At 45.4% G+C, this 72089-nt stretch overlaps 4 protein-coding genes and 1 pseudogene across 4 annotated transcripts; all 5 read right to left on the bottom strand.

Annotated features, from left to right (window-relative positions):
• Positions 1–15732: 15732 nt before the first annotated feature.
• Positions 15733–23507, bottom strand: LOC125534963 (uncharacterized; annotated as a pseudogene).
• An 8599-nt stretch (positions 23508–32106) lies between these two features.
• On the bottom strand, positions 32107–33469 carry LOC147983763 (uncharacterized). The gene is made up of 4 exons (XM_087540858.1): positions 33324–33469; positions 32903–33212; positions 32719–32804; positions 32107–32125 (listed from the first exon to the last, which is right to left on the bottom strand). Exons 1-4 carry the CDS (start codon positions 33467–33469, stop codon positions 32107–32109), a joined length of 561 nt encoding a protein of 186 aa, XP_087396984.1.
• A 2551-nt stretch (positions 33470–36020) lies between these two features.
• On the bottom strand, positions 36021–36545 carry LOC147983762 (uncharacterized). The gene has a single exon (XM_087540857.1). The coding sequence runs from the start codon at positions 36543–36545 to the stop codon at positions 36021–36023; it is 525 nt and encodes a 174-aa protein (XP_087396983.1).
• A 6836-nt stretch (positions 36546–43381) lies between these two features.
• Positions 43382–47666, bottom strand: LOC147983761 (uncharacterized). Its single transcript, XM_087540856.1, has 5 exons — positions 47291–47666; positions 44482–44588; positions 44056–44368; positions 43783–43964; positions 43382–43663 (listed from the first exon to the last, which is right to left on the bottom strand). Exons 1-5 carry the CDS (start codon positions 47664–47666, stop codon positions 43382–43384), a joined length of 1260 nt encoding a protein of 419 aa, XP_087396982.1.
• A 5238-nt stretch (positions 47667–52904) lies between these two features.
• LOC125540958 (Pectin lyase-like superfamily protein) lies at positions 52905–55511 on the bottom strand. The gene is made up of 5 exons (XM_048704472.2): positions 54800–55511; positions 54298–54490; positions 53971–54177; positions 53275–53510; positions 52905–53169 (listed from the first exon to the last, which is right to left on the bottom strand). Exons 1-5 carry the CDS (start codon positions 55171–55173, stop codon positions 53022–53024), a joined length of 1158 nt encoding a protein of 385 aa, XP_048560429.1. The 5' UTR covers positions 55174–55511; the 3' UTR covers positions 52905–53021.
• Between the last annotated feature and the right edge of the window lie 16578 nt (positions 55512–72089).

Here is a 72089-nt window from a genome sequence, read left to right as displayed (position 1 = left end):
GCACGGTCGGGATGGCGATGGAGGCATGCTTGTGTTCTGTGCGGGGCCATGTTCGTCCGTTGATTGCGGAAACACAACGTTTCGGCCGGCGTCTCCACGTATTCGGATGTGAACGCCATGTGGTGCCGCCACGGAAACCCAAGGGTCCGACGGACGTCTCCTCCGGTGACATCGGTCTGGCTCGTCGCCAAAGGCCAGGCTCCGGCTATTTAAGGCGGACGGATGGCGCCTCGAAACCCTAGCCACACCCTCCTCTTTCTTGGACTATCCAGATCCACGCCACAGATAGCGGCGCTCGCAGGCGGCGCGATCCCAGAAATGGAGACGGAGATGGAGGTCTACTCCTGTGCCCCGAACACCAAGAGGGCGAGGCTCGCGCGACCGGCGACGCCTTCCTCTGGTGGTTTGGCGGTAGCGGCTGGAAGCGGCGAGGGTGCGCCTACCGGATCCGAGGATCAAGAAGATCAGTCTGGTCCCGACCGCATCAGCAACCTACTGGACAGTGTCCTCGGTGAGGTCATATCCCGTCTGTCCACTAAGGAAGGCGCTCGCACTCAAATCCTCGCACGTCGGTGGCGCCCTGTTTGGCGTGCCGCTCCTCTGAATCTAGACTGCCGTGAGATCCCTGTCCCACGTCTTTTTAACCCTCTAGATCAAGTACATTTCGAGTTGGTCACCGCGAACTCCGCCACACCGGAGGAACTCGTCCGCGTAACATACACTGGAACTTTTTTTAGAGGATAACATGTCGGTGAAGATAATTCCTATGATGATTCGTACCTTCCAGAGGCCATCCTCTCCGGGCGTCAGAGTGCAGTTCACCGCCTCTGCATTCCGGCGTCCTACCTCGACTGCAGTCACTCCATGGTCAACGACTGGCTTCGATCCCCAAGACTGAACAATCTCTAGGTGCTCGAGTTTTACTACCTATTCCCACCATGCTTGAGACAACATGACATAGGGCCATTCTCATGCCCTTCGCTCATGCCATCACCACCAGCATTAAACCCTCAGATTTCCTCCTCTCTCCAAACCATTGCCTTTGCTCTTTGCAAGTTACCAGACAATTATGTAAGGGTGCTTAAACTACCACTGCTCAGGAGACTCTCGCTAGTAGATGTTGATGTATCAGACGTCTCATTACAAAGCATCATCAGCTCTACTTCTCCTACACTTGAGTCTCTGCTGCTTGTTTGGACAGTCAGGCACCATTCCATCAGAATAAACTCACCTAACCTTATAAGCATCGGCATTTCTGGTTACTATGGTAAAATTGTTATAGAAGATGCCTCGTCACTTCAACGGTTGCTTTGTGATGGTGATTGCAAAAAGTTGCGGATAGTTATCACCTCTGCACCTAAACTGCAGGTCATGGGCAAATTATCTAATATTTTCTGTGAATCTGGCATCACAAATGACCGTATAATTATTCAGGTACTGACTTTCAACAATACTTTCACCTCCATTCATTGGTACGGACAAGTTCCATGCAATTCAACCTTTACTCTACTAATATTATGTTTTACTCTACATGAAGTGTTTGCCGACAGTCAGCACATCCACAGTGGTTCATTCTATCAAGACGTTGTCTATCAGCATGGATTATGACCTGCACGTAATCTTTTCCTTGGTGGAACACTTTCGAATCTTGGAAAACTTGTATATCGAGGTGATGCTTCTCACACAGATTGTAAAACACATACCATGCATGGTGCAGAACTCCATTCAACAAAAGGAAAACTTGTATGTAATGGACAAAGGTGTATATAGTCATGGACGAGTATTAGGACAAAACTAAAAAGAAAGCTTTTATTACAACAGAGGTTATAGACTTATTCCTTCCAGCAGAATCACTCTTTATCGAGCTTAACCATTTCAAATATTCATGTTTATTCAGGAAAGAACACCTAATGAAGAAAGTCTTGCGAATGACTGTTCTTGCAAGCACCATCATGACGTTCGTTTGAAGTCACTGACGCTGGAAAGCTATGTTCAATGCAACAAAAGCATTTGATTTGCAACATTCTTTATTCTCAATGCAGCACAGCTGCAGACTATGAGGATCAAGTTTCTTCTTCAGGAACACTTCACGGAAGAATTCTACAAACAGCAACAAGATGTGCTTCAGTGGGACAAAAAGGCTTCTAAACATGCTTGCCTTAGGTTGTCGCCAAGTTGCAACCACGGGAACTTGGATCTAAGGCACGCATGTGTTGATCACCTGGATTTAAAGGATCCATTCATTTGTAAGTGCTGAAAACAGTGCTGGAGTTATATGTTCCCGCCACTTTTCGGTTTTGGAATTTACGTAGGTGTGCTGAAACAATGCCCGTACCTTTTTTGCTCAATCTGTAACCTTACCAACAGCGAACTCGATATTTCGGTAGATGGCTAAACGGTCTTTTGCTCATGCCGTACATTTCATTAACTAAAAGGGCTTCAAGTCTCTGCATCCACGGCTATGTACATTTGTGACTTTCTGTGTTTCAATGATAAGGGTCACAGGAAAGGGCGTCAAATCCGCAAAAGGCATCGTGTGGTATTATATATAGTCATGCTCGCTTGTGCTAGCGTTTGTGTTCCAAATGATTCAGCGAACCACGGTTTGTGAGCAAACACACAGACCATAATGACTTCGTAGAAAAGTGATTTGAGACGCACTGTTCTACCTGTCACACATGCACGACCATGGCAAACGCATGGTTTGCCACGAACCACACAACGGCCATGAAGTGATACGATGGGACACAGGCACGCCCGTGATTCCACGTGCTTTAGTAGTACGTAAAGACGTAATTCTTTCCCAGGAAACGGTGGAAACCTACCGCCAAGCACTATATGCATTTGTAAAACAGAAACGCAAACACAACCGTGACCCGTTGTGTTTGAAATTGTTGCATCACAGAAGCATCGCAAGCACGGTTATGCACACGAGGTACGGTTAGGCACAGTGCAGGGACATAATTGTAGATGTCACCGCTGTTGCGCGTTTTTTAAAACCACGGTCTTGCAATCTTTCTGTTTCAGTGTTTCAGTAATTAGGGTCACAGCCACGGGCGTCGAATCCACAAAGGCATCGTGTGTTATTAAATAGAGTCATGTTCACTTGTGTTTGTGTTCCGAATGATTCAGTCGACTTGTCCAGACGGAGAAGCACGAACGAGCAGCCCACGAAGGCATACTTTAATATTAGGCAGGGTCACAATCATGCGTTTATTGCGCATGGTCGATGGTATTACGCAGAGTCATGCTCGCCTGCGAGACTCGATCAGACGAAGATGCACGGGCGTCTAGCCCACGGAACTGAACCTTTGTGTTACGCACAGCCACGCACGTTTACTCTATGAAGCACAGAATTGCCTATACGAGAGACACTGATTTTAAAAGCTTATTGCTTTGTATTTAAAAGGACAGACGTGAAGTCCATAGAGACACAGTTCTTTCTTGATAAAGTCTCTACAGCCATGGTTATGTGCGTTTGTGACTTTCTGTATTTTAGTGATAAGGGTCGTTGTCGGTGTCAAAACCGGCGGATCTCGGGTAGGGGGTCCTGAACTATGCGTCTAGGCCGGATGGTAACAGGAGGCAAGGGACACGAAGTTTTACCCAAGTTCGGGCCCTCTTGATGGAGGTAAAACCCTACGTCCTGCTTGATTAATATTGATGATATGGGTAGTACAAGAGTAGATCTACCACGAGATCGGAGAGGCTAAACCCTAGAAGCTAGCCTATGGTATGATTGTTGTTTGTATGTTGTCCTACGGACTAAAACCCTCCAGTTTATATAGACACCAGAGAGGGTTAGGGTTACACAAAGTCGGTTACAATGGTAGGAGATCTACATATCCGTATCCCCAAGCTTGCCTTCCACGCCAAGGAAAGTCCCTTCCGAACACGGGACGAAGTCTTCAATCTTGTATCTTCATAGTCCAGGAGTCCGGCTGAAGGTATAGTCCGGCCATCCGGACACCCCCTAATCTAGGACTCCCTCAGTAGCCCCTGAACCAGGCTTCAATGACGACGAGTCCGGCGCGCAGATTGTCTTCGGCATTGCAAGGCGGGTTCCTCCTCCAAGTACTTCATAGAAGATTTTGAACACAAAGATAGTGTCCGGCTCTGCAAAATAAGTTTCCACATATTGCCATAGAGAGAATAATATTTACACAAATCTAATCCGCTGACGTATTACGTCGTGTAACACACCACGGACAAGTCTTTATTCGAATCGTTTTATTATCCCACCTCAGTGCGTCATGCAAGGCGGTTTCCTTGGCATGTCTTATCGAAGCAGAGATCGTGTCCCCTTATTCCAGGATTCTCATCAATACGGGCGTGGGTAACCCAACCGCGCCATTGATTACGGCGCTTGGGGATAAGCGAGTTTTACCAGGCTGGTGGGGACACATAGTTGCATCCACCCATATAAGGGGATAAGGATCCACCTTTTCACCTACGCCTTCTTCCTCCTTTGCCTATCCATTCTTGCACACTCAAGCTCCAGCGCCCAAGTCCGCACTCCACACCTCAACCTTCTCCAGCCATGTCCGGAGCGGGAGGCAAGTGGATGGTCTCCTCCGTCACGGAGGGACACATCAAAAGACTAAGGAAGGCCGGATACTTGTCTAACGACATTGCGCACCGGCTTCCTGAAGAGGGGCAGCTCATCCCCACCCCTAGGCCCCATGAGAGGGTGGTGTTCCGCCCCATTTCCTCCGCGGACTGGGCTTCCCTCTCCACCCATTTGTCCGGGGGCTCATGTTCTACTATGGCCTGGATTTCCACGATCTGGCCCCAAACTTTGTCCTCAACATCTCGGCGTTTATCGTTGTGTGCGAGGCTTTCCTCTGCATCCGCCCCCATTTCGGCCTATGGCTCAAGACTTTCAATGTCAAGCCGAAGGTGGTGCACGGCAACCAGGCGGAGTGCGGAGGCACCATGGTGGGCAAGATGCCCAACGTCTTATGGCTCAAGGGCTCCTTTGTGGAGACCCTGAAGGGGTGGCAATCGGGGTGGTTTTACATCACCGAGCCACGCGACCCTGAATGGGTCGCAGCCCCCGAGTTCCGATCCGGACCCCCTACGCGGCTCACCTCCTGGAAGGAGAGGGCCTGTCGTGGGGTAAAAAAGGAGAGCTGACCGGACTCCAAACATGCATCCAAACCCTGGTGGACAAGAAGCTCAAACTTGTCAACGTAGTCCAGGTTATGCTCATCCGCCGGATTCTCCCGTGTCAACAACGGGCTTTCAACCTCTGGGAGTTCGACCTGGCGCGGCACCGAACTCTGAGCAGGCTCTTCGACATGACGTACAAAGATGCTTGGAAGGTGCTTTTCAAGGGCGCTGAGGCCCCCGCATCCGCTACCGAGGATCGCGGATTCAGTACGCAGCGTCATGCTCATGCGGTAAGCTGTTTTTACCTTTTACAGGGTATCAGTTTTTCATAGTTTGACTCCATGCGGGATCTAAGCTTCCTTACCTTTGACAGGATTGGCAGAAGACGTCCGGACAGATCAACTGTCCAGCTCCTTTGCCCGAAGGCCCAGCGGACGCTCGTTTGGCGAAGCTGCTGGTTCCGGCACCCCATGTGGTGCCGGAGAAGAAGGCCACGGGGACTCGAAAGAGTGCCCAACGCCTGGAGGTGTCGGATCCCTCATCCAACGACTCCAAGACGCACTCCTCCCATGAAGACGAGGAGGAGGAAGAAGAGACCCCTCCCCCTCCAGCGGGGGAAGGGAAGAAAAGGAAGGCCGCCCCAACTGGGAGGCCGAAGGGTCCAAGAAGGGGAATACCCTTCCTCCGGACTACTCCACCGACGCCGACGACAGCGGAGAGGAGTGGCCGCTCAGGGCCAAGCCCCTGGCTAAATCGTAAGTATCCGGATACCAGAGTAATTCATAGTATTCCTTTATTGCACAGCTTTCCCTTATGTCGAATATGTTTATGCAGCCCACCCAAAGACCGGCTCGACGCGTCGTCGAGCGGTTCACTGGACTCGTCGGATGTGAATTCGCTTCCGACGGCTTCCTCCCCCCGCCCTACGGACGACACCGAAGTGTTGTCCCAACAGGTTCCAAGCTGGGAGGAGGTGGTCCTGGAGGCGCCGCAAGGCGACCTCCCGGACTCCAGGAGTAAAGGGGATAAAACCCCCCAGGGCTCCAAGTCCGGCCCTAGGCCGGACACCGCTCCGGAACCTTCAAAGGTTCCAGAGTCCGGCAGGCGACCTCCTTCCAAGAGGAGGAAGCCCACCGTACCGGTGACCCCCGTCCAACCGGAGGCACCAGACAATCTGTTGGAGGTGCTCAAAGGCGCCTCCATCGACGAGGAGCAATGCACCATTATGAGTGCGGTGGTCCAGAAGGTTCAGTCCACCAAGAGCGAACCGACTGAAGCTTGTACTAGCCTTTTAACGGGCTTTGAGGTAAGTCAGGAATGTGTAAATAATATTACCGCATAGACAGTAGCCCCTGATGCTCTGTTTGGCGTTCGGGAAGAAAAGCCGAATAGAGGATCAAAATGAAATTCGTAGGAGTCTAACAAAAAGGAGTCAATATGCATATGCAGGCTTCTCTGCTGGCGTCCGCCGCACTGACTGCGGAAGTGGACACGCTAAAGCAAAACCTCGAGCTGTCCGAGCAAGAGCTCGGGCGTGCCAAGAAGTAGCTCAAGGAGATGGAAGGTAAGAAATACCTTGTTTTAAATATATATAAAAAAGTGCAATTGCAAAAAATGACAGGATCATCGTGGCTATTATAGGGGCCACGTCTGAGGTGGCGACCCTTAAGAAAGCGCTGGTCGAGGCTGAGAAGAGGGCGGCCACGGAGCGCACCGAGCGGGAGAAGTATGAGGCCGAGGTTGGCAAGGTGCGGCAAGAGCTCCAGGCTCTCATGGAAAAACATGAGAGTTTGGAGCTTGACTCAAAGACGCGGGCGTCCGAGCTCGCGGTGGCTATTGAAAATGCCAAGTCTGCCAAGGCCGAATCCCAGAAGACCCTCCAGGAGTTGGATGAGGTGAAAAAGATAGCAGCGGGTAAGGCATTCTTTATGCAAAGCAAACACATAAACGTAAGTTACTTGTTACTTACCCGAATCCGGAGCTCTCCAGGAGCATTCATAGATCTTCCCCGTAGCGTGTCTGATGCCGCAGCATTCTATCGAGCCAAGGAGGGTAGCTCGACGGAGAAGGTGTTCTGGTCTCAGTATGCTGAGGCCGGACACTCCATGCCCCTGAGCGACCAGATGAAGCAACTGGGCGAGCTCCACAAGGCGGCCGAACAGGCCATGAAGGGCCTCATAGTTCGGCTGTGGCATGGAGAGGCTCTGCCTGGGAGCTATTTCGGGCTGGTGCGGCGGCTAGTGGGGGCCTGTCCAAGGCTCGAAGTCATCAAGCGCTCCGTATGCATTGAAGGTGCCCGTAGGGCCCTTGCCCGTGCTAAGGTGCACTGGGGCAAGCTAGATGCTGAGAAGCTTGTGAAGGACGGGCCACCGCTGGGGAAGGAGCATCACAAGCCCGAGAATTATTATAAGGATGTTCTGAAGGGTGCCTGCCTTATGGCGGATGAGTGTTCCAGGGATGTAATTTTTGAGTAAAGCTCGCTCGTTTTGTCCTGTGCGCTGAAAACTTGTTCATATGCGCTAAGCAATGCTGTTGGAATTTAAAATATTATCTTCTGTGTGGCTATTTATCAATTCTGAGAGATGGCGAGTCGTCGGCTTCTGCCCCTGTGCCGCTAGTGCTGGGGTGTTCGGGGATAAACCTGAGCGCTCTTTTTCCCATGTTTGGGTCCTTCGAGGGAGGCGCTCAGCACAACGAACAAGGCAATCGGACTATAATGCTTGAACACTCTCACTTAGCCATAGAATTCTATAATTTTAAATTTCGGCGAAGCCCCTGGTATTTGGAAGACCGAGTCCGGGGCGCTATCCACGCCTTGGCCGGACAGAGCCGACTCCTCGCTCTAAGCGGCATAAGTCTTTAAGGACTCAAAAAACCTCTCGAACAGCGACCAGCTCTCGCTTCATCATGACAGTCAGTTTTAGCTTTCTCTATTGAGGTGCTCGACCCAGCTCAACTGGGGCACAATCGCAGTAGTTCTCCTAGTGCTACCTTAGCCGATATAGCGGAACGTAAGGCACCAAAACATAGGAGCCGGGCAAACCCAACTATTGACCCAAGACATGATTCGGAGCCGATGCATATAATGCTATAAGTTTGGGGTGCCGCACTTGTTAAAGTGTTCGGACTTCTCACACTATATTGAGGGGTACTAAAGCCCCTGGCGTATTTTGGCCGTACCAAAGTGTACGGGTGCAACATGTCGTCAAGGAACATATATTTGTAAAAAAAGAGTAATGCAAAAATAGACAGAAGCTATGCATTGTTTATAAAAAGGGCTGCGATCAAAGCAGAACGATACAAATAATGCGATAAGCAAAAGGTTGGACTATTTTAACATGTCCGTTCCAGGGGCAGGCTGCGGAATGGTATGCGAAACAGGTATACTGCTCGTGATAGAGACCACCTGGTAGTTCCGTAATGCGGCATGACTTGTCTGCTTCCCTGGTTCTTGCATCATTTATGTGGCAATTGAATGCCAAACAGGCCTTCAGAAGAGTGGAGTCCTGAAAGTAAGAGAAAATTAAAAAATCGGCAGCCCCTGGTGCGGTTTAAGCCGTGTTTCGGGCGTGCCGTGATGGTGCCCCTCCCCCTGTACCCATGGTATTTCTAGAGCATAGTTATGTACGCGAAGTACTGGTGTCGCATTGTTGCGAGGGCTGGGGTTGGGGCCGCATTGCTACGCCTGCTCGGAACGTGCCAGGCGGTCTTGTTGTAGGTTACTCCGGGCGCGCTTAACGGTGTCCGGACGTTTAATGGCCGGACTGGAGAACTGCCTAGAGAGGCTGCTTTGTACTTCCGCTGCAAGGGCCGCCCTATGCTCCTCCGTTCGGAGGGAGCGTTTGGTGTTTCCATTGACCATAATTACTCCTCGAGGGCCTGGCATCTTGAGCTTAAGGTATGCGTAGTGCGGTACCACATTGAACTTGGCAAATGCGGTTCGCCCGAGCAGTGCGTGATAGCCACTGCGGAATGGGACTATGTCGAAGATTAGCTCCTCGCTTCGGAAATTATCGGGAGATCCGAAGACCACTTCAAGTGTGACTGAGCCTGTACAGTTGGCCTCTACACCTGGTATTACGCCTTTAAAGGTCATTTTGGTGGGCTTAATCCTCGAGGGATCTATGCCCATTTTCCGCACTGTATCCTGGTAAAGCAGGTTTAGGCTACTGCCGCCGTCCATAAGGACTCTAGTGAGATGAAATCCGTCAATAATTGGGTCTAGAACCAATGCGGCGAATCCGCCATGACGGGTGCTAGTGGGATGGTCCCTTCGATCAAAGGTGATTGGGCAGGAGGACCATGGGTTGAACTTTGGGGCGACTGGCTCTATCGCGTATACGTCCCTTAACGCGTGCTTCCGCTCCCTCTTGGGGATGTGAGTTGCGTATATCATGTTCACCGTCCGCACTTGTGGGGGAATACCCTTCTGTCCACTGTTGTTCGGTGGCCGGGGCTCCTCGTCATCATCGCTATGCGGCCCCTTGTCTGTATTTTCGGCATTTAACTTACCTGCCTGCTTGAACACCCAACAATCCCTATTGGTGTGATTGGCCGGCTTTTCGGGGGTGCCATGTATCTGGCACAAGCGGTCAAGTATTCGGTCCAAACTGGACGGGCCCCTAGGATTTCTTTTGAATGGCTTTTTCCGCTGACCGGATTTATTGCCTCTGAATCCGGCATTAACTGTTGTATCCTCAGCATTATCGCCATTAGTGCGGCGCTTCTGCTTCTTGCGACGCGACCTGCCACTACCGTCCCTGGTATCCGAATTACCAGGGTTCTTGGTCATATTGTTGCTACAAGCAAGCCAGCTGTCTTCTCCCGCGCAAAACCGGGTCATGAGTGTCGTGAGTGCTGCCATGGATTTCGACTTTTCCTATCCAAGGTGCCGGGCAAGCCACTCGTCACGGATATTGTGTTTGAAGGCTGCTTGGGCCTCAGCGTCCGGACAGTCAACTATTTGATTTTTCTTTGTTAGGAACCGTGTCCAGAATTGCCTGGCCGATTCCTCTGGCTGCTGAATTACGTGGCTTAGGTCATCAGCGTCTGGTGGCCACACATAAGTGCCCTAGAAATTGTCGAGGAATGCGTCTTCCAGGTCCTCCCAACAACCGATTGATCCTGCTGGCAAGCTGTTAAGCCAATGCCGAGCTGGTCCTTTAAGCTTGAGTGGGAGGTATTTGATGGCGTGGAGATCATCGCCGCGGGCCATGTGGATATGAAGGAGATAATCCTCGATCCATACCGTAGGATCTGTTGTGCCATCATATGATTCGATGTTTACGGGTTTGAAACCCTCAGGGATTTGATGATCCATTACTTCATCTGTGAAGCATAGTGGGTGTGCGGCACCTCTGTACTGGGCTATATCACGACGTAGCTCCAATGAGATTTGTCTATTGTGTTCGGCCCTACCGGATTTGTGTCCGGCGTGACGGTTACCGTCTTGAGTCATGGGGCGCCCACGCGATCCGTAGATCGATCTTGTTTGCCTTGCCTTGTTCTCCAACATATCTCGCAGGTCTGGCGCATTTTCCTGAGCCTTGGTACGGGGTGCGGCTTGAGTGGAGGGCCGAGAGGCCTCTCTGTCGCGGCCACGAGGTGGCCGGTCGGCCGTATCAAGTGCTGGTGATGTTGGTTTAAGTGCTTCCTCCTCTAACCGGGGTAGCAACCTGCGTTTTGGGTAGCTCTTGGAGGGGCGTTCGAGTTTATGCTCTTCGGCCGCAAGGACTTCTGTCCATCTGTCGACTAGCAAATCTTGATCAGCTCTAAGCTGTTGCTATTTTTTCTTGAGGCTTCTTGCCGTGGCCATAAGCCTGCGTTGAAAATGCTCTTGTTCGACGGGATCCTCTGGCACGACGAATTTATCGTCGTCGATGCTTGCCTCGTCTTCGGAGGGAGGCGTATAGTTATCTTCCTCGACCTCTCTGTCTGCCGCTCTCTCATGAGGGCTGGCTTCTCCATCCTCCTGTGCTGAACCTTGCTGGAGGGGGCTTTCTTCGGCACTCTCCAGGGTATTATTATCTCCCGTGCCGGAATCGCCGTGTTTGCTTTGGCGGGATTTTGAGCGGCGCCGCTGACGCTGGCGCTTAGGCTGTTTCTTGGAGGGGTCATCCTCCGGTGTTCCATCGCCATCTCCTTCTTTTGGGGTGTCCACCATGTATATGTCATACGATGAGGTGGCTTTCCAGGGCCCAGTAGGCGCTGGTTCTTCATCGTCTCCTGCATCGGCGTCCATACCGTCGATGTCTTCAAAGTCGAAGTCGAGCATGTCGGTTAAATCGTCGACAGTGGCTACAAAGTGGGTGGTGGATGGGCTTTGAATTTCTTCATCGTCCGTATCCCAACCTTGCTGACTGTAGTCCGGCCAGGGCTCTCCTGATAAAGAGAGAGACTTTAGTGTCTTCAGAATATCGCCGAAAGGCGAGTGCTGAAAGATGTCCGCGGCAGTAAACTCCATGATCGGCGCCCAATCGGATTCGATCGGCAGGGGCGCAGAGGGTTCGGAGTCCGGCTTCTTGGAGTCACGAGTCTCGCGGAGTGTGGGGCTGGTGTTCAACTCGATCGCCATTGGGATCGCAGCCCCCGAGGCGGCGTCAAACCACCCATCCTCGATTGGCGCAGTTGGCTCCGAATTAAGGGTCGAAGCCGATGCGGGTGCGGCCTCCAGGGCACTATTCGGCGGTAGAGCTAGATCATGCTTGTTGTGACAGTGCGGCGCGCTCGGCAGTGGCTCGAATCCGTCGAAGATCAAGTCCCCGCGGATGTCAGCCGTGTAGTTTAAACTTCCAAATCTGACCTAACGGCCAGGGGCATAGCTTTCGATCTGCTCCAGACGGCCAGGGGCATAGCTTTCGATCTGCTCCAGACGGCCAAGTGAATTGGCCCGCAGTGCGAAGCCGCCGAAGACGAAGATCTGTCCGGGGAGGAAGGTCTCACCCTGGACTGCATCGCTATTGATGATCGTAGGAGCCATCAAGCCTCACGGCGATGACACAGAGGAACTCTCAATGAAAGCACCAATGTCGGTGTCAAAACCGGCGGATCTCGGGTAGGGGGTCCCGAACTGTGCGTCTAGGCCGGATGGTAACAAGAGGCAAGGGACACGAAGTTTTACCCAGGTTCGGGCCCTCTTGATGGAGGTAAAACCCTACGTCCTACTTGATTAATATTGATGATATGGGTAGTACAAGAATAGATCTACCACGAGATGGGAGAGGCTAAACCCTAGAAGCTAGCCTATGGTATGATTGTTGTTTGTATGTTGTCCTACGAACTAAAACCCTCCGATTTATATAGACACCGGAGAGGGTTAGGGTTACACAAAGTCGGTTACAATGGTAGGAGATCTACATATCCGTATCGCCAAGCTTGCCTTCCACGCCAAGGAAAGTCCCTTCCGGACACGGGACGAAGTCTTCAATCTTGTATCTTCATAGTCCAGGAGTCCGGCTGAAGGTATAGTCCGGCCATCCGGACACCCCCTAATCCAGGACTCCCTTAGTCGTAGACACGGGCATCAAATCCACAAAGGCATCACGTGGTATTATATAGAGTCATGTTCGCTTGTGTCTGTTTTCCGAATGATTCTGTAGACTCGTTTAGACGGAGAGGCACGAACAAGAAGCCCATGGAGGCATACTTGAGTATTTGGCAGAGTCACATTCGTGCGCTTGCTACAGAAACATAACAGAATTGGATTCAGATGTGAACCCTCACTGTTTACTTTGTGAGGCAATCAATGACCGATCCAAGAGACACTGTCCTTAAAAGCACGGGCAAGAACTCTCTGCAACCACGGTTCTGTACCAAAGAGCCACTGTCAAACGCATGAAAGTCATGCAACGAGGGCCACAAATCTAGTACTAGGAAAAGCACTTTATCAGCTGGGGTTGCCCCTTTTCTACGCGCACAGTAGGGTGGCTGTGAAAGGCGCGTTATACAAGCAGAGAACAAAAATCACAATGCCAGGACAAGGTCAAAAGCATGGTTGTGAGTCTGTAGTGTCACGGCTAGAATCCTCGAGGCGCATTTCAGTGTGGCCTGTTGAGTAGAAACTCGGTTGTGCGGTAACCAGAAGCACTACATAACGCCCCGCAAAAAAGGTTTGGTTCACCGTTGTGGTGGCTCTATATGCTTTCAGCTCTTTTCATCTCGCCTGCTGAGTAATAAAAATACCTAAACAAGCAAAATCTGTTATGCTTACATTTGCTTTGTTTCTACAACTGCACCAAATAAACTTACAAGACATTTTTTATAACCACAGTACGAGGACCAGAAAAAGTGCAAGGCACACATCAGTGCAAGGCACCCATCACCATATATAAGACAGGCAACATGCAAGTCAACCATCATGCAGCTCTATCTGCAACACAGGCACGGTTGTACATCCATTGTGTGCATCACAGGTACATATATAAGACATGCACCGTCGTACATACAACACAGCACGGTTACACATGCAACATTTTAAATCTACTTTATGTCACTTAACCTTGGTGCCACAGCATTTTACGGCCCTTCGGACATACAAAGCCGCAAAACCACACATTTCCTTCATGACTGCACGCAACACAAAAACAAACAAGCCTACACATGGTGCAAAGACTACAATGGTAGTCTGATAAAGTTTACATAAAACCCAAGCTCAAAAGAACGCAACAACAAATAACTCCATACATCTGGACAACTAACACAAGGCCTGATTTCAGCATCCACACCTGAATGGAACCGTCAAATCCAGGTATTCAAGACTCCTCTTTCTTAAATGCGGACGCGCGTGGCTGCAACTTGATGATAATCTAAGATGTGCACGTTTAGAAGCCCTTCTATGCCACTCTAGAACCCTTTGTTGCTTTTCGTAAAATACTCCCGTGAACTCTGCGGGAGGGGAGGTAAACTTAATGGTCATGGTCTCCAGATCCTTTGCACTAAGAACAAAGAACATCGCAAAGTCAGCGTAACTCCCAGAGCGAACATAATCTTCCAGCGATACTCTCTTCAGACAAACGTCGTGATGTTTGAGAAACTGCCGGTACTTATGACGCCATTTGTTTTTTTCACCACGAGAAATCAACGATCCCTAAAATATAAATGATAGGTTGAAAATACTTAACGTCTATAAAAAGAGATACAGACCATCAAAAAACCGAATGCAACAATTAATTCTACCACCTCCGTAACAAGAAGTTAGACATAGACTTGTCTACATATGGATGTATACAACAATAAATCATGTGTAGGTACGGGAGCATCAATTTCAGTCAAAATTAAGACAAGCATTTCAAAAAGGAACGAGTACTACAGAATGCAAATTTCTGAAGATCATCACCTCGACAAACAAGTTCTCCAGTTTTGGAAAGCATTGCAGCAAATCAACGACAATGTCCACCCGATAATCAATGTATATAAGCAAGGTCTTGACAGATTGGCGCATTGTTGTTAGACTGACTGCCTTCAAACCCTTGATAAAAATTAACAGAAGATGAATCACGAAACTAATAGCATAAAGGTTGGATGAAATAAAACTTGTTTCCTCACAAATAAAGTTAAGCTGGAAGTATCACAAAAACTCAATACCTCAAGACACGTCAGACGACATGGATACGGTTCAGACGCAGAGACAGCGGTTACCTCCAAGTCCTGACTCTGCATGAAGAATACAACAAAGACCATCAAATTAATAAAACAAACATCGGAACAAGTACAACTCTATTCCAGTATTAAGGAAAGTCAGTACCTCAAGACACATCGAGGGAGACACAAACACGAATTCACCCAACGTCTCCAGTTTAGGTGCAGAGACAATGGTTAGCGAACAGTCGTCAACCAGACAATCAACAATCAATCGTTGAAGCGAAGGGGCATCCTCAACAACGAGTACCCCGTGTGGACAACAAATGCCAATGCTTACAAGGTTAGACGAGTTTATTGTGACACGACGACCTCCTCTATTGCAAACAAGCAGGAGAGACTCAAGTGCAGGGCAACTAGTGCGGATTATGCTTTGCAGCGACGCGTCTGATATATCAACAGCCACAAGCGAGAGTCTTTTCACCAGTGGTAGCTTAAGCGTCCCTACGTAATTGTCTGCTATTTGGCAAAGAGCAAAGCCGAGGGTGTGGAGAGAGGAGGAAAACCGAAACACGGACTCCGGTGCCGAGGGCGTAGTTGAAGTGCATAGATCCAATAGAGTTACCTCTTGCGTCAGAAATTCTAGGAAGAGGTAATAGAACTCAAGAACCTGGATATTTTTCAAATTCCAGGATCGGAGCCAGGCATCAACGATGGAGGGCCTGCACTATAGCTAGCACGCTGGAATAGAGAGGCGGCTAACCAAGCCAGCATGGCCGGACAGAATGGATTCCGAAAGACTGACAACAGGATTTCGACAGAGCCGCGTTCTGGAATAGCATTTGCGAACGGGCTCCTTGGTGAAGGCGCACAGATGAGATATGGTCTCGATATGAACTTTTTAACCATCGTTAAAAAGACGAGAGTCAGAGATCTCACGGCAGTCGAGATTCAGAGGAGCGATGGGCCACAAAGGACGCCAGCGACGTGCGAGGATTCGAGTACGGATGCCATCCTTGATGGGAAGACGAGAGATGATCTCACCTAGGACGCCGTCAGCGAGATCGCTGATGCGGTCAGCACGACATCCCTCTTCTTCCTCATCGGATCGGGAGGGAGCACGGTCGCCGCTTCCATCCCCTCCGACGACCAGCACACCACCAGAAAGCGGCGTCGCCGGTGGCGCCACTCTCGACCTCTTGATGCTACGAGCAGCGCTTTCCATCTCCACCTCCGTTGCTGGGGTGGCACCGCCCTTGACCAGTGCTCACCGAGGAGGATCTGCAGAAATGGATTACAGCATGTCAATCCATGCGAGACGCCTTAAATACCCACAACGGGGAGCGGAGGGGTCCAAATTAATTACTTCTTCTATTTTCCTTTCTGACAGGGGGGGCGGGTTAAGTACTACTCGTACCAACTCAATGGTAGGTGACTGATTGAAACATTAAATAGAACCACCGCTTTCAAGGTACAAGATGCACTGTTGCACACGCAGACCAGGCACAGGGCGTGCCCGTCCATGTATTAATTATTTATTACGGCACACATTCAATAGAAGAATCTGTTTGACGTCGGAAGCACGGTTCTACAGTCATCTTGCCTCTACGAGCAACAAAATTTTCCACGGACACATTCACATTTAAGTCAATAGAAGATTCAAGGCCGTGCCTCTGCTTTGCAAATGATTCTGCTGAAATGCTCCTGTCACGGCTTGTCATGTACCAGACACACGGTACGGCTTGGCATTGTCACGTACCAGACACACGGTCCTGCCTTTGGCATTGTGACGCACTGTTCTACGTGCCACACAGGCATGTACAACAGTTCGTGTCTATGTTCGTGTCTCTTTGTGTTCCAGATGACTCCATTGACTCTAACACCAGGAGAGGCATGGTATGGAGGCCTAGAGAGGCATGCTTGCATTTTACGCGGGATCACAATTATCACAAGCACGGGCATGAAGCGCGTAGAGGCATGGTCTATGGTATTACATAGAGTCACGCTAACCATAGTCTTACGCACAGCCACAGGCGTTTACTCTGTGAGGCACAGAATGGGCTATACGAGAGACCCTGTTTTTAAAAGCGTATTTCCTTATACGGGCATAAGCACATGCATACAGCATAGAGGCACGGGCGTTTACTCTGTGTTTTAGTGTCAAGGTTCACAAGCACGGGCATACAGCCCTCAAAGGTCTTCTAATTGCATAGAGTCACGCACAGAGGTTTTCTAATTGTATTCACAATGAGTCGGAGAAGAGACATGGTTTATTATTACCCGGAGTCACGATTGTGCGATTATTACGTAAACCTAATAGAATCGGACGATTGTTCGTGTTACAATTGTTTTCTTTGTAAGATTTTAACTCAAATGCACGAACCGTCAAGTGTGTCAGTGTTTTAAGTCAGAGGTCACCTTCGTGTCTCTTTGTGCTCCAAATGCATCCGTTGATCTATAACCAGGAGTGGCAAGGTAAAGCTCCTCAGGGAGGCATGCTTGTGTTTTACATGGATTCACATTCGTGCGTTAATTGCGGAAACCCAACGTGCGTGTTACAATTAAGTCACTAGAAGATTCAAGGCCGTTCCTCGCTTTGCAGGTGATTCTGCTAAAATGCGGACAAAACCAAGTGAATGAAGTGATGGCAGAACCACGGCTTTTCAAGAACGAGACACACGGTCCTGCCTTCGGCATTGTAAAGCACTGTTCTACATGCCACACACAGGCACGGCCATGATTCCACGTGCCTTAGTAGCAACAGAAAATGCCGTGAACCTACTGCCAGGCACTATATCCATTTGTAAAACAGGAACGCAACCACAACCGTGACCCGTTGTGTTTGAAATCTTTGCATCACAGAAGCACCGCGTGAAGGCACATGAGGCACAGTTGGACATGCATCGCAAGCACAGTTATTTGAACTACTTACAGTCATGCATTCATAACAAAAAGAACATGCGTTAGAACATGCGAGGCACAGTTACCACGAAAGCCACGGTTATGCAGCCCCAGAAGCACGACCGAGATTCTGTGCTTAAAAACGTTTTCGTTCCATAACGGCGGGCGTGACCATGCAACCGTGAGAGTCACGGTTGAACACTCACCGGTGGCATGGCCGTGGCTGCCTATGCCCTTAGGTTAATTTTATCTCTCTGTCACGCAGCAGAGAAGCATGCTTGTATGCTTACAACATCCACGTTCAGAAACCGACGCGGCTGCGGAAAATAACAAGGAAACCTGTGCCTTTGATATTTTCGTCCGCCGAGTAAAAAATACATAAAGAAGCAAAAGGCATTCTTATTTAAATTGGTTTTGTTTCTATAACTGCAGCAAATTAACTTACAACCCATTCTTATAACCACAACACAAGAAAATAAACAATCCCCACCAATTTCTTGCTATTTCATCGCTCCACGTGCGGCCTTGTTTTTGAATGTTCAACAATCCATTCTTCCTTCTCGACGCTTGTGCAAACCCACCCTTCTGCATAGCTATTCAACCTATTTACCTATAAAATTAATATTCATACATAAAAACAAAGCGAAAGATTGCGGCCATCACTATTTTTTGCTCACGTCCTGTTTAAGCTGCATTATTACCTTTTAATTTTTCTATTCGTACTGTTCTACGGTACCAAAAAGTCTCCACTGAGACCTTTTCTTTCTGAAAATGGACTGCGCAGATTCCATGCCTTGTCCCGGGCTTCCCTGCACGCATTCTGTGTGCCTGGCTTGTGTGATGTTTGATTCTGGCGTAGATGCAAGACTTTGGTAAATGCTCCCTGCTGTCAGTGGGGTCGTTGGAATTGTTGGCGTCTGACGTCTTCCTCCTGGGCTTGAAGTGCATTGTCCTGAGCCGTTTGATGTCCTCGATGGTGTTGTCGGTGTTGTCGGCCATTTCATTAACCTTGCCCTCTTCTCCTGCTGCGTTTTCCTCTTTTCCTCTTCAATCCTCATCCTCTCCTGCACTTCTGGGTTATCCGGACAGTTTGTTTTCCTGTGACCCTTTTCTCGACAACGGCCGCACTTGGTTGCGGCTTTGTAGCCTTTTCCTTTCTTCTCAGAACCAGCTTTGATTCGATCTCCTTTTTTCGTACCCTTTGAGCCACTCATGGGAGGGTTCTTGAGAGTTTCGACAAGAATGCCTGTGTCTGGTTCCTCGGCAAGTGCCGCCATGACTTTTATTTTCATATCTACCGTACACTCACGCAACACACGGTATGCCTTCTCTTTTCTGCATGCGTTTGAACACATATCCGACAACTCAGCGTAAGCGAGGCTGAATCTCATAGTTTCATCGTCTTGTATGGTCATGCTATCACCTTGACTTGTAGACAGAACTTTCACACTCTCCGATAGATTCCTGGTCCATCTGGGGATGACAAAGGATTTTGGAAGTTGATCGATCTTGCCTGTTTGGTCCATCACCTTAAGCACATGGCAGCACTGAATGCCATCCCTACTCATTTTCTTGCAGCTGCAACTGTATATTTCTCTTTGCTCATCCACGTCTACCCTGAACTCAGATCTGTCAAATTCCTCGACGGGATAAGGTCTCCACACTTTATCTCCAGGATCAATAATATTTTTAAAAAAATACTGCCTCCCCTTTGCCAGATCAGAGCACTTGAAGTAAGTCCGGTTCCGTAGCTCCAGCTGGAATTTCCTGAAAATTTCATTCGTGTATACTTGACTTGCTTGTCTTTCAATCGGAAAAATCGTCTCTAGTGATGGCGCCTTCTCTTCTGTTTGGTATCTTTTCTTGTCAAGCGTGGCGAGGCAATTTTGCTGAATCGTGTGATACGCAACAACAAACCTTTTTATAGTGTCCTTGTGGTCGACGTAATTCTTCCACATCGAATTCGTACTCTCACTGCGAGTGGTTGTTGACGAGAAAGGATAGAAACAATCCTTGAAGTAGGCCGGCACCCAAAAATTTCGGAGTTCCCATAGCGTGTTCAGATGTTTGTTGCCTTCCGCCTTGTGCAGAGAAATTGCTGCTTTCCAGGCACACTCAAACTCGTCTTGATCTAGTGAGTTTTTGACGATTCGAAATATATCATCAGACATCCCTGGGTGCTGCGTAAACACTGCTGCATTATTTTCCTTCAGGTTCTTCCTAATATGCCACCAGCAGAACCTGTGCCTCGTCCTCGGAAGAGCTTCCTTTATTGCAGCCTTCATCGCCTGGTCCTGGTCTGTAATTATGTATTTCAGCTCTTTACCTCCCATTGCCTCGACAAACGTGCTTATGAGCCACTTGAATGACCCTATTTTCTCATCCTTCAAAAGGCCTACTCCAAATAGGACGGTCGACCCGTGGTTGTCGACACCTATAATTGGTGCAAATGGCAAGCCATATATATTCGTAGAGAATGTGGTGTCAAAAGACACGAAATCTCCATATAGATCATAATTCATCTTACACAAAGAGTCTGTCCAGAACAGGCTGCGCACTACATTGTTCTCTGTCTCTTCCACATGGTGGAATCCCGGCCTCCGCCTCTGCATATCGGCAAACAGTTTCATGGTGTCTGCAATATCAGTGCCACGCTCTCCAGCCCTGTCTCGGCATGCAATGTTGCTTATGTCAATCGTGTCGAACATAATTTCTCACCTCGATTTCCCCATGGCAGCAAAAATCTGCATAACCTTCCTTGGTTCTAACCTCGCCTTCTGCAGCACCTGTATAAATAATTTCTCTTGAGGTGTCATCTTCTTATAGCATCTCATGAACTTCAGCATCCAATCAGATGGGTGAAGCTCGTGCTTGTGCTCTAGACGCACATTCTTCAGATACCATTTCCTCCCATCTGTATCCCTCTTGGCTGTTATTTGGACTGCGCAGCTTGTCCGGATCAAGTAGTTGCTCCTTCTCTCCTTAACATGTCTTTTAGTTGTTTAATTCTGCCCTTCCTTGGTGCACTGAAAAACCTGCTTGTCAAGCTGCTGATCATATGTCGATCTTCTGCTTGTTGATCGCTTGGCAGCAAACCCAACCTTTCTAGCATATCCGCAGAAAAAGAAAAAGCACTCATCCAATGATCCGAATACCATACCACCTTCTGGTTCGACCGCTTCGGTGACCTCCTGAATCGTTGGGTATATGAAATCTTTAAACATGTCATCCATTTCTTTCTCTACAATGGTCGGCGGCGCCATGATGATTCTGTCTACCGTGTCTTCGTTCGTCTGATCGCATTCACTTCTGACGACATCAGTCTCATCACCAGCCACAGGTCCACTTACAGCGGAGCTGCTGCTGCTCTGTTGTTTGTCACGCGCAGCAGAATTGTTTCTGCATGCCACGGCCAAATCCATAAATGAGTCTGCCTCTCTAATGTTGGATTGTGCAATGCTGCTCCCTGTTTCTCCGACACTCGAGCAACCAAGGGACTGTGCTGCTTCTACCATGCAATCCGTGCTGGCGCTGTACGCTACTTGCTGCTGTGAACGTTGTGTTTCCTTCAAAATGGATGGAGAACTATGACATTTCTTCCCCTCATCTGTTATCCCCTCCGCCAAATCCTAAACACATGGAAAGAAACAGAATTAGATATCCAGAGCAGCATATGCATTTTTTTAATTTCTAAACATAAGATTTATATGAGTCATCAGGGCTCATTTGGTATACCAAAACCAGACCTGTGCCTCTTCACCGAGTATAAGCAGTACACCAGAGGCACTGTTCACATCACGAATGTGACCATGCTACACACACATCTACACAAAGAGGCACATATGTGCTTCTATTTACACCATACAACCGGAGATGCACAACAACAACCTATATAAAATAACAACTGCACATACAGCCGTACAAGACAGACAGCCGTCCTCCTGTTTTCCACATTACCCTGTTCTCCCATAAAACTGTTTCTGTGTTGAATTGAAAAAGCTTAGTTCCGACGTCACCTTTGTTTTCCCATGCCTCTCTTATCCAGCAATTCTTGGCAACAACCTCCATGCATTGGTGATTTCGCTGACGATTTTGAATGCCATCGGAGATCCTTTGGAAGGACCCCTCATGTTGAACGCCACAGGTGATCCTTTCAAAGGACCTTGCCTTATGTTTTCATCAATTCATCGACTACCGCGATACTTGCTTCCTTCCTCGTACACCTGCGTGTGGAAGATACTGCAATTTAAATATACCAGACGAAAACAAAGAACAAATTGCTCACAAAAAATATACATTTGCTTTAAATGTTGTTGCACGTTCGTATATGCTGTCACATGTATTGCTTTCTGATCCTGCTGTATGGTAGAGCTTATTGCTCCTGTGTTTGATTTTGTCGTTATGCTCTTCTTGCTTGTGCAAATCGTACCGAATCCTTGAACACCAATGCTTTTGTTGCCAATGATCCTTCTGCTTGCATCAAAGAAAATTTTGTTACCCTGCACCTCTTCATTATGACCGCCTACAAACATTGGGCCGTCACAACGCCCGCTCTGCGCCTTTGTGGGCATCTGTGTCTTCAAACCAAAAAATAATTAGAGGCACGTGCGACTAAAACTTCCACATACGTTAAAACCAGCGTTTGAAATTTTCGTCGTTACCTGGACAATCTACTTAGAGGAGTCTATGCTGCTTAGAATGCTCCTCTTGGCAGGTGTCTGTTGCACACCATGCTCCTGGTTGGGGCGTTTTCCAAGAACTTGTATCTCACTCTTGACTCCAATTATTCCAGCCCGCATGGCATGTGCGTGTTTGACAGCATCTGCATCCTTGATCTTCTTCTCGTTTTGTAGTAATTTTTTTCTTCCACCTCTCGATACTCAACCGCAAAGTAGATGCACATGATAAACAGATATTACAGCATTCATCCAGGATATATAAATCATTTTTGTTGCTGTTAATGATCTACTATTTGGTGTTCTCAGTGGTGACACCTTGACAACAAACGTCCCAGGAATAAAAGACCAAACACTAATGTTCAACTGCCTTACTATTACCTGCCTCCCATAATCCTTGCCGATGTCGTTCAAAGACCGACCGTCCCTGTTGTCCTGACCAGATGACGCACTCCTGAACATCTGCCCCGAAAAAGAGACGTAAAAAATATAAAGGTTATAAACCTAAAGTATCAGTGTTAAAACTTTTCGAAGTCATTATCAACAGAGATATATTTTTAGTTCTATGTAATTAACAAATATAAATATATAAATATGTTAATTTTTCATTAAACTACAACCTCAACCAAAGTGAGATCCTCTCATGCTAATTTGCTTGTGCAACACTTAACACAAAGATAACCATGAAACCTAACAAAAGTAACAACCTCGTATTACAAGGACGAGAGGATACAAAACAAAAAACAAATTCAAATCAAAGCTACAGTGTAAAACTAAACAGTTTTATTCTATGAATCCCGACCACAACAAATTCATCAACAAATTGAATCTCGTGTATCAGGAATCGCCACGCAAATGGTGCGTTGATAAATTTTTTACTAACCTTTGATTGCCGAATCTTATGCGCTGATTGTTTGGAAGTCACACCTTTCTAAATTGTGGAGGGGTCCCCTTCAATGACTTTGAATCTCAGAGAGAGAGAGAAAAGAGAAAGAGAGAGAGAAATAAAGAGAGAGGCTACTTCGTTTTTTTGCGTGCAGGAGAAGAATAACCTAATAGGTGGGGTGAGTTTTGCGACGCATGAGAGATGGGCATGTTTTTTGGGCGTGACGAGATGTGGTAGGTCGACTTCACTTGACCGTCCACGACACTGACAAGTGGGCTCTCAGTTACTAATTCCTCTAAGTCTCTCACTAACTTGTGGGGTCGGCCTTATATGAGTCCTACGAGGAGTACCTCCATCTAAGGTGTGAAAATGTGGTAGGTGGACTTCAAGCTCATACTGACATGTGGGCTCTCAAATAGTTCCTCCAAGTATTTGACTAACTTGTGGGGTCGTCCGCAGATGAGTTCCAGATCTCTCTCCATCTAGCATCGGTGGCGACAGATGAGCTCTCCAAAGGAAAGCCAATCCTGATCCCTCCGCAGAGTTCGCTCGTCATTGAAAAATTATCGGTCTCCTTCATCTCACTCGCTATGGATCTCCTGTTCAGGTAATCCATTGCATTCTCACTATGATTATGCCACCGATTCAACATTTGAACAAAAAAATTACCGGTGCTAGCAATTCCGCGGGCTGCGTACACACCGCATGTACGCAACACAGCAGGTGGGGCGCGATTTGAATATCGGTTCCGCGTCCAATTATCTTCAGCTGGTCCATGCTCAAGCTGTTGCGCCGTCTTAACAGCAGAGGGGTTACAAATTTAAAATTAGGACTCAGCTAACCTCACTTTAACCATGCAAACTGCATGCTTGTGCCGTGGTTTTGCTAACTTGAGTTATATCTCCAGCCATGCAAAACTTAAGCACTCATCTTAGCTAACCAACTAGAGACAGGTCAAATTATTTGTATAGATCCGCAATCTATAACAGAGATCCAAAGGATTTACGTCCGTTTTTGCGAAGCAGTTACTAACTCAGAGTTAGAACCCGTCTTAGCTAACCAGCCTGTTGATGATAGTCTCACATGGACTGCTAACAACTGTCTTACATAGCTGACCTGATAACGATGACGTCTCATGACCTCTTATGTAGAGTTCGATGAAATGGATTCCACCCCACAGCTGTCGGAGACTCAGTCTCAGTCTGTCGATGGCACAGAGATTGTCACCCAAGATTTCATGGTTCATGACCAACTAGAGACAGAGAGACTAAGGATCGAGTTAAAACATGCAGCACACAAAAAGCTTGTTGAGGAGTACATGACAAAGAAGCAGCTTGCTGCCTCGAAGTAGGTGTTTTTTATCATGCATCTCATGTGTGTCGTTGAAATTTCTTTGGAAATCAATGCCTCTCATTTCTAGCTGCATTTTTAATCATGGCTTAAATATTTATCTCTGTTTTGCCGACCCGGCGTTTATATGTAAGCTTCTGCCAGAAAAAGCATGTGGTTCAACAATAAATTTGCTAAAGGTCATTTCTTATCTCTGTCCGCAGAGTTGCTGCAATGGGTGAATACGAAGAAGAATTCAGCACAAAACTTAGCTTCCAGAAATTCATTTCTGTCTGTGAAAAGCTAACAGAACCACAAAAACAGCTAGTCAGAGATATTGGTTTTGGGTACCTACTAGATCTGTGCTGTCGCGAGATTCCAAGGTGTTTCGTTCGCTGGCTTGTCCGCTATTTTGATTGCCCTTCCAGGTGTTTCATACTGCCTAGTGGATACAGATTCCTTATCAACTCGTACACCATGCACCGGATCTTAGGAATTCCACTAGGCGGGCACATTATCCCTAGAAAATGCTCAGAAGCTTTCAGATGTCAGGTTAAGTCTGAAACTCGGTGTGCTGGGCATGCTCCAAACTTCAGAGAGTTAACTGATCTCATAACCCCAGAGCTGACAGGAGAAGTGTTTCAACGGGTTTTCGTGATGTTTGCAACAGCGGTATTTCTATGCCCAACGACATATGATTGCGTTAGCCCCGACTATTTAGCCGCTCTAGAAGGACCGGCAAGTGACATATCATCATATGATTGGTCCAATGCTGTCACAGAGAAACTGGTGACATCACTCCAGACCTTCAAGGACAAAGGATTCGCAGGCGCCCTATGTGGCTGCCTCCTGATACCAGTGGTTCATTCACTAACTTGTACACTTCTTTATACCCACAAGAAGCTACAAGAACATGATTAAATTTTACCTCTTCCTCACTTGCAGATAACGTATTTTGAGTACCTGGATACGAAGATTATGGACCTGGAACCTGACACTCCTGGAAGACTTGTCATGTGGGACACAGAGGCCATTAAGAATTATGCTAACATAGACAGCCTGTCAACGGAGGACGGAATTTTTGGGAAACACACGGTGAGTCAAGTTTTCATCATTTTCCTTTGGCGAACTTTTCGACTCAACATAATGACTTAGCTGCCATATATTAACTTGGCTTGACTGTAATTTTTTCCTTCCACATGACAACTGAAAGACATTAGGCGCACACCTTTCCAACCACCGCCTGGCTTTCAGGCGCCATTTTTCCAAATGAGTCCCAGACTAGAAGCATACATAGAAGAATTTGTGCCTCAAGAAAAACTTTATTCCGTAAGTGATTTCCAGCTTCTGCACATGATTTTATGTTTGAAATGATGTTCCCTAAGTTTTTACGAAACAGATACATGTCCTATTGTTTTCATCCAGACAGTTTCATATGCTACTTTAGCTGTGCTTTTGTGTTAAAACTAGAAGTGCTTCCTATAGGACGTTAGTTGTGCTTCTGTGTTAAAAACAGAAGTGCTTCCTATAGTATGTTAGCTGTGCTTTTGTGTTAAATATAAAAGTGCTTCCTATAGTACCTTAGCTGTGCCTTTATGTTAAAACCAGAAGTGCTTCCTATAGGATGTTAGCCGTACTTTTGTGTTAAATATAGAAATGCTTCCTATAATACGTTAGTTGTGCTTTTGTGTTAAAAACAGAAGTGCTTCCTATAGTACGTTAGCTGTGCTTTTTATGTTAAATATAAAAGTGCTTCCTATACTACGTTAACTGCGCATTTGTGTTAAAACCAGAAGTGCTTCCTATAGGACGTTAGCTGCACTTTTGTGTTAAATATAGAAGTGTTATACTACGTTAGCTGTGCTTTTGTGTTAAATATAAAAGTGCTTCCTATAGGACGTTATTTGTGACTTTGTGTTAAAACCACAAGTGTTTCCCATAGGATGTTATCTGTGCTTTTGTGTTAAAACCAGAACTGCTTCCTATAATACGTTAGCCGTGCTTTTGTGTTAAATATAAAAGTGCTTCCTATACTACGTTAACTGCGCATTTGTGTTAGATATACAAGTGCCTCCTATAGTACGTTAGCTGTGTTTTGGTGTCAAAACTAGAAGTGCTTCCTATAATATGTTAGCCGTGCCTTTGCGTTAAAACTAACAGTGCTTCGTATAGTACGTTAGCTGTGCTTTTGTGTTAAAACAAGAAGTGCTTTCATATAATACGTTACCCGTGCTTTTGCGTTAAAACTAACAGTGCTTCCTATAGTACGTTAGCTGTAATTTTGTGTTAAAACTATAAGTGCTTCCTATAATACGTTAGCTGTGCCTTTGCGTTAAATATAGAAGTGCTCCCTATAGTACGTTACCTGTGCTTTTCTGTTAAAAATACAGGTACTTCCTATAGAACATTAACTGTGCCTTTGTATTAAATATAGAAGTGCTCCCTATAGTACGTCATCTGTGCTTTTTGTGTTAAAACTACAAGTGCTTCCTATAGTACGCTAACTGTGCCTTTGTGTTAAACAAGAAGTGCTTCCTATAGTACGTCAGTTGTGCCTTTGTGTTAATTGTAACACTGCTTCCCTACGACGGGAGATCAACCATGCTTCATAAGGTAGGTCGACTGCACTCTTTCAAAGAATGTGTTCACCATGATTCATGGACTTTGTTAGCTGCGCTTCCCGCAGCACACCATGTGTCCTTCTGCGCACATTATTCCATGCCCTTTCTGCAATTATTGACACAACGTATAGTAGTTCACAAGATATTTTTCATTTTCGGTATTAATAACTTCTTTTCATTCTCGGTGTTAATAATATATGATGGTTTTTCTTTCAATTCCAGGCCAAGATGAAAATTGCCAAAGTTATCAATGAAATGTACACAGAACTTTTCTCGCGGTTTCAACCAGTTCTCGAGCAGAAATTGGAGAAGCTCCTTTCACTTGGTAGGGATCTTAGTGCAAAAGAAACCAAGACCAGAGACCAGGGCGTTTATTGTAACTTGCAACAGGACAACTCAAATGAAAAAGAAACTTTTTCATCGCTCCCTTCAACATATTCTACGCTTCCAAGTTCTAGCACGACAAGCAGTCAAAGTTCTTCCAGCAGTGCCTCAACCAGTGTCCTTCACGTCACATCATACTCCCTAGAAAATTTAAAGGGTTGCTGCGGTACCCCTGACCCAGAATCCCAGAATCCGTACGAAAAAGAGCAGTCCCAAATTCTTCTATCTTCACACCTAAAATCATCAACCCAGATTAAGTTGCTACTGGAAGTGAACAGGATCGACCACAACAAAGAGGACATTGATGAACAAGCCAAGATTCATTTGGACAAAGTTCATAACCATCTGCACAACTGCCTTGATGGCTTGCCGGTCCATGAGCCCTTCATGTCAACAACCGAGATGCTCGAGAGCGGGGCAATTATAATGACACGTGAAAATTCATCTGAGTGTTCTGTACCGATTGAAACCCAAAAATCTGCTGGAGGATCCGCAGACCACAACTCTCTGACAAACCCACTGGAAAAACTCTTGGAGGAAACAACAAAACCTACTGCAACAGAAACATCAGCCTCGCACTCTGCGGTTGACAAACAATTACTGACTGATCCAATCCCAGCAGATACACTTGGAGCACCTGTTTATCACGTTGGGAAAACATCACGAACTACTGCACGGTCCAACGGTTCTGACAGCGCTCACAACAACTCTTCAACCAACACAAAAAGCCTCACTGTATCCCAGCCTGCACAAAAATCAAACAATGTCACTGGAAAATGTTCTTCTTCGCTACAGGAAGATAAGGTCCATCTTGTTTCAACTTTGAGTGACCAGAAGAACATTGTTGAAACAGAACGCACAAGAGCTACTTCCTCCCTTCCTCCTACAGTAGAAGTCCCCAGTGATTCTGCCAGCGGTTCTGGCTTAGTACTGGACACGGGAAAAGCAATTCCATCCACTAGTGATGCTCCACTGGTTGCTGCACCATCTGTCAATGCAGAAGACAATAACATTGCAGAAGAACATGAACAGTGTATGAAGCAACCACCTATTGATCCCACAGACAGTGTCCCTATTACCACAAGCGCACATCCGCCAGAACCAGAACCACAAATGGCACCTCACAAGAGGTCCTTAAAGCAGTCAGAAGATCCAGGTAATAAGAGTACATCGCCTACTATGAAAAGAGTTAGGATACTGGAGCCTCCACATAATTCAACAGAAACTGCAAACAACCAGTCTCTACAAGCTGACAACCACAGAAGCCTCCTTAATTGTGGATTCATTGATGATGATCAAATATGGTCTGACCCATCTATCTATGAACAACTTGACAGAGTCATTGAACAAAAAAAGAAACAACCCTTTCATAACCAAGTAGCATCACAACAATGCCAACCTGATACTGTCTCACACTTGGCCAATAATTCAAGCTCGTCAGCTAGATCTTCCCTTTCTAACTATCCAGAGCCACCTATACCCAGCAGATCAGGATCAATGTTAGGCGGTAGCCACCCCACACAGGCCTTTGATACGTCATACTCTACAGGTTTAACTCAAAATGTCCTGTCCCAAAGTTTACCAGCAACTCCCTTGTCCCAACACTACAACCAACTAGCTTCTAGTATCAAAAACCACTTCTACCGACATCCTGGTGCTCAGAATAACGACGGTTCAAACAAAAGCCAGCGCTCACCATATGCGTGAAACAACCAAAGTCACAAGCAGTACCAGCAACAACCCACTATTCGTGATGCCCACTACCACCAACACAATGATGCTCAGAATAACAACACTACACGGTGCCAACAACGCCAACCTCAAGAGCAGAACAATCAGCAACCACACAGATGTGGGTCTAATGGGCAAACATACAGTGCCTTGCAACAACAGTTCAACAGCATGCAGTATTCCGGCCATACTCTCCAGCATTTTCCAACAGATATTCCTTCAAGCTCAACCGGTAATCCAACAGTTAGAACATTAGAACAGCGCATGCAACACCAACCACAACGCCTAATGTTCCAAAGAAACAATAATTATAATGAGGGTCGTCTGCAAATTAGTAATGGTCAATTGAACTCCAATGGTCATGTCTTCCAGCCTCACCAACATCATTCTGAGCTAGAACAGACTCGATTCACTGACCAAGGGAATGACCATCAAGATCACTGCCAACTTTTGGAAATAAGAGATTCCACAAATGAGGAGAAAGAAGTGTATGAAACAATCATCGACAATACGCCAGGTGTCAAGCAAAATGAAAGGTAATGAATTCATTGTTACTGTTACAGTAAAGTTTTGGTCCCTTTGTTTAATAATGCTAATCGTTTCATCTTATCTTTAAAAAGAAAATCTTACGATTTAAAATTTATTTGTTTTTTTACAGCAAGAGGATATTCTCCGTCGATCGACGTTGGGCCGATCATCGAACTTTAGGTTTGTCAATGAAGGTATATGGATATATCCACTCATTCGTGGTCGATGCTTACTCAGCGTTGCTGATGAAAGAACAATTCTACAAAACGCCAGCATTTGTGCACAAGCATATAATGTACATGGACGCTTCTGTAAGTTCTTCCTTCTCATAAATAATAATAACAAACCACAATTACTACTACTACCACATTGAGTGACACAGCTACAATTTTCTGCAGGATAAATTTAAAGTTCTAGGAGCAAGCACAGAACTACTCAAGGAACAGACTGTGGAAAAAACTATTGGATACAGACTGCCCAACAAATGTAACATCGTGAGTTCACCCTACTCACTCTATATGTCCGGTGTTCGTCTTTGATTCTACAAGTTTTTCTTGTTACAATGATATTATTCCCTGTCAATTGTTTTAGGTCTTAATACCTGTGAGAAAGGAACCACATTTTATCTACCTCATCATCGTGAATCTTGCAATGCGTTGCTTCGAAATTCTATGTCCTTATATCAATTGCGACGGTATAAAGGAACACTCGGACATTGTCATCGAAAACTTCAAGAGAGCTTACCATTCTGCTTACAACAACTATCCTCACACCATGGCCTCCTTTCATGTCAAACCTCTGCAGAGTGTATGTAACTCAGACAGAGAGTAAGTTTCTTTTATCTGTAGCTCTACCTCATTTAAACCATGCATCTTTTTGTTCCACTACACATCCCATAACTACTATTCACCTTCTAATCACAGACATTAATGCTCTCAATTTTCAGGGATGACAGTGCTATTTACACCATGCATTTGATGTCGCTCATTAATATGAATAATAATTCATTTTTATCAATAATGTAAGTTCACTCTCATTGACAACACATCAACATACGTTCATCCAAGCCATCTGAACATTAAGTTTTGCAATAAATTTTATTAATTTGCACGGTTATGTGTTTGCAGATCCATGTGAAACCGATGAGAGAACAACTAACTTACAAAATGATAACATCCAACCACAACACGGGCCATGTATTTGAGGCACTGAGCATTGTCCTCGACAAGTACAATATCTGGCGCGAAAGAAGGAGAGTTGGAAGAAGATGACTACTGCTTAAATTAGCCTTAATTTAGCTGGAGCCATCCGAACATTGTTTCAGCCAGCCATATCGACTCATATGTAATCAAAACAATGTTTCACCTATTTTTGTGTCCGTCCAAGATATCTGCTATGGATACCGTTAAACACAGCTGTGCGTTCAAATGGTCAAGTCTTAAATTCCTGAACAGCAAACATTTACAAATAAGAATCGTATTTTTTCCAAAAGTTCTAAACATGATATTCAACACATCACTTCCTTGCACTAGAACACCACTCACTTCAATAAGACATAATAAAAGAAACAATTGAAATACAGAGGAAAAACACTATCAATACGTAAGCATCTGACGAAGGAGCTAAATGACTCACCTCCAGTAATCTGGATCACAGAGGCACTGTCGTGCCTCTTATCCACGTAGAACGTGCCTCTCTAACCACGGACAACTAAGCTAACACACACAAGTGCGTCACCAGTTAACACAGGACCGTCCCCTCTCTACAGCTTAACACCGGTCCCTCCCCAAGCCAAATGAGTCATGGAAACACGACCGTGACTCAAGTTAACGAAATAACAACCATCCTCTGTGATAGACGACTAAACTGAAAAAATACCAAAACAGAAGAACGACTGTGACTACAACTGTAAAAGGTCTGTGACCTCACAAGTTTCAACGACGAGTCTCTCTCACCAAATAAGTGAAAGCAAACGTTTCAAAAGAAAGGCACGACCATGCCTTTGAGTAACATCGTAGACATGCCTCTCCGAGCGAACGTGTAAGAGAAAGCATTTGCGAACAACAGACAGAACTCTGACTCAACATAACATAGCACATGCCTCCACTAACTAAACAGTCGTGACTTCACTAACAGAATAACTAGAAAATATTACAGAACATACAACCATGATAGTGACTCATACAAACATAACGCGGTGCCTCTCCGAATTTAATACCGAAAGGAAAGATAACGCCTCTACCAAACATACGACAATGCATCCAATGCCTTCACGGCCATGCCTTTCAAAATCAAAGTACCACCACAGTAATAGAAAGACAGAAACGCAACCGTCGATAACACAATACTCCCACAGCAAGTATCACACTGGATTACCATGCCTAAAACAGAGAACATATACTGAAACAGACAACATATATTGAAACAGACAGCAAAGTGAGAAAATCTGAAGAATCTTAAACACACTCAAACTCTGCATAAAACCATTTCAAACACACAACCACAACCATATATTCAATATAAAAACAACCGTGCCAAACACAATACAAACAAAAGGAAAAGTAAAGACCCTACCTGTCAGTGAAGAAGCTAGCAAACTAATAAGACCAGAGCGTGCCTTGCCTAAAACAAAAACAATGCCTCCTTGAACAAACGACTATGCGCTGCCTAGAATCACGAGAGTGCACATCTGAGTGCTCCTCTTAATACATCTCATCTTATACCAACTCATAGCAACAAATCATAGAGGAAAATATTCTTGAAGGCACCCAATCAAGGAAAACAAAATGGAACGAAAATAAACTTAAATTTCCAAACTAGTCAACTCCATCCGGTTCAAAATAAAACAACCACAATTACAAATTCATCAGTCTATGTAATACTACCCCATACAATAACTACCAAATAACCAATTAATCACACAATCCATCATGCAAGCACTTCCACCTGGACTACTCCTCAGAAACGACCTCACCATCTGAGATCAGGAAGACAGCGACGATGCAGGATGTCCCTCATCGACAGAAACCGGCGGTATAGCTCATAGCTCACATACCCTTCCTAAAGGAAAATCAAATTAAAACATGAATATACAAGAAAAAACAAGTACTGTTCTAGCAACAAAGGCAGAAACTAACGAAAATGAAATCTTCACTTACAGTAGCTCCATATTTCAGGTGATCAAATCTAAGTGGCTTCCAATCCCAGTAGTGACGAAGAAGTTCTGGAAAAGATGACTCCAACTTTGAATAAGATTCGTCAATGATGGCTCCTGCTAAGTCCTCCATGGAGTCCCTTTCTTTGCCGCCTTTGATCATAAACTTCTCTTGGATGTCGATATGGTATCCTTCTGGAATTCTGATGAAATCTTGAAAAAGAGCAGCTCTAATATTCCTGACGCCCACACTAGAGAAAGTTATACCTCTATTCTCAAGGAAATCCTTCAAGGCAGGGCACTCTGTCCTGGCCCTGCAGAAATGATAGAGCAAAACATGATTCCGCATAGCCAGTTGCATGATAGCGACTTTTCTACGCCCGTAAAAATCCTTTCGCGTGAACTCCATGCTGAGACTAACAAACTTGTGCTTCCCCTCGCACAACAAGTCCTCGTACAAGCGAATGATCTCCTCCACCTTACCAGGCTCATTGGTGTACCACACGTCGAGCTTCGTGTTACCATCGGCAACTATAGAATGGTACTCGGTGGTGTTCAAGAAGTCGTCCATGGCAACGAGCAGCAAGGTGCCAATGGAGATTCCTAAGACCCTGCGACAAGGTTGGGGAGTGGCGAGGAGGCTGGGAACTGACTAATGTTTTGTGGCTACAATACGACATGAAAACCCCACAAACACAACCAGTATTTAACCTTGGCGAGGGACCTTTGAGTTACAATGCGCATTAACGTGTGAACTAGGAACAACGAATAGACGGTTGTGCTTCCGAAGCTCATAAAACCATGCACTTTGTAAAGTCACGGCTGTGCACAAAAATTTGATGCCGTGGAGAAATTGAGGAGCTTCTAACTTTATTTTACGGTAACTGACACACCGAATAGTCACATCGAACAGCCGGCACATCGGTCATCAATTCCTCCTTTGAAAAAAACCCACCAACGGAAGAATCCAATGAAGCAAACAAACAGCCAATCGTACGCCTTAGATCCGAAGGCCAAAACTCATCTATGCCTCATCTAGCTAGATTCACAACATATGTCCCTCGATAGTCAAGGCTGGTTTCAGGTGAGGCCCGGGTATGCAGGCACAACACGCACATACGTGTCTATCAGGCATGGGTATGCAGGCGCACGACGCACATACATGTCTATTCCACAGGCACGGGTATCACCACAGGCACGTAGAGATACAGGCAGCAACTCACCGTAAACACGTGAATGCAGGCAACAAAGGCACGGAAATGAAACCTCTACATGCACGTGCTTCGGCTTGGCAAGGCACGAATACAGCCTTGCAATTAACATTCTTGAGCCACGACTAGACACCCTCTACGTACAGACATGGAATTGCAGCTTCTCCGACACACAAGCACGGTTTTTGAATTGCATTATCGAGGCACAGATACAAATCCTCTGCATACAAATCATCTGGATGCAAAAAAGAGAGGTGGCAGAGGCATCGGTAAGAACACTCTGTTCGAGAGGCACGGTTGCAAACTCTCAAGAGGGACAACCATGTGACACCGCAGACACATAGACACGTGAAGTGTATCACATGAGGATACATCAAATACAAGCAGCGAATCAACTGTAGAAGTGAAAGAGCCACAGTTTTAAAGTGACTAGAGGCAAGGACGTGTAGAAGCACGGGCACGACGAGTCACAGCCACCGCATCCCCTCACGGACAGGCATCTGGCACCACAGGCACGTAGAGTCACAACCAGCGTGTCTCCTGAGACAAGCGAATGCAGGTACAGGACGCACAGAACTGCAGCGTATACAGGCACGGAATTACGACTTTTGTCGCACAGGTACGGCTATCGAATTGGCATTCTCGAGGCACGGGTACAAACCACCTGAACGCACAAAAGAGTGATGGCAGAGGCACGGTTGTGTAGTCTGAAGAGAAACTGCCGTGTGACACCACCACATAGAGACATTGCGTGTGTCACGTGAGGTACGGTCCCGAAGAACACAAAGACAGGAAACTGAAAAATGTTGCCTCGTATGTTATGAGACGTGCGTCTCTTGTGCGAATGTGTAAAACACAACAATACAAACACAAACAAACAGCGGTGAATATAAGCCAAAAAAACACGCTTCTCCAAACAATACATATGCGTCCCCTCATGGACTGGCACCAGAGGCACGTAGAGTCACAACCAGCATGACGCCTGAGACACACAAATGCACGTACAGGAGACACTGAATTACAGCGTATACAGACACAGAATTGCGGCTTCTCATAGTTATTGAAGCATGGGTACAAACAACCTGGACGCACAAAAGAGTGGTGGCAAAGGCACAGATGCGTAGTGTCAAGAGGAACTGCCGTATGAAACCAGCACGTTAAAAACATGGCGTGTCTCACGGATGTACATGCATAGATGGAAAGAAGCCACGGAAGTGAAGCCTGAACATACATGGATGAATGGATTCTCAAGGCACGGTCCTAAAGCACACAAAGAAACAAAACTAAAATGTTGCCTCGTATGATTGCAAAAAAAATGTTGCCTTGTACGTTAGCAGACGTGCCTCTCTTGTGCAAACGTGTAAAAGACAACAATACAAACACAATCAAACGGCACTGAATAAAAGCCAAACACAAAACGCGCTTCTCCCAAACAATACATATGCGCCACTTCAACAGGTTCTCTAAATATACATGAACTCACGCAAACGTCAACAATGAACTTGTAACATGAAAAACATAAGAAATTATATTCACATAACATGAGACGGTAGTCCATAGGATTAAACTAAAAGTACTCAATAATTATACAAAAAAAGAAATGAAATTCTTCCAGGAATCCATTCTGCTCACACCACCTGGACGATTATACTCAATTGGAGTTCTGCTCAAAAGCATCAACGGTGTTCGGGTCGGGAAGACAACGAGGATGCATCATGTCCTTCATAGAAAGAACTCGGCGGTAGAGCTCGTAGCTAACATACCCATCCTAAAATAAAAAGCGGATGAGAATGAAGATATACGGTAAGGGGAAAAAGTACTGTTGTTGCAATAAAACAAAAATATAAAGACGAAATTTTTACTTACAATTGCCGCATATTTCAGGTGTTCAAGGGAAAGCGGCTTCCATTCTCAGTAGTCATGCAGACCTTGTGGAAAAGACGACTTCATACTCAAGTAAGATTTGTTTATGATGGCTCCTGCCAAATCTGCCATTGAATCCCTTAGGTTGCCTCCTTTGATCATGAGCTCCTCTTGAAGGTCGATGTGACACTCTCTTGGGATTTTGAGGTAACTGTTTGCGAGAACATCCCTATCGTTCCTGACGTCGACACTAGCGAAAATTATACCTTTGTTTTGAAGGAAATCCTTCAGAGCAACGCACTCCGTCCTGGTCTTGCACAAGTGATAAACAAGAACATGCTTGCGCATCGCCAGTTGCATAACGGCAACTTTTCTACTACGATCAAAATAATCCTCTCGTGTGTACTCCAGATCAAGACCAACAAACTTGTACATGTCCTCACGTAGCCATTCCTCATAGAGAGTAAGAATCTCCTCCACCTTGTGGGGCTCATTGGTGTACAACACATCGAGCTTAGTATTATCATCAGCAACTATAGAGAGACGCTCAGTAGTGTTCCTGAAGTCGTCCATGGAACCGAGGCTGAGACAACAATGGAGTTTGACTATGCTTCTCATACGAGTCGAGGATGACGGGAGCTACCTGCACTTCTCTGAAGGGAATAAGACGCGATAACCTCCAGGAATAGACCACTAGTTAACCTTTGCAGAGAGACGGCTGAGCTACCATGCGCCCATTTAATTGCTAAGGAAACGGTGAATGGACGATTGTGCTTCAGCAGCTCGTGAAACCATGCACTTCAAAAGTCATGACTGCCATGTTGTAATCGAGGAGCACCTAGATTGACTCTAGCACAGTATCTGGCACAATGAATACTAACAATAAATAGCCACCCCATCGGTCACCAGCACATCTTTTGACCGAGAGAACAATGAGAGGAAGCAAACAAGATGACCCTGTCGTACAAATACTACACGGGGACTGAAGAAAAATAGAAGCACAGTTCGGCCAGCACAAAATCCACGCGCGTGGCTCCACTTTGCTTTAAAGACAAACCTCAGTGATATCAACGGACCAACATCTCTATGTCTGTCCATGCTTCTCACATACAAATAACTGTGGGCTATCATAGATATTCCCGCCTAAACCCAACGTACATAAAAACAGTGGCTCCCTGGGTCAACAACTGCTTGAAAAATTGAAATAACAGAGTCATGAACTGTGACTCCATTCCAGATACAAAAGTGCCTCTCATTAGGAACCATCATGACTCCCCTCAATTTACCTCCCCCGACGTATCGACCATGCCTCTCCTGCTACAACGACCGTGCATCTAATAACATCATCACCGTTCCTCTCCTAAAGACACACCCAACCATATCTGATTAAACATGTGATTAAAAAAATTAAAACACAGAAGCAAGAGTATGCTTTTTAGCATGTATAACGGTGCCTCGCAAAAAGTATGTGAGGCAGCATAGGCACGTAAAAAACTTTGCTCGGACGCAGCACAGCTGGACAACTATAATGGGAGGCAGCTGGACGAGTCAAATATCTCGTGTCCCCATAACACCTCGGAATACACGCACACCATCTACAACCGGCATTCATTCCATTTCGCAGAATAAAAAATAAAACAAAAAGCACTCATTACTACTCTTGCTCTCTCCCATCTCCTTTATATTTTAATAAGCTCCGACTCCCTCAGCCACAACACAACTCATTTGCCTTCCCCGTCGCTTGCTTCTAGGGTTCGTTCTTCTTCTCCGTCTCCTGCTTCCAGGGTTCGTGCTTCTAACCGCACACAATCGATTAATTTCTAAGCCATACTTCTCTCGTAGATTGCTGGCCGTGGGTGCTTGCCCTAAGCTTCCCATCACAAGCCATCTGCCTTATCCGTCCGCCTACTTTTAAGGTTCGTCCTTCTTCCCCGCACACAGTCTCATTCCAAACAAGTTATTGAAGAGTTTTTATTGGGTCTCTTGATTAACTTCCAAGCCGTGCTTCTCTCGTAGATTTTGCTAGCTGTGTGCGCTTTCCCTAAGCTTCCCCTACCCAAATCTCCGTTCGTCAACCCTCGTTCATCTTCTGTCACAGGTAAAAAGCATATGCGTAAGCAGCATGCTCCGATCCGTATTTACGTTTTATGTTTAGGTTTTTCATTTGATAGTTATTGAAGCATCAAATCCGTTACAACAACTTCATTCTCTAATGGAATATAAAAACCATTTGAAAATCTAAACAAGTGTTATAAACTCTGTCATACTGCTTTTCTCGAAGGAGTAGATGAGAAGATTTATGGTAAATTTGTAGTTGTTACCTGCCTTCAATATAGCTACCATATTTGAAGCTAGCCGTTGTCTACCTTCCACGTTGAAGCTTGTTTTTAAATTGTTATGATATTCTTGTTTTCTTAACATAGCTTTTCTGAAATATTTAGGTATGAATTGCCCTGCCTGCCGCCAACCAGGCGGCCCTTACGAACCACACCCTGAAGTTATCCAGGAGTTTGAGGTTATTCTTGATGAAAATTGCTGGAGCCGCATGGTTAGTAAGCATCACTAACAAATTAGTTGCTTACAACACAGTAAAAATCGTCACTGTCACTCATACCCCCTTGCACCTACACTAGGTCCCCCTGCTGCCACTTCTTCGCACCTGCCTTGTGTTTTCAATTTCCATTAGTTTGCTTGCCTATGCCCTGATTAATATAGTCCTTTAATTTATAATACAATTATGTTGTTATCTGTAATTCCTATCAAAAATTCATATCAAATTTAAGAAATCTTTTAACATTAACAGTACGCAAGTTCAAAGTTATACTTACAGGTTGTTATTTGCACTATTTTTTCCAGTATGTACCTTGTAATGTCAGAGCTTTTCTCGCTGAATACATTGAAGAAGAGAAGAAAGAAGCAAGAAAATTGCGTAAACAGCAGGTAGAGCCAGCCCTTCTTACACATGAAGGAAGGTCTTACAATGCTTTGTTTAAGCATAGGGCAAACTACACAAAGTTCTGCGGTGATGAGTGGAACATCTTTGCGGCTGATTATGAACTTCGTGCTGGAGACCGCATAGAATTTGAACTACCAGACGAGGGTCTCAATATCGAAATACAAACATATCGAGATAACAAAAGGATGCTTCCATTACCCCATGTTGGTAGGTATTTAATATTACAAACATTACAGACTTATCTTCTTTCGCTGTAATTTTATATCCATGAATCGAACTGAATAATATTAACCCCGTGTTGGATGTAACTTTATCTAACTTTAAAAGCTTTTTCTTTTTCTAGCTCTCGACGATCTTTCTTCCGACGATTTCAACCATGTTCACTGCTGTGTCTACTCTAAGGATACTGAGCTCACCTACGACCAGACACGATTCTTTCTACAACGCCTTTTCGGAGATACTTTCATCCGTTGTCGTCCATTTGTCCATGTCCCGACTCACACTAATACCAAAGACTACGTCATGGTTGGTTACAACTATCCTTGTTAAAATACCAAAAGTATTTTGCTCATATGTAATATAAACAATACCAACGTAATATTGCTTATAGGTAAAATTAGAAAAAACTATTTATTCAAACCTAAAACAACAAAACTTCTGTTGTTCTTTTAATATGTTGTTTTATCTGTTTACACACAAACCTGAACATGCCAGGAACTATATTACTTCGAATATGGAATTTCTTAATGTTTGTGCACTCACCATATTCAGACATCCTTTTATTTATTGCCCAAGTGACAAATCAACGGTTTTAATTTCTATTTAATTTCGATTTTCTTCTGGAAAATTCTGAGGAGCGTTGTCTCAACACTGAAGAGATGGGTGGACATGCCAACCAATGGCAGGGTAACCCTTGAAGCTCCTGATGAACATACACATGTCATCACTCCTTCATCGTACTACATCTCCAAAAACGACGGCGGGATGGTAATACAAAAGTCTTCTTTCAGAGACTTCATATCAGCTGCATCCTTCATTGAAAATAACGTTGTTCTAATCACTTTCACAGAGCGAAATGACCATTCTATGTCCATCATCATTCAGCGCATCATGTAGATTCCGTCGGAACCAGCACCTAAAATGGAAGCAAACAGTGCATCTCCTAGAATGTTCAACGCTCGTTTCATCATGATGCCTCCAGGAGCAAAACACTGATTACTATAAGTTTGCTAGATAGGATGGTAGAGTAATTTAACTATTATGGACCATGTGCTTGCTTGAACTATAGGAATATTCTTTTGCAACTTATGTAGCTCTTACAGACACTCAACTTGTTGTTTCAACCATCAGAATGATCCTTTAAAACAAATGATGTTTGAACCATCGAAATGATAATCGAAAAAATGTAGTTCTTATCATTTGAAAAGTTCACAATTCAAAAAAAAATTCATTTTCAAAAATGAAACGATACAAGAATCAGTTTGTGATTCAAAACCTCTAGCAATACGATGTTATAAAACTTATTCAAACCATCTAGTGAAACATATCTCAATTAAAAACCAAACAGGACTACGTTTTCAAGTCCAAACTTTATTTAGTTCAACTTTTCCTAAACACACTTGTACACCGAATAACATAAAAAAGTGCCTCCCTAACCAAGGAAGATTATTAACTAAAAAAACGTTTCACAACAAAGGCACGACCATGCATCTGCTGAATGTTCTAACGTTTACACGACCACTATCACAGCCAAAGATGCATCACGCAGGCAGCACGCAACGAATAAAGAAAATTCAATGAACAAAGACAAGTGAAAATCTTAAAAAAACAGATAAAAAACCCATGTTTCTAAAATTCTATGCTTGGAACCGCTACATGACTTGCAACTGCTATTTGGCGGTTTCCTTTTTTGAACAACAAAACAACCCTTTCACTTTTCCGACTCCATTTCATCCTCTTCCTCGAAAGTTTCTCGCCGGCCGCAGTTCACCACCGCACACCTCAAGCCATGGACGACGGGAAACTAACAACATTCACCGAACACATCACTACCCACGGTACAACCGTGCTCGAGGTGGTGTACACCAACGACCCAAGGACCATGGAGCGGATCATCAACAAGTACGAAGAATGGCTAAAGGAGGAGAAGAACAAGTTCATCGGCCTCGACCTCAAGTACACACGTAAGAGCAGTTACATACGACAAGGGATCACCGTCGTCCAACTTTCCATGCGCGAGCATGTCCTTGTATACCACTACTGCAGGTCCGAGCGCTCCCAGGCGTTAGTTGACTTCCTGCAACGGAAAGCGGTAACTTTCACTAGCGTCGACACCAGGAACGACAAGACCATGGTTGCCCGTGCATGCATCAGAATTCCATACGAGCACCACGTCAACATCTAGAGGCTATTCTGCATCAAGGGTGGTGGAGAAAGGGACTCCATGTCTGACCTTGCAGCGGCCATCATCGACCCCTCATACAAGAACATGAAGAAATCATTCCCAAAGGAGAAGCACCAGTTCTGGGAGTGGAAGCCACTTTCCCCGATACACCTTGAGTATGCGGTAAAGGACGGGTATGTTAGCTACGAGTTGTACTGTAGAATCCTAATCATCAAGAACGGGCTACGTCATCTCCACCAACAACCAATGAAGGAAAGACTCCGCCCACGTAAGAGCAATGACGAGGGATCTTCCAGCTACTGGAAGCGCTGGAAGGGAAACAGTGGTTGCTAAATTGCGAGAAAATGGATGTCTACATTAAACTAGTAGGAACTACTATTATCATAATTTGGATTGCATGAACCTATGTTGTAAATATGTTTGTTGTTGCTCAAAGATGCTGTGTGTATTGTATTACTAGTTTACGTTTGAACTTTGAACACAGTGGTGTGCTCATGTACTAATTTGGATTGTATGAACCTATGTTATAAATATGTTTGTGGTTGCTCAAAGATGTTTTGTGTATTGTATTACTATTTTACATTTGAACTTTGAACTCAGTGGTGTGCTCATGTACTAATTTGGATTGTATGAACCTATGTTGTAAATATGTTTGTTGTTGTTCAAAGATGTTGTGTGTATTGTATTACTATTTTACGTTTGAACTTTGAACACAGTGGTGTGCTCATGTACAAATGGATACTACGTTTTGCATGTCTAAATGCAATTAGTAAGTTATGTCTAAATGCAATTAGTAACTTATGTCCCAGTACTGAGAAAGCATATATTGTATCCATGATTATAGAACGAGAGATATATCTTGCACGATATTGTATTATAATTTTCATACTCAACCTTTACAAGATGCATCGTGCATTTACAACAATATGTGATGATATCATGGTAAACTCTCAGTACAATGCTTATTAAACATTGGCGTGAGCAATTCATAAATATTGCAGAAGATCATTTGGTACACCGTCACAAGCGACGAGAACTTTGTTACCTTAACCACATTGAAAAAAAATCCTTGCCTCCATTTCACATCAAACACCGCTCCGTCCATTCAGAATATCCTAGCTATTGTACACAAGTTCCTCTCCGTACACCAGTTCTGCATGATGCCACAAAACTACACTACTGTGTGCAACTGACCTATTTACAAGCGTGACCCACTAAGTGTCTACTCAATCCATGCCTGTGGTGCCACGCACCCGTGACCCTAGAGACTACACATCTGTGCATCATTAACCGAGCCCCTCTAACCAGATATTCGGACTGATGCCTCTACTGCCGTGCATCCGTGCCTCTAGAATCTTGACACCAGCAAGTGGGTTCAAAACCGTGCCTCCAGACAACCGTGCTTGTACTGACTGCAGTGCCTCTGTTTGGTTGATCAACGTGCCTCACTTGAAACCCAAAGTAACTCTATGTGCTCCGCACGCGTGATCGCCAATGCAACTTTGGTGCTGCACAGATGCGTCTCTCACTATACATGTACCTCCACAATCATGCTTGTACTGACTATAATTCCATGTCGCCGTTTTGTTCAATCCACGTGCCTCACATAAAACCAACAGTAACTCTACGTCCTACACACACGTGCCTCTCGCATGAAACCCATAGTATCTCGCCCGTACAACTTTGGCGCTGCACACACGTAGCTCTCAGTATACCCGTGCCTCCTCACGACCATGCCTGCACTGACTTCAATTCTGTGCCTGCATTTACTTAATCCACGTGCCTCACATAAAAGAGATACACAGCCGTGCCTTAGAGTAAACAACACACGTGCCTCTACTGTATTCAAAACTATAACCCCAATTAAATAACATCCGTCCAAAAGAACATCTTTAAAAGAGATGCACAACCATACCTCTTCTACAAACATACAACAGCAATGAACACTTAGGTTCTTAGGTTCATATCGTTTCATATATCAAGACAACATTAACCCGTAGCATAAATTTTTAAACAAAATCCATTTATGTTCAAAGGCTATAACTAACATCACTGCGGCAAAAGATTGAAGATAACAACAAGCCTCCCATCACGCACTTTGAAAGTTATTAGCACCAAGTTGTTTACTTCAATAGACGATGCCTGGAGAAAATCACTGAAACCTTCCTGTTTGAACACCATTCTACTACCCAAGCCAATGAAGTATGAGCAAGGAGTGCTCACATATACATCATCATCACTAGATTCCAAAGTAACTTCAAGGGTTAAAACGCCAGTCCTAGGAAAAGTCACAAACTCCTTCAAACTCCTCACAACAATACCAGGAATAACCTGACAAAAACATCAAGCTATCAGAAAATAGAACAAAAATTTAAAACTATAAATAGAAGAGATAATAAAAATAAATAAATAAACAGAAACAACGAAAAAACTATGGAACAAAATCTGACCATATGATAACCATTAACATTCATGGAATCAATCCTGTGAACAAAAGGACAACACGGTATGTAGACATCATCAAAGCGTTGACACCTCATGAAATACATCTGCTGATAATTAAGAAAAACACCGCGGGTGTAATAACAACTCCCAACAAGTTCCATCTCGGAGTCGCTCAAACCATCAAGAGCTACAAAATATAATTACACAGGCTCAAGGGAACAGAAAAATCATCGTGTGCAATAAAACAAGCTAAAAATTTCCTTAAAAATAAACCTTACCAACAAAAGGTAAAGGAGACAACGCATCTCCATGACCAACACGATAAAAATCAATATCAATCCATGTTCCATAGTGTTCAAGCCTAATGGTCATTATATCATGAGGACAAACACCATAATCACTGACCGATCGTTCCCAGGAAGGACCATGGAATTTACTCCTCAACCGACCATGACTAAACAAAACACCATACAAATAACCCTCATTGCACTGAAAAGCAAGATCAGTATCTTCGTCACCCCTCCTTATGGCTAAAGCTCTGCACTCCTCGATGTAACGAGCAAGATGAGCTCTGACACTGCATGGAACATACTGCAGAACAAATCAAAACAAGGATCATAATCAAAACCTAGACAGCAGGAGCAGCACCAAAAGAAATAAATGTGTGTGCCAAAAATTGAACAATTATAAAATGGTATTCTTACAACACGCCTCCAACAACGCCGATCAAGGACCACACTGAACCCATCTACAGAAGAATCAACAGAAGAACACGGGCCACCGGGCATACGGCAAAAAGGACAAGCCGTAACTGCAAGGAACACAATGATTATCAAGAACTAATCACACAAAACCCAGTTGAAACTTGACATCTGATAGTGTTGGTAGTCCCCACCCGTAACTACTCCATATCCCGGAAATATAATGGGAACAAAAAGAGAAACAATAAAGGGAAACAGGGAAACCCACGAAGGCAACCGGTAGGGAACGGCGATCACGCGAACGGGAAGCGCGGTCGACGCTAAAGAAGGACCGCCGTAAAACCAGGCAACAAGCGCGGCGGCCGAGACAGGGGCCGCCATAACCACGCGACAAGAGCGGCGGCCGCGACGGACGAAGACGACGGCAAAGAAAGAACAGTGCTCGACGACGGTTCGCCCACACCAGAGAGAAAACAGATCTCAAAACAGATCAAAAGGTTTTACAAAACATTAAAAGTACAAGGACTAAAGTGAAAAAAAGAAAACCCAGAAAGGGAAACCAGAAACCGGAAAACACGGGAGACACCGTACGAGCGACAAGTGTCGCGCGCGGAGTGCCTCGGAAAAGTCTCCCGACCGCTCCGCGCGTGACACTTGGCGCGCGCGAAGCGCTCCCCAACTAATCGTTGCGAGGAGCGCTCCTCAATTAGTGATTTCGTTGAACATGGCAAAGTATTATTCGCCGCTGGCCGGCCCAATTAGGTCACGTGCGATATTATTTATTTATTTTGATGATTTCTCAAAAAAAATTTATGGTTATTTTTGTTTTATTTCTTATTTATTTCATTTTACATTTATTTCCGTATTTTGGATCCATTTTTAAATTTATTTATTATACAAGAAATACGTGAAACAATAGGCCCTGAACATTTACCTTTAAGCAAGTGAATTAAAGTTAATGATTTAAAAATGCATGAACATTTCCAATGAATATTAGTATAACAAGTAGTTTTTCATGTTTCGTATAAACATGATTAATGATTCAACAGAAACATTTTCACGGCATTAACTTTTCATTTAATACACATGAAAAAACATAACAAAGTGTAATTTTTATTGAAATAAACAAATAATATATCTTATTGGGCGACAGGACAAGCCAATGTTGACCGTGGGAGGTGGGGAGCGTTGGTGGGGGCTAGTGTCGCCGGGGGATCATTGGGAAAATTTCATGAGATCTGATCGACTAGAGACGTCTACGTCGACAAAGGGGAGGGGCATATATCAAATTTGATGAGGCGTATGATATGGCAGAATTTTTTTGTGAGAAGATGCAGATGTGGATGTAGGAGGGAATTTTTTTTGCGAGTTTTGCCTTGTACTATGGTGACACTGACACATAACCACCTTGGTCGATTAGTTTTGTTAGGTTGCTTCTCTCTTGATCTTGTTATTGAGCAATGGACTAACATAATATTCTACAAGTATTGTTTTGTTTTGTTTCTGCAAAAATAAGTATTGTTTAGTTATTGTCTAAACAAATAATTAAACCCTAAAAAAACACAGGTTATTATGTTTGCTTCTCTCCTAGTCTTGTTCTTGAGCAATGGACTAACATATTGTTTAGTTATTGTCTAAACAAATAATTAAACGCTCAAAAATATGGGTTATTATGTCTGCCATGTGTTTCTAGCGTGCGACAGATCGAGTACCATGTCGCATGAAACTTGTCCGAGTTGAAATAACACGATACATATGAAGACTATGTGTTTTACACGTGACAAATATTGTCTCTGTAAGCTATTACAAGACTTGTTACATCACTAAAGTAATGATATCAAAAGTCTTATATTAGTTTACAAAGGGAGTATATAGAAAGTGTAATCTATATACATTATGGGATCGCTACTTCGCTAGAGTTGCTATGTGGATGTAGGAGGGCACACTCGATGAGTGGGTTAGAGTTGCTCTAACCGTGAACCAACCTGTGTTTGAATGGTTAGAAGGACGGTATCCCTATCCTATCAGGGTTCAAGTCCTACGTTTACGTTGACTACGAAGGCATTTGTGGCGACTTTGTCAATCTCAAGGTAATGTGTCAGCTAAATCTCTCGAAAGTGCTCATAGGGGTGCGCGTGCGTGCGTTTATAAAGATGAATATATGAGCGTATGCGTATGTACCGTGTTAAAAAAAATTGCTCTAACCAAGTCATCCACGATTACTTTGTGCTTGTAACCACTTCGTCTGGTACCACAGTCTACAGTGACACCAACACGTTAACAACATTGGTCAATTAGATTGTCAGGGGCACTTATCTTCCAATCTGTGTTCATGAGCAACGGATCTCTACTTTTAATGGAGCAGTTGGTAGTCTCTGCCGGTCAATTTTCGTCCCACCACTTTCGTCCGGGTTTTTTCGTAGGTTAACCTTCATAGATTGTTTTTCATCGTTTTTTCCGTCTGATTTATTTTTGTCTCACCTTCCATTATTATATCCTCACGGTGATTTTTTTCACTCTCCCATTAAAAACTTTCTTAACATTTGCAAACTTTCCTAACCATGCATGTCACAGACGGGCAGGTATTGATATCACGTTACAAACAATAAAACCCATTTTCATGGAAATCAATTCAAATCCTAACTTTCCTAACACGTTGATTCTTACCTTTTCTGATCTCTACTCAGTTGGTAGGTGGTATCTTCGCTTCCTACTCCCAAACCTCGATCGCACAATCCCCGAGGATTCCCCACGATTCTACACACACAAAAGAAACAAGCAAGAAAAACCAGCGTGACTGAAACCTACGAACCTATGTCCCTCTTCCTCCCCAGCCGTGAAGCGAAGCCGGCCGGCCGCCACCCATCGCGTGCGCCTAGGGTTCTCGATGGAGCCTGCGGCCTCCATGTCATCGGCGAATAGGTGAAGGGCGGCCTCAAAGGCCCTGGAGCTGCAGCTACGGCGGAGGACGCTCGAGACCATGCTGGAGCAGTGCGGTTATCGAGACGATGTTCAGGAGTGCGAGGACGGGAATCCGGGCTAGGGGCGGACGGCAACATCAGCGACGGGGAGGGGCCACCCTCGGCGCCGGGGTTGGCGTATCCGAGGGCAGTCCACGGTGGCTGCGGCGATGGTGGGCTCATATACCGTTCATGGAGCTCTCCCGGCACCGCCGCCCCGTTTCCCATCTCTTCCCGATCCGGCGCCGCACCATCATCTCCTATCTCTCCCTGAAGTCACGATACTGGTGGTTGCCAGGGGCTCGATCCAATGAAACGCAGGATGGTCGGACACTCCAGTGCGGATGCTTGCAAGGGCGTGCTGGCCCTCGCTTGAAAGGGGATGAGACTGTCAGGAGGTTAACTTGGTTGGCGAGAGACCAGGCGCAATATGTGGTGGAGTGGAGACGAGGAGGTTATGGTTGGTGTGGAGATCACGTGCCAGCTGCTGGGAGGATCACGACGATGGCCTGTGTGCGTTCCAGGCATTGGGCTGGGTAGCAATGCAAGATGGCTATGTGACTTCCATGGCGATGCAGACGGAACAATCAACGTCAGCATGGCCTTGGTTGGCTTGGGAAGGCTTCAAAAACTGTATATTGGTTTCATCTTGCTTTTTTTTCTCTTTCACAAGTACATGTTCACTGATTCTATTTTTTAGTTGATGTTCTTTTGGTTTTAATGATGCATGAGGGTGTGATAAAAATGATTAGAAGTAATATACACTAACGTTAGGTTTAGCATTGGGGGTAACTTGGTAAGTAGTAACAATTTGTGGGTTCAAGCCATGCACCAGCAGAAGGATGCCATGCCGAGGAGTGTCGGATGTGGCCGGACCTCCAGTTTTCACGGAAGATGGCGGGCGAGCCTCCACATCAGGGAAGAGATGAGGGGCTCCGGGGCACTTGCCAAGGAAGCTTCTCTTTGTAGTTTCTGTGTGCCAAGTTTCAATGGTCGGTCTGTATATTTTTCTGAAAGCAGTTTGTGAATTCTGAACCTATTTGACTAATACTGAAGCCATCTCTTGTTTTCACTCCTTTTGAACCTAGCAAAATGACCTGCTTGGGCCGAACGAGGACATGGGCATGGTGGTGGATATAAGAAGCATGGCAAACATTCAGCTACAGAGGAACATTATGAAAGGTATGTACGGTAACTCTAGCCATGCATGGCCACACACCAACAAATGTTTTGCACTGTTGCATATGTTCTAACCTAAACAAAATTGTTTACTGTGAACTGAACAATGATGCGTCGTGATACAGAGGTTGGAGAGGCTGGAGGAGACCATATGCCAGCACAAAGCGCATCTTGATGGCCATCAATATGAGGAGCTGGACCTACCCACCAGTTTTAATAAAATCAGACCCGTAAATCAGGCTAATTGCAAGCATCGGGTACTTGTTAGCTATCAATTAAATCTCTTGTCCTGCAAGAACATGTACTTATTTGGATGAGAGGACTGTAGAACGACTCAATGAAGAGCCAGATCGATCGTCCGCTCCCAGCGCACTCCCCGGTTCTGTCGTGCTTCCCCGTGTACCAACCATCCAGTAAAGGTTCTGAGTTTAACATCTTTTTAGGAAGAAATTATCTATTGATCCACATGTTTGTATTTTGGCAGACATGAGTTAATTTATCATCTTTTAAGGAAGAAATTACTAGAGAGAAGAAAGCCCAGTTTTGCAAGTAGTGACAGTCCAACATCATATTGACAAATCTGGTTTCTCTTTCCATATACATAAGTGTATAATTTGTTTTGATCAAGAAAGAAATGTATACATGTTTTTTATATATGCATCTCCCCTGATCTGTTTGTAGTAAAACCGACATTGGTGTTGTAGTTTTCCTCATATTTTAGTGCTATAAGTACTAACTCGCTTTAGTAGCAATATTTTCTACTCAGGTAGATGCCTGTTTCTGTCCAACCATGGACCTATTATATTGCTTTGTTGTAAATTATTAAGCCTGAATCAATCAATGCATTTCCTGCAGCCTATCTCATGCAGGTAGATAGGTGTTGCATTCACAAGCAAGCCACTACGCGCGATTAGGTTGTTCAGATTCTCCTCTGGTGTCGAATTGTTTTGGTTTGTACTTTGTTCTCTTCGTTTTAACTGCTATCTTCTCTTACCTCTTGCAGACTAATGTTTCCTTATGGGAGAGCTGCTAATGGTGAGCGATATTCCTTGGGTCATAACAAGATATGAGTTGAACAAGTACAAATAAAGGTAAATGGCATATTTTCACCGCAAAAAAATGGATACTCTTATCATTTGCTTGTCTTACCACAATAATTGGTGCGCTTGAAATTTCAGAAAACGAAATATGTATGGCAGTTTGATTGATGCATTGATGATGTAATTATATGGCTAATATATGAGATAAAAATAGCTACATGGAGGGACTTAATTTGGAGTTTGTTATGGTTTGTCCCATGTGGTGGATAATGGTTCAGTAGACATACTCGATTGGTTACTTCCAAGTAGTTTGGTTAGTACGTGAGGACCTTGGAGGGAGGTTTGGTGTTGATTAATATGTGTTAGTGACCATGAGTTAGGATGACACTGTCTGATATTGCCGGATCCTTCTATACTGCAGCGAGGTTCATGTGTTCAGTTCATGTGTTGTTTCCTCAGCCCTTACCGCCATGGTTTTCTCAAGTGCAACCGCAAGCTTAGTAATAGCAAGATAGTAACAATATTTTTTTCGAGGGTTGACATGATTATGAATGTTTGGGGAATTCTACTTTTGTTTCTACCTGATGATTAACTGTTCGCAAGATGTGTGTTTATTTTTTATTTTTTTTGTTGGTAGCTTACCAAGCGGATCAGACCACTTGGTAAGATGTGTGTTTATTGACTATGTGGCGGTGAAAAATTGAGAATAGGAAGGGATTTAGCATGGTGAAAAGAATATATTGAACTATAATTGTTTTTCATAATATAAGGTATGCCAACCGTATATATTTTCTCAACAAGGAGTTAAACACATATTGAGGATGGTAAAAAGCTTTGTTTGGACCTATATTATGAAATTAAATTATTGGAAATTTCCCTTGGGTTGAAAGAGTAGTGGACTTCAATTTCTAGGTCTATAATTACAGAAAATTTATGCACTTGTGTTGTTCACTTTTTCATGTTTTCTTCAGGCATTGGGCAAGGCTCCTCCTGTGTGGACCGCGAGAGATTTAGAAGGCCGAAATGGTTCAGGCAATTGTCGACCATCCAACTTATCGAGAGATTTAGAAGGCCGAAATGGTTCATGCAACTTATTGGGCAAGGCTCCTCCTGTGTGGACCGCGAGAGATTTAGAAGGCCGAAATGGTTCAGGCAATTGCTGACCATCCAACTTATCGAGACCATCATGGATTCAACCGAGTTATTTGTGATATCCAGAATATAACCCGACACAAAGAGTTATTTGTGATGCCAACCGAAGTATAGAAGTACATGCATTTGCAAAAAATAGATAATGCATTACTCTTATATTCTACTCCCTTTGTAAACTAATATAAGACTTTTTAGATTACTAAAGTAGTGATCTAAAAAGTCTTCTATTAGTTTACAGAGGGAGTAGTATGCTATCTCTATATTTTTGAGATTCTTAAATTATCAGAAATCCACCTTTAGTGAAGGCATTGCTATGCATGATTATTTTATGAAAGTTAAACATACAACATAAATCGATGACTTGATAATTTGTTATATTTGTTGGAAACTAACCGTGCGGAGCATAAAGTCACTTAGGTGAATCGGGTATCTGAGACGAGGAGCACAAGATACCTTGGAGTTAGAATAAGTTCATGGTGTGAAACAGGATGATGCGACACACACACACACAAAGGTGTGGTTCATATGTAGTCTCACCCATCTCGCACCACAAGCACACATCTGTAGGCCCATACATGGTCCACATTTGTTGGCCCGTGGCAAAGCACAATGTGCATCCATGAGCAATTTGTGGCTATATTTTATTGCATCGGGAGCAAGAATGCGTTTTACTGTTCTTGCCAACGGATTATATGCGCCAGTGTATATCTGCAGAGTCACCTCTCTTCAGATTGTGTAGAGGAGCTCAGACCAATTATTAGAATTTAAATTGCATGTCTACTCCAATACACATCAAATTATTAGCTTTTATGTGTGCACATTGTATATTCTGTAGTCTGCAACATCAAATTATTAGCTTTTATGTGTGCACACTGTATATTCTATAGTCTGCACACATCTCACAAACGTTCGGGTGCCTGTTTACTACTCCCTCCGTAAAAAAATATAAGAGTGTTTATCTAAAAGCTTCCTTCCATGTACTTTTCGCATAGTTTAGATTTTTGTGTCACCTCTCCTTGGGAATTAGGGGATGTCCTACATGTCAAAGCATTTCTGGTCTAATCCTAATCTGCCATGTTTTGGAGCTTATGAATTTCTTAAAATTCATTTACTTAAGAATGCAATCTTCCGGTGTTCACTGATATAACGTGTTGTCTTTTGCATACTTTTTGTAATTTCGGTAAGATTGATCACATAGATGGTTCTACATGGATAGAGATATCCACTTAATGCACATCTGTTGAGATTCAAAAGGTAATTGACATTAGTTGAGATTCAAAAGGTACTTGATTTTTGTGAAAATTATCGGTTCATGTTGTGCCCATTTGTAGACTTTTTCTCAGTTTTTAAAAAAATATTTGTATGTACAAGCCGAATTCAGGTGCGGTACAAGCCATGGTGCACTATATACTTACCAAGGGTGATGTGTTTGTTGGTTGAAAAATTGCTGCAGTTAATAGCTTCGGTTTAATATTTGACACGGACTTGAACCGTTTGCAGTGTCATTGTCAGGCTGATTATTGCTATGGAGAATGAAACATCCATGCTATCGATGAAGAACAATCTTACAAAATTGGATATATCTTCTTGTGCTATTATTGCTGAAATTAAGAAGCGCATTATGAGTCTGAGGAATTGTCAAGCTTTGTGTACCTTATAATAGTGGCACCCATGGATGCGTGAAGTTGAGTAATATTAATACTACTTAATCGTTGACGACATATATCCAGTTAGCGAACGATTTGGTTAGTTAAGGAGACACAATGACTACCGAGAAGAAAACAAGTGAAAGAGAGTCTTTATTTGTCGATGTATGATGAAAATCAGATGCCCACCTTGCTTAACACATATTTCCGAATTAAAAGAATAATTTGATCAATGTTTCTATGTTTTTTATTATTATGTGGCAACACATGGACATTCGGCTTTTGCCCGTTGCAACGCACGGGCATTTCACTAGTTAGCCTAATATTCGAGCACTTGCTCCGAAAATACGGACTATCATGCCTTGCCTGCGTTTCCAGCGAGGGCCCGATCGAGTACCGTGCTGCACGGCCCCTGTCCGGGTTGAAAAAACACACTCGCCGCCCAAAAGAAGACTGCCAAAGAATCTGTATAAATTCATTCACTTTGTCTTTCCACTCCCTCTTCTTTACATGACTAAGTGTGTGCCGCCCGTGTGTGCGTGTTACTACATCGAACGCGGCCCCGGTCAGATCCTGATCCACTCGGTGCCGTCGATGAAGCTGAGGGAGATGAAGGGCTTGGCCTCCTCGTCGGTGAGCTCCCGCGACCAGGACACCCTGCCGGAGTAGCTGGCGCCGGGGCCCGTGCACTTGTACTGCCCGTAGAACACCGTCCTGCATCATCATTCATCGACCATCCACCGTCAGAAACCGGGGGAGGGGAGAGGACGGAGACGGTGGAAAAGGAAGAGAGAATGGAGGAGGGGAATAGGAGCGTACAGCTCGCGGCTGGGGTCGCCCCAGTTGGACCAGCCGCGCGGGACGATGATGTCGTCCATGTAGGTGTAGGCGAAGACGACGCGGGAGAAGGTGCCCCAGGCCCGGCCCAGGTAGAGCGCCCCCGACCCCGTCACCCTGCAGCCGACGAACGAGAACCCCGTGTCCTCCAGCATGCTCTGCCGGTTCTGCGCCGTCAGCGCCCCGTAGTCCCGCGCGATCGCGTGCACGTGGCAGCCCTGCTAGCACAACACGCACACAGTCATATACACATTCCTCGTCACACGTCCATTCTGTAGAGTGTAGATTCTAGTGCCACCGTGCTCGTGAACACTGTAGAAAACACAAAACAGAAAACATGGGGGCACGAGACGAGACCGAAATATTTCACGTGTATCGAGCATGTGGGTGTAGGGCCGCCCGGGCGACGGTCGCGGCGCCGGGGGCACAAACGGACAGCAGCAAGAGGCCGTGTGCATGCATGATTCAGCCGCTGTGACGAGTCGGTCGAAGACGCCAAGATTGCGACTGCAACCGGCCACGGAACAAAATCCTGGCATTGCGTGCCACAGATGTTTGCCGGCTCTCTTTTTGTGTCGTACATGCTCTGTTTTTCTCTCTCTGCGTGCGCAGTATTGCATGGAAGGTCTGGCAATGGAGCATTAGGCATCGAGGAAGAAGAGGAGGGCGAGCACGTACCTCGTAGAGGGAGAGCGCGTTGCCGAAGATGAAGTCGATGGACCCCTCGATGTAGCAGTCCTTGTAGTAGTGGCGCCCCGACTGGTCGTAGAGCGTGTCCTGCGCGCCCAGGAACCGGCACCCCACGAACGCCGCGTTGTCCGCCGACACCCGCAGCGCCACCGCCTGCTTCCCCGTCGCCCCCGCGTTCGGCACCGGCGCCGTGTTCTGCCAACGCAACACGCGCGCGCGCATGTAATTAGGACACCCACCTCGCGCTCTGTATGGCGTACCGGGCAGAGCACTGGCAGCAGGGACGGCGGCGGTGATGGTGAGTTACGTACGTACCTTGAAGGTGATGTTCCTGGCGATGAAGTACTGCGCGTTCACGGCGAACGACGCGGACCCGTACGTGCCGAGCGGGCGCCCCCTCGGCCCGGCGGGCGTGTCCGCCGTGTCCCCCCACTGCACGATCGTCTTGTCTGCGCCGGCGCCCTCCAGGGTGATGAACGCGCGCATCGACGATATCGTCACCTTCTCCCTGCGACCAAGTTGTGGGAAGCCAGAATTCTAAGACACGGCGAAAATCTTAGCCAAAATGCCACAGTAGTTCGAAGTATTCAATGGTAAAATTAGTTTGAAGCACTAAAATGTGATAGTGTGATCTTCGTGGGGCCTTTTTCCTGACGCCCACGATTCCAGAAAGCGCCTCCTTCCTCCCACCCGTGAACCGTTGATCATGGACGGCTGGATGCAGGCACGCATCTTCGGAGCTCGCCTCCAATGGAGGCAGCAAAGGAACATGGCTTGGCAACGGCAGAAGGCAGGGGGGCAGGGGCAATGCACGTACGTGTAGGTTCCGGCGTTGACCTTGATGACGACGCGGACGAGGTTGATGGTCGGGAGCGAGTCGACGGCGGCCTGGACGGACGTGAAGTCGCCGGCCGCGGGGTCCTTGTCGACGACGAGCGAGTAGGACGGGAAGGCGCGGGCGAGCGGCGCGTGGTGGAAGGTGCTGTGCTTGAGGCCGCCCACGTAGCGCACCCACCGCATGAACAGCCGCTCCAGCTCCTCCGCCCGCGTCGCGTTCTCCGGGAACGGCCGCCCCGCCGCCCGCCCCGGCCGCACGCCCCGCGTGTGCCCGGCCACGCCCGCCGGCGGCACCACGACGAGCACCACGGCGGCAATGCAGAACAGGAACCGGCCGGCGCGTGGCATAGACATCGATACGTACGCCACGGCCAGTTGCTAAACAATGCCGGCGCGGTGGTGACTGGACGGACGGCCGGGCAGCTGGAGCGGCGGGCGTGGCAGGGGTGGTGCGGGGGCAGGCGAGAAGGCAGGGGAGGGGGATTTAAGGAGCTCGAATGATCGATCACGGGCGAGAAGCGAAAGCGAGAAGATTGTACGTGGAGTGTGGTGGGGTGAACTGACGGCCTGACGCGGCACCACTCGGGCGGGTCATGGTTCACGAGCCGCCTAGTGAACTTGGCACTGCGTTGGTGGTTTGTGGCGCGTGTTCGCCGCTCTGGGGCCGCTCTGGCCGTGTCCGTCCCCGTGCTCTCGCGTATCGACCCGCCCTCGCTCTTCTCTTCCTTCCGGACTTCCACGTGACAGCGACGTCCCCGCGCGCAAGTGCTGTGCTTTGTTCGCGACCAGACATCCAGGTGACATGATTGCCCAAGCTCTAAACACCTTCCCAGAGATGTCTTGTAGACCGAGTTTAACAATCTGCTCCCACAAATAAGAATGGGTGCTCCAACGATTGATGTACACATGGATCGAAGGACTCTTGTTAACATATTTCTTTTTTTTATAAAGATATGGTATGTCATTGACGTACTCATGAAAACAAAAAAAAAAACATGTTTGCCGCGTCCGAGCACGCACTTGAACTCCTGGAGTTTCCGGGAGCCCGTAGCGCCCTTTATCCGGCCTCCCCGTGCTCTGCAGCCTCACGCCCGAGCAAGTTGTGCTTCGGCCGCCGCGTCGAGCTCGCTCCTGTCGAGTTTTGGCCACCCCAACTCCTCTCGTTTGCCCCAAAGGACGCGCCTCATCCCAGCTATCCGTAGAGCCAAACGTCGCTGCAAACCGTCACCCGTAGAGCAAACCAGAGGCACTCCGACGTGCTTGGTGGTCACCGGCGGCATAACTAGTTTACATCTTCATTTGCATCATCTGTTGAAATTGCACTTTTACATCACCATTTTACATCTTCGGTTGGAGTTGGCTCTTTCCTAGAGATGTAAAAAACACTTTTTAGAGATGTAATTTTATATCTCCTATTTTACATCTTCAAATTTACATTTTCAATCCATTGGCAAGCAAAACCTCAATCGATTTTTCTTCGTAGAACAAAGCTTCCGTGAAATCAATTGAGAATTTTTTTTCTCAAAAATGGTCGAATATATTATAAAAGTTCATCAGGAGTACAGAGCATCACAAGCATAATAAAGATTAGGTTCAAATGCATTTTTGCCCCTAGTTGGAACCTACCCACGAGTTTTGCTCTTATTTTTTGACTCTGCTCAGTTTTGCCTTTAGATTTTCCTTCCACGTAGCCTGAATGCCCCTTGACCATTTGACCAATACTTTAAAAATTCATAACAAATTGATATGAACTCAAAAAAATACAAACAAGATATCAAAATGTTCAGATAAACATTACATTTATGTGTATGTCATTTGCATTTAGGATAAAAGTACCGTTTAAACAACCTAAGGTTATTAATGTTGTTAAAATTATTAAAAATAAAAAGGTATAAACAATATTTTTTTCAGGAATAAAATTACATGCAAATGTAGGTGACGTTTTCTAAACATCTTGATATCTTATTTGCATTTTTCTGAGTTCATATCAACTTGTAATGAAATTTCAAAATAATGGTCAAAGTCGTTTGAACATTCATAACAGGTTGATATGAACTCAGAAAAATGCAAATAACATATCAGGATGTTTGGAAAATGTCACCTACATTTGCATGTAATTTTTATTCCTGAAAAAAATCTTTATACCATTTTATTTTTAATAATTTTAATAATATTAATAACCTTAGGTTGTTTAAACGGTACATTTGTCCTGAATGCAAATCTACACATAAAGGTAATGTTTATCTGAACATTTTGATATCTTATTTGCATTTTTATGAGTTCATATCAATTTGTTATTAATTTTCAAAGTATTGGTCAAACAGTCAAAGGGCATTCGGGCAACCTAGGAGGAAAATCTAAGGGCAAAACTAAGCAGAGTCGAAAAATAAGGGCAAAAACCGTGGGTAGGTTCCAACTAGGGGCAAAAATGCAATTGTCCCTAAAGATTATATCAAGATTTCGACACAACCAAACGACCAATATTACCGCCAGAACGAGCCATTGACGCGCCGCTGTCGCCGTTCCCCTACCGGAGACAGTTTGACCTTATCAATGACTGTCGGAAAGTTTTTGTGCACGTGTCCCTATGGACTAGCGTTCTGGAGCCACAATTGTCGTGGTTGACTTGCATAGATCTGAAATATCTGACACGAAATCTCGTCACATGATGATAAATTTTAACCTCATCGCTCAAAAAAAGGTAGGAATATACTCTAGACCTACGTCGACTATGTCCAAAAGGATGAACTCGAGGTGGATTGAATTCCAAAAACAAACCTAAAGAAGAAGTGCCACCGTCTGCCCGATCATCACACTAAGGACAAAAAACCTAACCTAAACTAATACGAAGCGGAGCCACCGGTATTCTTCTCCGCGCCACCGACCACCAATGCGACAAGCAGTGCGGAGCTAATCCACAGGCTCGCTGGTGAAGTTTGGAGGATTTTTTTTTGCCCTAGCCGGTTAGGGTTAGGGCAGGGAATGAGAGATTTTGGTGGAGCAACATCTTGGACAAACCCTCCGCTGAATTGATCAATCAATTGTGGACGCCGATCAATCTGCGAGCTGTGCTCGTCTTCATGCCGGCCGCCTCGGCCCGTGACCCCCGGACGCCCCGGTTTCCGAAGCGGCCGATGGACCGCGCTCCCTGGCACGTTTCGACAGACTCACAGACCTGCATGCTGCCGCCATTACGAATGACGGCCAAGAGCGACCGCTTTGCCGTTCGGAGCAAGAGGACAACGGTGGTCACCCACCGGCCGCGTGGACGGCGCAGTCGTCGTGTCGACCATGCATGCACAGCACAGCACAGCTAGCAGCGGCGCGCGTCGAGGATGCGCCGCCGTACGTGGGCAGCTGATCGGTGGCCATTCTTCTTGCTTGAACACACGCGCTGCGTCCGCTTGCCCCAATTCTTCCTCCACCTAACGTACCGGATGCGAGGTTAACTAGGGTTTGGCACGCCGAAATGGCTTTGACGCCTTGCTGTGTTCCTCAACTTCCTGTACGTGCCATTCGTTAAGGCGTTGTTAGTGTTAGGGATTTGATTTGGCTCGTGTTCGCGAACACTCTAGAACGGAAGGGGTCGAGCCTTTACGTGATTCTTAAGCATCTGTTAAGGCATTGCCGTTTAATGAACCCCTTTTTTTACGAACGGATCGTTTAATAAAGCTTTTATCTTGCGTACTATACTTGTGTTGGTTAATTAACGCTTGAGCAGGACGATTCACGTCCCAACCACATGAAATAAATCGCATCAGCTCTTGCACCAGCTCAACAGCCAGCCTCCGACTGACCGATCCGTGTAGTCATCGACCGTGCTGATTAGGGTAACCGAAGCTGGTTTTTGTCGCGTCATCCGCCGTGCTGAGGAGAGTAATCAAGGCCGCCGGTGCCTTGATTACTGCCTTGTGGTCATCTGTCGACTGTCATCCAACCTCCAAGTAGTAGCACCATAGTAGTACCACTGCAAATTTGTCCATGGGGTCATTTGTGATTCCTGTACTGCAAATTTGTGCGAAGTTGAATTAAGGGTGAATTCCGTATATGCCACTCAAAACTTGTCCGTATCCGCATATGCCATTGGAAATTTCCCTCTATCAAATATGCCACCGAAAATTTGCACCGCGTACAGATATGCCACTATGGCCAGTTTGACCGTTAGTTGACTGTCAAGTGGAAGGTGAAAAGACGATTTTGCCCCTGGGCTTTCTTGTGCACTGCAGCACCAACTTTATCGATCCAGTACTGTAGCGTTCAATGCACTGCGTAGAATACTTTCGCGTCCAGTACTGGAGCAACTAGTGCGGCGGGCGACGTACTGTAGTAACAATTACTGTAGCGCATGATTTTTTTAAATGTGTCCTTCTATATTGCGAACAATTTTTAATAATATTTTTTGAAAGTGAACAATTACTGCGACGGAGGCAGTGTTGCCAACAATATTTTTTTAAAGTGAACAAAATTTGGAAAAAGTGGGTGGCACAGTTTTTAAAAAAATCGCGTGCTACAGTAATTGTTGCTACAGCAGGCTCCGTCCCATATTGAACATCTTTTTTTAAGTGAACAAAATTTGAAAAAAAGTGGGCGGTACAGATATTCTCATTTTTTTAAAGGAACAATTGTATTTATGCCCCTAGTTGGGTCACACTCGACTGATTTGCCCCTATTTTTTCAACAATTCCGGTTTTGCCCAGCTCACTTCACTCGCCTTGTGTTTTTGCCCTTCCGGGGCGGTTCCGACCAATCACGGTTCGCCATGTGGCGACTGCTCACTGGTCGAAACCGCCCCGGAAGGGCAAAAACACAAGGTGGCGAACCGTGATTGGTCGGAACCGCCCCGGAAGGGCAAAAACACAAGGCGAGTGAAGTGATCTGGGCAAAACCGCAATTGTTGAAAAAATAGGGGCAAATCAGTCGAGCGTGACCCAACTAGGGGCACGAATACAAAAATCCCTTTTTAAAAAGTGGGCGCTACAGTGCATCAGATGTTGCAGTGTCGCTCGGTTGCTACAGTGTAGGTCAGGGGCAAAATTGTCTTTTCACCTTCCACTTGACGGTCAACTAACGGTCAAACTGGCCATAGTGGCATATCTGTACGCGGTACAAATTTTCGGTGGCATATTTGACAGAGGGAAATTGCCAATGTCAGATGGGGGTATGGGCAAGTTTTAAGTGGCATATACGGAATTCACCCTTGAATCAATTGGGAGTTTGTGGGTATTTTACCTCAGTGCATCGTCAACGAAGTTTAATTGCGTGCGAAAAGGAAGTGTTGAAGCCGCTGCGTCCAACGAATCATGAATGGTACTGTACTACTCCCTCTGTTCCGAATTACTTGTCTTGGATTTGTCTAGATATGGATGTATCTAGACTCATTTTAGTGCTAGATAAAGACAACTCTAAGACAAGTAATTCGGAACAGAGGGAGTAGTAATGAATGGGTGCTGTTGTTGCAAATGATGAAAGAAATAAGCACATATGTTGGAAATATGAGCAATTTACCAAATGATTTTATTAACAGAAATACTAGATAAAGCATGACTAATATAGAAGAGATAAAACAAGTCATGTGTTCTGACAGAGAGAAGGTAAATAGCTTCTGCATATATGAACCATAGCCTATCATATCTAAAGCAGACAGTATAGCAAGTAGCATATATGAAGTAGAACCTAACATGTGTAGGATAAGGACTAGAACAAGGAATTATGGCAGAACCTTTAACAGGAAAGATAAGAACACGTACGGGACAGCAGCAGCAGAAGCGCTGGACTTGGGGTCGGTGTCCTCGCCTGCCATGTCGTCGAGGAGGTCGTGGACGTCGGGGAAGAAGTCGTCGTCGGGGAAGTAGTCGTCGGCGACCGGATCGTCCGTGATGAAGCAGCCAGTAGTCGCGCTGAGCGCTCCCCAAAAACCTTATCACCCTTCTCCCGTACAGGACTCAAAAGGTGCGGTTTCGGAGGCCTACTGTCCCGACCTGCGGTGCACGCCGCAAGCCGGGATGGGGAAGATCGTAGCAGCAGCGCAGTGCTCAGGAACTTTGTGGCGAGAGGAAGGGGATCTTCTGGTGTGTCACTCTGGAGAGGAGCGACCTCTCTTATATAGGCACAAGAGAAGGACGTGAAGAGGCTGCGGCGGGAGGTGAAGCAACGAAGGGAGACGAAGCGAACATGTAGCGGCCGAAGAGGCGCGCCGTTCGAATTCAGTGTCCACTACAGAAAAACGTTTCAACTCCCACGTGACCTTTCGTATACCCGTCGTGCGTGGCAAAAATTTAGACATCGGCTCGGCTCATTCCCGCAACCCGCGGCGCGTCGTGACGAGGCGTGGCGAGGCGGACGGCGAAGGAGGAGCGCGCGTGGATGTCCCTCTTATTCTCATGCTCATACATGTGGGGAAAGAATCTCCCTTATAAAGAGGTTCATGAAAGTGCTAGTGATCGACTAGAGGGGGGTGAATAGGCGATTTTTATGAAAGTCTTCAAAACATGTGAGTTTCGAAGACAAATGATAGAAATAAACCTATTATCATGCAGCGGAAGGTAGACTACACTAGGCAAACCATAGTCATGTATTTAATGAAGTGAAAGCACAATGACAAATAGCAGCTAGGCAGTAAGGATCAGGTAGGAAGATGTTGAGAAGCCAATCAGTACACGTAATCACTTAGTGAAGTCAAATGGTGATGCTATCGTACAATAACTTCACAAGAACCAACAGTAAGTAAAGGGAAAAGAAGGATGAAACCAGTGACTCGTTGAAGACAATGATTTGTTGGACCAGTTCCAGTTGCTGTGACAACTGTACATCTGGTTAGAGAGGCTGAGATTCAACTCAGAAGACCTCGTCTTCACCTTATTCCCCTTGATCTAAGGACACCCAGTCCTCGCCCAATTACTCTGGTAAGTCTTCAAGGTAGACTTCCAAACCTTCACAGACTTCGTTCACCGGCGATCCACAATGACTCTTGGATGCTCAGAATGCGACGCCTAACCGACTGGAGGATTCACAGTCCTCAAGTGTAATAAGTCTTCAAATCACACAGACAAGAAGACTTAAGTGATGCCTAACACTCTTTGGCTCTGAGTGGTTAGGGATTTATCCTCGCAAGGAATTCTCTCTCAAAGGCTTCGAGGTGGGTTGCTATCAAACGACAAAAGCCGTACTCTGAATCTGAGCAGCCAACCGTTTATGGTTGTAGGCGGTGGGCTATTTATAGCCACTTGGCAACCCGACCTGATTTGTCCAAAATGACCCTGGGTCACTAAGGAACTGACACGTGTTCCAATGGTCAGATTTCAAACTCACACGGCAACTTTACTTGGGCTTCAAGCAAAGCTGACTTGCCCGACTCTGGACAAGATTCGCTCTCAAAGTCTTCACTCGAAGACATAGGTTTTGTTTAAGCATCACTTCAGTCATTCTGACTGGTTCTCTTGGACCCCACTTAACAGTACGGTGGTTCCTATGACTCAACACAGAAGAAAGAGAACTACGAAAGATCTAAGTCTTCAAGCTCCATAGGCTTCATGTGGTGTCTTCTCTTGTCATAGTCTTCAATGTGAATATCTTCATATACCACCTTTGACTTCAATGTCTTCATACATTTTTAGGGGTCATCTCTGGTAGGAAAACCAAATCAATGAGGGACTTCTACCTGTGTTATCCTGCAATTCTCACAAACACATTAGTCCCTCAACTAGGTTTGTCGTCAATACTCCAAAACCAACTAGGGGTGGCACTAGATGCACTTACAGTTCAACTCCCTCTAAACTAGCAATGTGGGACTAAACTTTTGTTCCACCTCTTGCCTTGCACAAATGGGCTGCGTGGGCCTCTAGGATTTATTAGGAATTTCTGAAACTGCTATTGGGCTAGGCCCAAAATAGACAAAATTCCAGCAATCCCCCACCAGATCCTAGAGGCACACTGTTGGGGAACGTAGTAATTTCAAAATTTTCCTACGCACACGCAAGATCATGGTGATGCATAGCAACGAGAGGGGAGAGTGTTGTCTACGTACCCTCGTAGACCGAAGTGGAAGCATTGATGCAACGTAGAGGAAGTAGTCGTACGTCTTCCCGGTCCAACCGATCCAAGCACCGTTACTCCGGCACCTCCGAGTTCTTGGCACACGTTCAGCTCGATGACGCTCCCCGGGCTCCGATCCAGCAAAGCTTCAGGGAGGAGTTCCGTCAGCACGACGGCGTGATGACGATCTTGATGTTCAACCGTCGTAGGGCTTCGCCTAAGCACCGCTACAATATGACCGAGGTGGAATATGGTGGAAGGGGGCACCGCACACGGCTAAGGAACGATCACGAAGATCAACTTGTGTGTTCTAGGGTGCCCCCTGCCCCCGTATATAAAGGAGCCAAGGGGAGGGGGCGGCCGGCCAAGGAGGGCGCGTCAAGGGGGAGTCCTACTCCCACCAGGAGTAGGACTCCCTTCTTTCCTAGTTGGAGAAGGAGAAGTGGGAAAGGAAAGGGGGGGCGCCGCCCCCCTCTCCTTGTCCTATTCGGACTAGGGAGGGGAGGGGCACGCGGCCACCTCTTGCCTCCTTTCCTCTTCTCCCTTAGGGCCCATGTAGGCCCAATAATCCCCGGGGGGTTCCGGTAACCCCCCGGTACTCCGGTAAAATCCCGATTTCACCCGGAACGATTCCGATATCCAAATATAGGCTTCCAATATATCGATCTTTATGTCTCGACCATTTTGAGACTCCTCGTCATGTCCATGATCACATCCGGGACTCCGAACAACCTTCGGTACATCAAAATACATAAACTCATAATGAAACTATCATCGTAACATTAAGCGTGCGGACCCTACGGTTCGAGAACAATGTAGACATGACCGAGACACGTCTCCGGTCAATAACCAATAGTGGAACCTGGATGCTCATATTGGTTCCTACTCATTCTACGAAGATCTTTATCGGTCAGACCGCATAACAACATACGTTGTTCCCTTTGTCATCGGTATGTTACTTGCCCGAGATTCGATCGTCGGTATCTCAATACCTAGTTCAATCTCGTTACCGGCAAGTCTCTTTACTTGTTCCGTAATACATCATATCACAACTAACTCATTAGTTGCAATGCTTGCAAGGCTTATGTGATGTGCATTACCGAGAGGGCCCAGAGATACCTCTTGTAAGTGCATCTAGTGCCACCCCTAGTTGGTTTTGGAGTATTGACGACAAACCTAGTTGAGGGACTAATGTGTTTGTGAGAATTGCAGGATAACACAGGTAGAAGTCCCTCATTGATTCGGTTTTCCTACCAGAGATGACCCCTAAAAATGTATGAAGACATTGAAGTCAAAGGTGGTATATGAAGATATTCACATTGAAGACTATGATAAGAGAAGACACCACATGAAGCCTATGGAGCTCGAAGACTTAGATCTTTCGTAGTTCTCTTTCTTCTGTGTTGAGTCATAGGAACCACCGTACTGTTAAGTGGGGTCCAAGAGAACCAGTCAGAATGACTGAAGTGATGCTTAAACAAAACCTATGTCTTCGAGTGAAGACTTTGAGAGCGAATCTTGTCCAGAGTCGGGCAAGTCAGCTTTGCTTGAAGCCCAAGTAAAGTTGCCGTGTGAGTTTGAAATCTAACCGTTGGAACACGTGTCAGTTCCTTAGTGACCCAGGGTCATTTCGGACAAATCAGGTCGGGTTGCCAAGTGGCTATAAATAGCCCACCCCCTACAACCATAAACGGTTGGCTGCTCAGATTCAGAGTATGGCTTTTGTCGTTTGAGAGCAACCCACCTCGAAGCCTTTGAGAGAGAATTCCTTGCGAGGATAAAGCCCTAACCACCTAGAGCCAAAGAGAATTAGGCATCACTTAAGTCTTCTTGTTTGTGTGATGTGAAGACTTATTACACTTGAGGACTGTGCATCCTCCAGCCGGTTAGGCGTCGCGTTCTGAGCATCCAAGAGACATTGTGGATTGCCGGTGAACGAAGTCTGTGAAGGTTTGGGAGTCTACCTTGAAGACTTACCAGAGTGATTGGGCGAGGTCTGTGTGACCTTAGCTCAAGGGGAATACGGTGAGGACTGGGTGTCCTGAGCTGCGTGTTCAGGACTGGGTGTCCGGGACTGTGTGTCCTAAGGTTTAAATACCTAGCCGCCCTAACCAGACGTACAGTTGTCACAGCAATTGGAACTGGTCCAACAAATCATTGTCTTCAGCGAGTCACTGGTTTCATCTTCCCTTCTCTTTACTTACTGTTACTCCTTGTGAAGTCATTGTATATTCGCACTATCTTTTGTCTTCACTGAGTGACTGCGTGTTCTGTGTGGCTTCACAATATCTTCCTACCTGATCCTTACTACATTGTTGCTATTAGTCATTGTGCTTTCACTCTATTGAATACTTGACTATGGCTTGCCTAGTGTAGTCTACCTTCCGCTGCAGGGTAATAGGTTTATTTCTATCGTTTGTCTTCATAACTTCCACGTTTTGAAGACTTTCATAAAAATCGCCTATTCACCCCCCCTCTAGTCGATATAACGCACTTTCAATTGGTATCAGAGCAAGGTGCTCCCTTGTTCTGTGTGATTCGGTTTAACCACCTGGAGTTTTAGCTATGTCGACTGCAGGGATAATTAAATTCTCCGCTGCATGCCCCGTCTTCGATGGAACTGAATATCCCTACTGGAAGAATAAGATGCACATGCATCTTGAAGCCATTGACGTCGACCTATGGTATGTCGTCAAGAACGGCGTTCCCAAGGCTAGAGAAGGTGTCACTGCTGCTGATGTCAAGAAGTTCGTTCAACTGGACTCTACTGCCAAGAATATCATCTGTGGTCATCTGACCAAAGGACAGTATGGCCGTGTGAGTGCTTTGGAAACATCTAAGCTGGTCTGGGACTGGCTCTCCAAGGTCAATGAAGGCGTCTCAACCCAGAGAGATCAGAGAATCAGTGTCCTTCGCAACCTCTTCAACCGCTTCAAGCGAAATGACAATGAGAATGTCCAGCTCACATTTGACCGACTCACTGACATCACAAATGAGCTTCAAGCCCTCGGCGCTACTCAGATCACCAAACATGAAGTCGTCAAGACACTACTGAGATCACTTGATAGTTCGTTTGACACCCTAGCCTTGATGATTCAAGAATGTCCTGATTTCAAGACACTCGATCCGTCTGACATGCTTGAGAGGCTCAACACACATGAGTTTCAGCTTTCTGAGAAAAGAGATATCTACGGTCCAAACTATGGGCGAACTCGTGCCTTGAAGGCGAAAGTTGTCTCCTCATCTGAAGAAGAATCTGACAGCAGTTCGGATGATCCTGAAGACATTGGAAGGGAACTTGCTATGCTTGTGAAGAAGTTCCAAAAATTCACCAAGAAGAAAGGTTTCAGAAAGTCTTCCCGATCAAGGTCAAAGAATGATGAAGCTTCTGCTCACGACTACACGAAGAAAACATGTCACAAGTGCAAGAAACCTGGCCACTTCATCTCTGAGTGTCCACAGTGGGACAATGAGAACAAAAATAAGAAGAAGAGCAAGGAATATGACTCTGACGACAAGAAGAAGAAGAAATACTCAAAGTCTTCTTCCAAGTCTTTCTCAAAGTCTTCATCACACAAGAAGAGCTCATCTGGCAAGGCACGTGTGTTTGCTGGCAAGGAAATGGACTCAGAGGAGGAGTCCGCTTCTGAGGAGGCGGAGGTGGAGTCTGAGGAGGAGTCTGATTCATGCGTCGCGAGTCTGGCTACAGCATACGTTGCCAAGTCCATCTTCAACATGAAGACAATGACTTCATCACCGACACTGATGCAAATGACAAGGACTACTCCACTTCTACCTACTGCTTCATGGCACGCGGTGCCAAGGTAAACACACGCACTACTCACTATCAAACATCTAGTGACGATGACTCTGATTGTGGTTCAAAACCCAGCTACAAAACACTTGCTAAAATTGCAACTGAACAACAGAAAGCTATGGAACATATTCAAAAACTGTTAGACAGAAGCGATGATCTGTTAGATGCTGAAATGACTCGATCTCAGTCCTTAATTGAAGACATAAAAAATCTTCACGTTAAGTATGAGGAACTTGAAAGTCGTCACGAAACTCTCTCAACAGCTCATGAAAGGCTTTCCTATGATTATCTTCAAAGGAAGCAAGATCTTGAGAAATTGAGAGCGGCTCATGAAGATCTTCAAAAGGAAAACGAGTCACTTCGCGCCAAACAGATCAGTTCCGCTCAGGAAGGATTTGAACCACCATGTCTTAAATGCATTGAGCGTGATAATGCTACTTCTGTTGCTGAATGTTCTACTGCTACTACTGTTGCAATATCTTCAACTGTTGATGTGGTAACTAACCCCTCTGCTAAGGATACCACTGCTATTGCTGATGAGAATGCTAGGTTGAAGACATTGCTTGAAACAGGGATGTACAAAAGTCTTAAAGGGCATCAGACACTATGTGATGTCCTCAAAAAGCAGATTCTGAACCGAAACCCGAGGAAAAAGGGTGTTGGGTTCGTAAGGAAAATGAATGCTGATGGCTCTTACTGGAAACCTGAGCAGTACCCCAAAACCACGTGGGTTGCTGCAAAGGAACCTTCAGCAGATCCATCCAATCTATCTGGCTTCACTTGTGCTAACCCCATTATCATTGATGAATCCCTTGATGCAAACTATAAACTGTTTAAGAATCAGAATGGTGAAGTGTTTGCCAGGTACATTGGTACTAACTGCAGGAATGGACCGCCTATGAAGAAGATCTGGGTTCCGAAAATGTGTCTGGAGAATCTTCCTGTGAATGTCATCATGACACCTCACGTGAAGAAGACAAACCTCAGACCAAAGGCGTCATACGGTCCAAAGGCTTCATACAGACACAGGACTCACCTGAGTCGCACTAACGCAAATGTTTTGCAGGGAAACCATACTCAGGCATATGAATATGAGAGCGGTTCATCAAACCGCCATGTTCATAAGACCAAGAACTATTCTGCTTATTCTTATGAGTACTATTGTCCGCCTGCAAGACTGTTTGCTAGGGCTCCAAAGCCAAAGTTCTCAGATGCTACACTTAGACTTATTGCTTCTAAGCCACCCTTGAAGATGTGGGTGGCTAAGAAAGCTTAACTCTCTTTTGCAGGGAAAGGTCTCCAGTAGAAAACCAAAATCGTCTGACGCTATTGCTGGGGACCTTAAACATCTTGTAGGGCGCAAGATCAAATGCCCGAATGGTCTTACTATGTACTTCGTTCCTGAATCGCTTGCTACTCTCCCTATTTGTCCTAATCTGGATCTAAGCTTTCATAACCCACTGGTTCGTCAAATGTTTTTGCTTCACAATGCTCTTCGTGAAGCCTATCCCCCTAACTGCACTGTAGGGTACGACACCAGCATCTTCAGAATGGATTATTGATAGTGGGTGTACAAATCACATGACTGGCAAAAGAAGCCTTCTTATGGACTCAACCTTACGTCCATTCGACAAGAGCCACATCACATTTGCTGACATTGGTAAAAGTAAGGTATTGGGTCTAGGTAGAGTTGCAATCTCAAGGGATCAACACATGGATAAAGTCATGCTTTTTGAATCCCTTGGCTTCAACTTAATGTCTGTCTCAATGCTTTGCGATTTAAACATGATCGTAATATTTGGAAAATATCGTTGCCTTGTTCTAATGGAATCTGACAAGTCTCTAGTATTTGAAGGGTATCGAAAAGATGATTTGTACGTGGTAGATTTCTCAGCAGGACCACAGCTTGCCGTATGTCTTCTAGCAAAAGCTTCAGAATGCTGGCTCTGGCATCGAAGGCTTGGGCATGCTGGCATGAGGAACATCCACACCCTGGCAAAGAAGAAGCATGTCATAGGCATCGAGGGCGTCAAGTTCAAGAAAGATCACTTATGCGGTGCCTGTGAGGCAGGAAAGATGACGAGGGCCAAACATCCCTCGAAGACAATCATGACCACTACTCGACCCTTCAAACTGCTTCACATGGATCTTTTCAGTCCCACTCATTACTCAACTCTTACTACTACTGCATGTCTCTATGGCTTTGTCATTGTTGATGATTATTCTAGATATACTTGGGTGCACATAATCCTTTACAAGACCGAAGTGCAGGATGTCTTCAGACGCTTCGCCAATTGAGCAATGAACAACTATGGCACCAAGATAAAGCATATCAGAAGTGACAATGGCACTGAATTCAAGAACACTGACCTTGATACATATCTTGATACCTTGGGCATCACACATGAATTCTCAGCCCCGTACACGCCACAGCAGAATGGGGTCGTCGAACGCAAGAACAGAACACTCATTGAGATGGCCAGAACGATGCTAGATGAATACAAGACTCCAAGAAAATTCTGGCCTGAAGCCATTGATACTGCATGCCATACAATCAATCATGGTTATCTTCACAAGCTTCTGAACAAGACATCTTATGAGCTCCTTACTGGCAAGAAGTCAAATGTCAGTTACTTTAGAGTATTTGGCGCCAGGTGCTGGATCAAGGACCCACATCACACCTCAAAGTTTGCACCAAAAGCACATGAGGGTTTTATGCTTGGATATGGAAAGGATTTGCACTCCTACAGAGTCTTCAATCTCTTTCATTACAAAGTGGTTGAAACAGTGGATGTGCGGTTCGATGAGACCAACGGTTCACAAAGAGAGCAACTGCCAAATGTGCTAGATGAAGTTCCATCCAGTGAATCAATCAAGCTAATGGGAACTGGAGAAATTATACCTTCTGAAGCTCATCCTGAAGAAGAACTTATCATCTCAGCACCTGATCAACATGAAGACAATGCTCAACCTGAAGACATTCCTTCTAACAACAACAATGATCAGCAAGAGCAAAAACTTTGCCCTGTACATCCTCGCGTTGCCAATGAAGTACAGATTGAAAGAATAATTGATAGCATCAATGCACCCGGTCCACTCACTCGTTCAAGGGCAACTCAGCTTGCAAATTTCTGTGGGCACTTCGCATTCGTCTCAATAACAGAACCCAAGAGAGTTGTAGAAGCCTTCATGGAACCTGAATGGATTCAAGCTATGCAAGACGAGCTTCAACAGTTTGAGCTGAATAATGTATGGGAACTGGTCAAGCGTCCCTATCCTCGGAAGCACAACATAATAGGCACCAAATGGATATACCGCAACAAGCAAGATGAGCATGGTCAAGTTGTCAGAAACAAAGCTTGTCTCGTTGCTCAAGGATATACTCAAGTGGAAGGCATTGACTTTGATGAAACATTTGCTCCTGTGGCTAGACTTGAAGCCATACGCACACTGCTGGCCTATGCAAATCATCACAACATACTTCTTTATCAAATGGATGTGAAGAGCGCCTTCCTCAATGGCAAGATTGAAGAAGAAGTGTATGTTGCACAACCTCCTGGCTTTGAAGATCCAAAACATCCTGACATGGTATACAAGCTCAACAAGGCACTGTATGGCCTCAAACAAGCCCCTCGGGCCTGGTATGACACACTCAAATACTTCCTGAAGAGCAAAGGCTTCATACATGGTTCTCTCGACCCCACTCTCTTCACGAAGACATATGATGGTGAACTGTTTGTGTGCCAAATATATGTGGATGACATTATCTTTGGCTGCACCAATCAGAAGTACAGTGAAGAGTTTGGATATATGATGCAAGAGCAATATCAAATGTCTATGATTGGAGAGCTGAAGTTCTTTCTCGGTCTTCAAATACGACAGCAACGCAACGGCATCTTCATATCTCAAGAGAAGTATCTCAAAATTGCCTGAATAAGTTCGGTATGCAAGACTGCAAAGGCTTCACGACGCCAATGCCAGCCAAGCATCATCTGGGTCCTGACGACAATGGTAAAGAGTTCGATCAAAAGGTATACCGCTCCATGATTGGTTCTTTACTTTATCTATGTGCATCTAGGCCAGATATTATGCTCAGTGTTTGCATGTGTGCTCGATTTCAAGCGGCACCAAAGGAGTCGCATCACTTAGCTGTGAAGCGAATTCTTCGATATTTGGCTCACACCCCAACTCTAGGATTATGGTATCCAAAGGGCTGAGAGTTTGATCTGGTTGGATTCTCGGATGCTGATTATGTTGGTGACAAAGTTGATCGCAAGTCTACATCAGGCACATGTCACTTTCTGGGACGATCACTTGTATGTTGGTCTTCAAAGAAGCAGAACTGTGTATCTCTCTCCACTGCTGAATCTGAATACATTGCTGCTGGATCTTGCTGTGCTCAGCTTCTGTGGATGAAGCAAACGCTCAAAGACTATGGCATTCATCTGAAGCAAGTGCCACTCTACTACGACAACGAAAGCGCCATCAAGATTGCCAACAACCCAGTTCAGTACTCGAAGACAAAGCACATTGAAATTCGTCATCACTTTCTCAGAGATCATGTTGTGAAGGAAGATATTGATATCATACACGTCAACACTGAAGAGCAATTGGCAGATATCTTCACCAAGCCCTTGGATGAGAAGAGATTTTGCAAGTTACGGTGTGAGCTAAATATCCTGGAATCCTCAAATGTCCTGTGATCAGGCACACATCCTAACCCTTATGCATATTGATGACTTAGATGTGCAACACACAAAGTAAAGTATATCTTCAATCAATGAAGACATACATTCTAAGTGTGAATACATTAATGTGGAATTTGACTTCGGAGCACCACGATAATTGTGCGCCGTGTCTGGGTCTAATACTTCCTATACGGTGGGTAACGCCACCACCAAATGTTCTATTTTGAAGTGTTTCACTCATGGCGTTACCTTGCTATGTCTTCACATTTGGTTTGGCTTCAATCTCAACATGTCTTCATGATTATCTTCACTATGTTGATTATATATATATACTAGTGTTCTGTCCTCTACAGCATTAACTTATAGCTATGTCTTCTTGTTGAATCTTTTGAACTAAGTGAATGTGATCGGACCCTAACCTCTCTATGCTATCTATCTCAAACTCTATCTCTCCAAATCATATGCATTCTATTGAAACTGTCGAATGTCTTCTCCGCGTCCTTGTCAGCAGAAGATACAAAGACAAACCTTAAGTCCACCTTCAATGCTCATTCCTCCACATGAAACCCGGAGAAGTAGGAACGACCACCCGACAATCCAGGCATGCGTGGGACGTGGAACAAACCCCAAAATTCTGCATAATGGCCACGTGTTCCTTAGATGCGAATCGCCAGGGGCACCTGTGTAATAACGCAGTGCCGCCCCTGTACCTATAAATACACACTTCACAGCGG

The sequence above is a fragment of the Triticum urartu genome, chromosome 2A, assembly GCF_056163025.1.
Source record: "Triticum urartu cultivar PI428250 chromosome 2A, HENAU_Tu73, whole genome shotgun sequence".
NCBI classification, from domain to species: domain Eukaryota; kingdom Viridiplantae; phylum Streptophyta; class Magnoliopsida; order Poales; family Poaceae; genus Triticum; species Triticum urartu.
This window is presented reverse-complemented; position numbering and strand designations above follow the sequence as displayed.

Coding starts and splice junctions, on each gene's coding strand:
- LOC147983761 (XM_087540856.1), bottom strand. CDS start 47,666: ATGGGAAACGGGGCGGCGGTGCCGGGAGAGCTCCATGAACGGTATATG. Junction 44,369..44,481: donor GGCGTTGTTGGAGGCGTGTT/GTAAGAATACCA, acceptor TTTGTTCTGCAG/TATGTTCCATGCAGTGTCAG. Junction 43,664..43,782: donor ATGTTAATGGTTATCATATG/GTCAGATTTTGT, acceptor TGTTTTTGTCAG/GTTATTCCTGGTATTGTTGT.
- LOC125540958 (XM_048704472.2), bottom strand. CDS start 55,173: ATGTCTATGCCACGCGCCGGCCGGTTCCTGTTCTGCATTGCCGCCGTG. Junction 54,491..54,799: donor GTCAACGCCGGAACCTACAC/GTACGTGCATTG, acceptor ACTTGGTCGCAG/GGAGAAGGTGACGATATCGT. Junction 54,178..54,297: donor CCAGGAACATCACCTTCAAG/GTACGTACGTAA, acceptor TTGCGTTGGCAG/AACACGGCGCCGGTGCCGAA.
- LOC147983763 (XM_087540858.1), bottom strand. CDS start 33,469: ATGGACGACTTCTTGAACACCACCGAGTACCATTCTATAGTTGCCGAT. Junction 33,213..33,323: donor TTGTGCGAGGGGAAGCACAA/GTTTGTTAGTCT, acceptor TCATTTCTGCAG/GGCCAGGACAGAGTGCCCTG. Junction 32,805..32,902: donor ACCTGAAATATGGAGCTACT/GTAAGTGAAGAT, acceptor ATTTTCCTTTAG/GAAGGGTATGTGAGCTATGA.
- LOC147983762 (XM_087540857.1), bottom strand. CDS start 36,545: ATGGACGACTTCAGGAACACTACTGAGCGTCTCTCTATAGTTGCTGAT.